We start from the raw sequence: 71,167 nt of genomic DNA, 5'->3' as shown, positions 1-71,167 counted from the left end.
AGCCACATTGTACATATGGAAGATTGTCGCGATGACTAACCCCTAAGGCACTTCAGTGGCAGCAACGATGAAGACGAGTGACAAAATGTTGCACATACATGTCATGAAAATGTTTGAAATTATTATAGGGGGTAGCAGCTACCATAAAATTGTTGTTTAAAGAGACAATTAGTTATCGAAAAATGACATTTCAGAACAAGACAATTTATGTAGTACATTCGAAAAATCGATATACCGGTACACTCCATCTTTAAACTAATAATTGAATAAGTTGTTTTATATATATATATATATATATATATATATATATATATTATGTCATTTACCATTATAATAATTAGATTTTATTCATAATAGTGGATATTAATTTTTTTTATTTTACTATAATACATAAAAATAAAAATAAAAAGAAATGTATGATTCATATAAATAATGAAATAATATTTTTTTTTTATGAAATGATATTTTCAAAAATATAAAATTGATAAATAATTCTTTATTTTATAAAAATTATTGCTAGTTTATTAATTTATGAGGCAAATATATCTAATACACTTTAATTTACGAGTGTATCATACAAACTTCCTCAAACAATCGGATAATAGAGATATTGGCGTACGGTTAAGTGGAAATACTATTTCGATCATTTTGATTTTCTTTTCTTCTTAACAAAAAAATTAGTAAGTAACTAAGTTTTTCAAAATCAACTTTCAAACCACATTGAAAATGGTGGGTTTCATCTTTCACATTCAATTTTTCAAATAAGTTTTTTTTCAACAAACAAAGTAACCTTTAAATAAGTTCTATTTTGAATTTGAATATTAGGTGCTAAGAAATCAATAACAGATTGTCTTAAAATACTTCTTGAACACTCTTCATATGACATATTTCAGAAGTTATAACGGTTATTCATGATTTTACAACTAACTTATTATCAAATTGAATTGATTTACGAGAAATACTTGCATGCAAACGAACCTAAAACTTCATTCTTGCAAACAACCAATCAACAACTTCTTTTTTTTTTGCTAAACTAGGAGCATGAACAAGCATCAAGGGGAAGCGACGACATCCCAACTAGGTTGGCACCCCGAGGAACCCCCATCCTATGCCGGTCAGCTCAAAATTTTATTAAAAAAAGGAAAAAGATGTACAAGAGGGGGGACTAGGCCAAGACCCTCGAAACAAAAAGAAAACAGAAAACAGAAAAAATAACAGCAACTAAGGGAACCGAAAATTAGGCAAAGCATGACGGTCCCTAAAGAATTGTGGTAGCAAAGCTGACGGCATCACCGAATACCAAACCGTATCATGAAGATAGTGACCCATATTAGCTAGTAAATCAGCGCAACCATTGCCTTCGTGGAATATGTGAGATGAGATAACCATGATTCCTTGATTGCGAGCATTATGCCACCAGTTTCTGAGGAGCACCGGGACAAGGGAAGAATTCTTGAAAACTGCCAAAGCACTCGTGGAATCGCTTTCCAACCAAATGTTGCTCCAACCATTGCTGGCTGCATATTCTATAGCCAAGATGAAACCATAAACCTCAGCAAAGAAAAGAGATGTCGCACCTATATTAGAAGCATAGGCACCAAGGAAAGCACCGGAATGGTCACGAAACAAACCACCGCAAGCACCTAAGGAATCCACAACCGAGCCATTTGTGTTAACTTTGACCCAAGGGGCTGAAGGCGCCTTCCAAGTAACCCAAATAAGGTCTCTGATGCGCCGGTTATGAGGAGAAATGGCGAAGGTATCAAGAACTGCAGCATCCGAAACAACAGAATTACCAACAGAAAGGTTACCGCTCATTGAAATGTCTGTCTGAATACGCAGCTGAACCGCATGAAGCGTGTAAGAATGCGAAGAAAAACACACGGCGTTTCTAGCTAACCAAATGGAGTGGAGAGTGTGAACAACAGCAGCCAAAAAAATATCCCTGACCTGAGAGGAATGGTGTTGCGGTAAAGAGAGCAGCAGCGACTCAAAAGAAGTGCAATCAAAGACATAAGTAAGTTTGCACCCAATCCAATTCCACACCTTCCTTACAAAGGGGCAGCGAAGGAACAAGTGCTCGGATGTTTCGTCATGCAACAAACAGAAACAATAATACATCCGCGACGACGAAGATTTTCGTTCGTAGGCATTTTAGCATGCATTAGGCGCCAAAAAACGAATGAATGAGACGGTGGAATACAGTTCGACTAGATAGTAGAAGCCCAAGGAAGATTATAAAATACAAAAATAATTAAAAATTACAAAAACAAATTAGCCTGTCTTTCTTTTTCTTCTTTTTCGTTAACACAGACAATAGCGGTTTCTTTGAATAACTCCATATCCAACATTTTTTTTTGCATTTCCAGAAAACATGACAAAGTTATTTAATTGTTATCATTACCAGTCTTAAGTATATCACAGTCTTAAGTATAAATTATTCATCTTCAGTTCTCACTCTGAAGTTAGTCAAAAAAACTCACTACAATTGTAATTCTCCTAATAAATACGAATAATTAAATTAATAATATCAAACAAACCAATATTAATAATAATACTACTATTTTCTCATAATAATACTAATATTTTAATATTTATAATTCGAGGTGTTACATATAGTCATATGTTCAATTGCCGCAATCGATGATAGGATATCTTTGGTGGATAATATGTAATTGGATTAAAACTAAAAACACAATCACAGATCTTAGGTTCCATGGTTTTCCGGCAAAGCCAAAATTAAACTAGTTGTGTGTGTGTGTGAACCTTGAAAACACAATCACAAATCTTAGGCTCCACGACTTTCCGGCAAAGCCAAAATTACCATCGGAGGTATGGCAAAGTTGATGCCCTCTTTGACGTCGTTGATTTCATCAATTTTGATGTCAGGGGTGACAACAATTTGCTTCATACCCTTTTTTCTTTAATAGACTTTTTATAGATTGATTATAATTCTGAATTTGGTTCAATTTATGTTGGCTTTAAATGTGTGGAGATAGATATGATAGTTAACCGTCAATGTGATGCGGTATGAAAGGTTCAATAGATTTCTTCTCACGGAACATGGAATATGAAATGCTTTTCACCAAATCTCTTAGTTGTTTGTTGTTGTTCATGATGACGGTGAATATTTGAGTATGAATACAAATTGGAGACAGAGAAATTGTAGCGGTAAAAGTCAAAATATATCATGCCTTAAACCTATAGGTACATATATCTAAATATATAAAAAATTACAACAGTTAATTTTATCTATTTCCAATGCTTATAATAAAAATTATATTTAATTTATTCACAAAATAAATAAATAAAATTTAAATCAAAATTTTAGAATTGCAATAATATAATAAACAAATGAATATAAAGATACAATTTAAATATAAAGATAATATTTTAAAATTGGAGGATATTATTACTTTTTGCCCTCAGTGTCTCGAAAAAGTAAATTCTATGCACATTATTTGTTTAACCAAATTATGTGCATTATCAGGTTTTATAAAGTATTTTTTATTTCAAGATATAAAATAATATTCATTTCTCGAGACACTAAAGGAAAACAAATAATATGCAGAGAATTTACTTTCCCGAGACACTAAAGACAAAAAGTAATAAAATCCTTCAACTTCAAAATATTATCTTTATATTTATGAATTATATCTTTATATTCATTTATTTATTATATTATTATAATTCTAAAATTTGGATTTGAATTTTATTTATTTATTTTGCGAATAAATTTAATTTAATTTTTATTATAAGCATCGGAAATAGATAAAGTAAATGTTGTAGTTTCTGATATAATTATATATATGTACCTGTAGGTTCAAGGCATAATACATTTTGACTCTTCTTTACCTATACATTTTCTCTGTCTCAAATTTGTATTCATACATAAATATTCACCATCATGATGAACAACAACAAACAACTATGAGATTTGGTGAAAAGCATTCCAGATTCTGAGTTACGTGATAAAAAATCTATTGAACCTTTCATACTGCATCACATAGACGGTTTACTATCATATTTAGAACCACACTTTATAGTCAACATAAATTGAACCAAGTTCAGCATTATCATCAATTTATAAAAAGTCTATTGAAGAAAAAAAGGGTAAGAAGAAAATTGTTGTCATCCCTGGCGTCAAAATTGATGAAATCATCGATGCCAAAGAAAGCATTATTAGTGTCAAAGAGGGCATCCACTTTGCCACCTTCGATGGTAGTTTTGGCTTTGCCAGCAAACCATGGAACCTAAGATTTGTGATTGTGTTTTAATATTTTAACTTACACAACTATAATTTATTGATTTTATATTTTAAGTAGATGTTGATAATTCATTTAATAAATGGTGGGTTATAATTGGAGTAATCTTTTTTCTTTTATTATTTATGAGATATGTGAATTTTTAATGAATATTTTAATTTCTTTTTCAAAAATCGGAATCTAGTTCAATGACCAACTATTGGAGGTGTAATCCCAATGAATATTATACATATAACTCAATCTATAATAAGATCTATATAACCCGGCAAATTTAGAGAAAATAAGTTAGTAAGAATTAAAACAATTAAAATCTTAAATTATACGGACCTACCCGAAAAAAATAAAAAAATAAAAAAATAAAAGAGAGTGAACCAAAAATCACCCAAAATATCAAGGACCAAGTGCACAAATAACTTAGTTTTCTTAGGGTTAAGTTGAGTTTAAAAAAAAAGTTTAAATAAACAAACTAAACAATTTTATATTTGGTTTAAGAAAAAATATTAAATATATTATGTGAAACTATTTCAAAACGACACTTAAAATATAAGAGAAAAAATATTACCAGGTGAATTGACACTTGCAGCTACGGTAGAGCATCAGACGGATTCGGTCGATTTTGGGTGAAAAATCTCAAAACCAATCCTGACTGTTTATGGCATTGGATTGGCCGGATGGCGATTTATGCGGTTGTGTGGGTTTGCATGTGGGTTGGTTTGGTTATGAGTTTACAAAGAAAAAAAGTTTCAGAATCTTAATCGTACTTCTCTTCTTCCTCAGATTCATCATAAACAAGATCTGCAGATATGGGTTTAAATTTTAAACATAAAATGTATAGAAACAGATCTGGTAGGATGTGATTGAAACATATAGATCAGGCGCGTGATTAACCACAAAACAGATCTGCACATAAGGATCAGACATAAGGATGAATAAAAACTATTGCATCTTTGAGTAGATCTATAGAGAAATCATTGACCATTAGGTAACATAATACAAATTGATCACAAACTCAATCTCACATGAGAGAGGTAATGATGAAATGTTTGGATTTGGAGAGATAGAAAGAGAACAGGATAAGGTTGAACTTTGAAGCTAATAGGAGAGAGGTGTTTGGACATTGTGTTTTGAGGTGGGTGAGGTCGTGAATGAGAAAGGATGAAAGTTATTTATACCTAGGTTAAAAATAAAAGATCAAGCTAGGCCCACTTATATCAGATGTGCGGTCGGGTATGGGCTCAAAGGGTTTAGAAATTTCAAAACCAAGCCCGATTGTAACAACCATTACGAAACTTTGTTGAGTTGGCTCGCGACCCGCATAACCCATTCAAACCCACCCGAGACACAAATTGTAGATCAGTTTTATAGGATTCGGTTGGGTCCGGTTCCTTTCCTCAGCCCTACTCACAACATGAAAATAATTGATATAAGGTAAATACTACACCCAAATAAAAATTTTAAAAAAAATTGGAAAGAAAAAAAGTTGTTAAGGTATTGAATCAACAATTTCTTTTACCTACCTATATATTTGAAATATCTATGGGAGAAGAGTTTTTTTTTTTTTTTTTTTTTTGAGAGGGGATCTATAGCATAAGAGTTGAATTGCAAATAAAATAGTTGGTAATATATAAATACTTTTTTACTTTATATTCATGATCAATTGTTTTTCTCTTTTTGATATATAAGCCAAATTAATGCATTCAAAAGTGGATTATAAAAGAGAAAGATGTCATAAGTCATTGTCAACCGGAATTTTTTTTACATGGTAAATACATAACCTACATCCTAAATTTTTAAAATATGATTAATATTTTTTTCTCTTGGTGATATATAAGCCAAATTAATGCATTCAAAAATGGATTATAAAAGAGAAAGATATTAGCTAGTCATAAGTCATTGACTACCGGATATTTTTTACAAGGTAAGTACATAACCTACATGCTAAATTTAAAAAATAGAAAATGACCAAAAAGGGGAGAAAAATGAATTGTTTTGATATTGAATAATTATTAATTTACTTTAGATAGATATATATTTAAATTATAAATATTCAAAAGATTTGAATGGTAAACAAGATAGCTGGTAATACATTTTGTATCTTATTTTAATGACGTTTTTTTTTCTCTCTTTTTGATAAGATAAAAAAATGCACCGAAAACTATTATAGAGAACTCAATAAGTGATTTTAATAGGTATATATATTATGTCATTTACCATTATAATAACTATATTTTATTTATAATAGTGGATATTGATTTTTTTATTTTACTATAATACATAAAAAAAGAAATGTATGATTCATATAAATAATGAAATAATATTTTTTTTTCTGATGAAATGATATTTTCAAAAATATAAAAATTGATAAATAATTCTTTATTTTATAAAAATTATTGCTAGTTTATTAATTTATGAGGTAAATATATCTAATACACTTTAATTTACGAGTGTATTATACAAACTCCCTCCATCAATCGGATAATATTGGCGTACGGTTAAGGTGGAAATACTATTTCGATCATTTTGATTTTCTTTTCTTCTTAACAAAAAGATTAGTAAGTAACTAAGTTTTTCAAAATCAACTTTTAAACAACATTGAAAATGGTGGGTTTCATCTTTCACATTCAATTTTTCAAATAAGTTTTTTTTCAACAATCAAAGTAACCTTTAAATAAGCTCTATTTTGAATTTGAATATTAGGTGCTAAGAAATCAATAAGAGATTGTCTTAAAATACTTCTTGAACACTCTTCATATGACATACTTGAGAAGTTATAACGGTTATTCATGATTTTTCAACTAACTTATTATCGAGTTGAATTGTTTACATCGAGTGAAATATTGGAATTTTCTTCTCGAAATATAATTTAAATTTTGCATGTAACAATTTTTTAAGAGAGAGGAGTATAATTTATTCTAAAAAAAAATTATGAATGTAATTAAGAATTTGAACAAATCTTAAAATGTAGTACATATTCATATGAATAGATATATCGAATATATAGAAATGTGCCTTTAAAAAAATTGTAGTAGAAACAAACCCAGAAAAATATATGCAGTAGAAACATCTTTGAATTAGGCTTAATTTAAAGTAGACAGTTAAAATCATCTTCGAAAAGTAATTTTCCCATGAAACTATTCTAGAATAAGTATTCAATTTTTACACTCCTTCAAAAAAAAAAAAAACAATTTTTACACGTTTTGCAAAAAATAGAATTGTGTGCCATCACTTTTTGTACCAACTGCTATGTGGAGGACATCCTCAAATGATCTCAAACAATCTGTCACCGTCCTAGAAAAGATGTCAACAAGATTGTCACGTGTTTACTTTAGACCAATGCATTGACACGTGCACAAGTTTTGTTGCCACACTCTTATTCAAACGTTGTATTTATACACATACATATCCATAAATCCACATTCTATGCATATCTCAAGCACAAGCATAACAAAACAAAATTCTTCAACCATATTATTCAAAAATGAAAGGGTGTTCTTTTGTTACTAATGTTCATGATTTCACTTTTTCTCCTTCTTTGATTTGTTCTAACTCTCTTATTCCATTCCAAAGTAATGTTTTTCCTAGTAATGTGACATTGAAACCATTGAGAGCAAAGGTGTGCATTTCTCATAAACAAAAAGGTAAAAGTGAATTTGTTGTGGGATGTGCTAGTTGGGGATTAGTGAATGAGTTTAAGAGAGAACTAGAAGAAGGTGAAACTAATGATGAAAAGGGTAAAAGTGGAATAACAAGGTATAGAGAAAAGTGTGGAGAAAGGGAAGGGGTTGTAGAGTTGTTGGAGTGTTTGGAAAAGGAAGCAATAATGGGTGATGATGAAGGTAAAGAGCCTAATGATTATAATCGAAGGGCACAGATATTTGATAAAAGCTCTCAAGTATTTCAAGCACTTAAGGAATCAAATGATCATGTTTGAATTAATAGTTAATTTGATATAGGGTTTTGACTCTAATATTTGTATTTGATATTAGCATATAGTGACAAATTTGTGTATTACTCTAAAAACCCTCTTTTGTGTACCTTTTCTGATTTAAAGAGTTGAGTTGGTGATTAATGTGTATATTTTGATGGGTGTTTCTTTCATCAAATATGCATCTAGAAATAGGACAAAGGTGTGATGTTTTTTATATCAAAATCTGACCATATGAATGGGAAAATTGATCAACTTTGGAGCTGGTACCTGCGGAGTCTGATGAAGAACAAGAACTAAATTGTTATGATTTCTTTTTGTTGTAGTTGTCTTTTCATAATTTTAATGTAATCTATGATTCTTCTTCTTTTCTTATGAATAATTTTACGTTGGATATCAATGACTTGTAAATGAAATGTCAATGATCTCCACCAAGTTCATGCTTTCAAGTTTTTTTATGACCACAAAGGAGGCATAGATTATAATATGGATTTTTCTATCATCGTGCAAATTTGCACATGATAAGAAGTTTAAAGTAATATCTTTAACTTGAGACTTGTGTTTTTTATATTAAATATGTAACTTTTAATAAATAATTGTTGGTTTTCAATGAAAAGTTATTATTTTTAGTTGCTTTAACATGTGCAATATTGTACATTTAATTAACGAGACAACTGTTTAGTTTGAGAATGGTGCTTTCGATGTGAGTTTTAGACAATTTTAGACAACTTTTTGTGTTTAAACACATCACATGAAAATCAAAATTCAAGTCGATTGATTGCTCAACTCTTAAAAAGAAGCATTTAGAAAGAATGGATGATCAAGAATCCTAGCATTTGGCTTAGTAGTCATTATTATAAATAAAAAATTACTTTTTAAATTTAAAGAACAATGGAGGAAAGAGAGATTATTTGCGGAACTCGATAGTTTTATTCATAACACACAAAAGCTTTTCTCCCCTTCACAATAAAAGATTGTAAAAGAAAAAAAACTAATTACAAAACATAAACAACCAACTATCAACTACCTGCCAAATAGCATAAACAACGAATTACTAGCCCTTGTCGTATAGCACATCCGTATAAACTTAGACTGTTCTTTCCTCAGAAAACAACCTTATCCTAGTCATAGAATTGATCCTGAATTGTCAATCTTTCTTCCAAAGTTGTGTCTTCTACTGATTTGCCCTGCCTTTTTACCAACCACATTTATAGGATACGTGTGTTGGGCTAAAAAACACACTTATACCACAAATGTTGGTAAAATGGCAGGGTAGAAAACCCGGTTCACCTATCAGATTCATGACGATAAGCAGTGATATATTTAACAGAATGTTATTTGAACAATCAAAACTTAACAACGTATTTGACACCATACAAAATACATCATTTGATATTGATTTAACTTGAGATGAGAGAAAAAACAAATAGAAAAACTAGATCTAATATAAATACAAAAAAAATAATACCAAATAAATGAGTGTCCACAAACATTTTTCTAAATTCAAGGGTTTTGTTTGTCAAGATGTTGCCAGAAGTGACTGAGGAAGGTGGGATCTCTAAGTGGGAATACAATGTAAAAGCATAATATCTCTGACAAAATTTCTGCAATGGATCTAGCATAATAAGTTGCTAGAGAGAGAGAGAGAGATATGTTAAACAGACTTTGAAAGTTGATTTTCATCCCTGCTAGCACTGTCCTGTTTATGTGTCGGCCGGCGGCCCTTATCAGGACCACCTATGATCCCCCATCTCTCAAATTGTTTTTGTCGAGCTCGAGCCCTCTCTTTTTCTTCTTCTGATTTCTGTGCAAAACAGTAAGGACAGGAGACTCCATATTCATATTCTGGGGATTCCATGTCAGTGTCACTCACAGGCTGCTTACAACCATAGCACAGCTTGAAATTTCCTTGTGCCAAACCATGCTCGACAGAGACTCTCTTGTCGAAAACAAAGCACTCTCCTTCCCAAAGACTTTGTCTCTCTGGAACTTCCTCAAGATATTTCAGGATTCCACCTTCCAGGTGATAAACCTAGGAAAAATTCAAATAGAATTATGACAAAGATTTTGTATCCCAGTAAAAATTGTAATCCAAAACTAGCAAATCTTGTTCATAGAATCATACAAGCATATACATTACTTTTGCTTATCAAATATAAACGAATGTGTACCAAATTGCATAGTTTGAATACATAGCACATTAAAAACAGGACAAAAAACGTGTTGTTTTACACTAAAAGTAAAAACAATGAAAGTAGAGATTTCAAAAGTAGTTATGTGAAGACAGTTCTGAATAGTTAGTTTTAGTCATTTTTAGTTCAGAACAGCACCTATAAACTTATGAGCGTAATAGGTCTTGGCATCGGCATCAAGTTCCAAGATAAAGTTGAGCCAAAAGATCCTGATTCAAGATAAATCTGTGAGGAAATGGGATCTCGTTGGAATCTACTCCAGCATTTAGAAATTGGCTAATTGGTAAAGATACATGTACTTGATGCCCGTCCAAGAAAGGGACCCAAGCAGAAGCTACTTATGTATTCTCATACCAAACTCTTCGGCTATTGGGGATCCCATATCCATATCAATTAAAATATGTTTATTGGACTTTATGCATTAATAAGTGGAAATGGTCTATTATCTTGGATAAAGTAAACAAATATCCAAATGATTTTTTCATCAAATGAATTTTGTTCATGCAAAACAAAATACAATTTGAAGGTAGAATCACCTCTTTGAAACCTTTGCTGAGAAGTAGACTTGAAGCTTTCTCACAACGAATACCCCCGGTGCAATACATTGCAACACGTGGCAAATGTTGTTTCTGATTCTTCATTTCTTTTTCAGCAATTTGGTCTGAATGGTTTACATCATCTTTTGCATGCTCAACATCTTTTCTGGTAAGCTCAAAACGTTCCTCAACCCAAGAGGGGAATTCACGAAATGATGTCGTACAAGGATCAACTGCTCCTTTGAACTTTCCTATTCTTGTTTCATAGTTATTCCGCACATCAATTACCACCTGCAGATGAAGATGTCAATAGCAATGAAAATTTTGCATTTCAGGTAAATACAGTATCAATACCATGTCAAAGTATCTATTCTACTTCTTCATCATGTTCACATGTAAATTAAGTTCTATTCAACCTCACATGACGTCGAAATTGCAATCCTTACAAATTGTAGTAATAATCAGAAAATACAAGTGTTGTCAATAAAATAGCAGTTTGGTCAAATTCCACTACGTTACAGTGCTACAGCGCCTGTTGGAACCAATATAGTGCATTGCAAAACAATAACAGTTTGTTAAATCTTCGCTACGCTATAGCAATAAAGCACCGACATAGCCTCTATTTAACAACACTAGAAATTATAACTTATTTTCTAGAAATAAATGATGAATAGATAACCAGATCAAAAAGTTTTAAAATTCACTTGATTGTTTTTCCTTCAATATTACAGCTTGCAAGAGAGTTTCTCCCATTTTTAGCTAGAAAACCCATGATACAAATCCACATTTTACATTTGCCGTAGACAATCAGATTATTCGGAATAGATTTGATGTAGCTTAAATATTTAACACACTCAAGAATCCAAACAATTTAACCTATTCACGTTTAAATTCTGCAGGGGTATACAACCATCACATAACAACAGAGCCTCATAATGAAGATAAAAAAACACCGATAATAGGAATATAGCAACTCACAGTATCAGGATCGCTAATCAAAGAATTCCATTCCTTTGGGCCAATATATTTTCCAACCCTTTCAATAGGTGATACCGTAGGCATCCCAAGAGTGACAATCTGTGAAAACAAAAGGCTCAACCTGGTTAAGTTATTTGTACATAAATTAATCTCAACGTTTAATATATAACAAAGTAGTTCTGTCTTTTGGCAATTGTAAAACGTTACCTCTTTCTTCAACTTGACTCTAACATGATCCCATCGGAAAGGTGTGTCTTCCCCAGCAGCAAGAGGAGAACTGGCACTGTGTCCATGATTACCTTGATGGATGGCCTCCTCCTCAGGACTGACAGGCGATTCAATACGTCTTAGCCCCTTCAGACGATCATCACTCTGAATAAATGCAAGAACTTTCTCCACCGACTCCCGCGTGCCGCATAGGCTGCCATTAATTCCTTCAGGCGCAAGAATGATACCGCCTGAAACACGCTGAGCAACATCAGATCAGTGAGACGCAAGAAATAGCACACTATGAAGTCAATTTACAAGTCACATATATGCTAAAATATCAATAGCTTAGATTACATTTGAAAAAGCAAAGTCCAAAAAATGTATACATAAAAATATTTACTTTGTCATAAATAAGAGTAAATCTTCAATCTGGTTCATGAACTATTACACTCTTATTTAGTTTCTGACTGAACTATGGAAATGTAAATAAATAATCCATAATACATTCTCAATCTATCAAGTTAGTCTCTAAACTATCACTCCCTCTCCTATTTGGAACCCGAATTACAAAAATGTAATAAATAGTCCCTAAATTATCACTATGTATCTGTACGGATTTTGGGCCATGACCCGGCCACTAATCCATATGGAAGCTGAGGCCCATGTCCAAGTAATCTGGACCATGGCCGAGCATTACGCGCTCATCCCAAAGTCTCTGCTAAGGAACGACTATGATCCAAGTCATTGTTGATTGGGCCTGGGAAAATCAAGGCTCGGTAGCTGCGAGATTAGCGGCATGGGCAATCATCCGAACACAGAATCCAGTCCACCACCTTAACCCTAAATGGAGCTAACCAGGCCTATATAGGAGGCGACTCCAAATATAACCCTAATTGCCATCCGCCTCACAACACCTGGCAGTGTCTAAACCTACCTACACCCCCCTGCGAATTCTAGCAGGAACACTATGGGCCCCGTTTGAATTGGCTTATTTTTAGCTTATGAAAAATAACTTATGCAAATAAATAAGCTTTTATGTTAATTCATAGGTTCTCACTAACGAAAATTGTATCTTCATAAGCTGTTTTTTCATAAACTACCTTGACAAGCTTATGAATAATACTTAAAAGCTTATTTATTTGCATAAGCTAAAAAATAAGTCAATCCAAACGGGCCCTATGTTTGCTATTTTGAAAGTAACTTAATAGATTGAGAATAATTGCATAGGAACTATTTATTATATATCTACACTAGTTCATGTATCAAAATAAGAGAGAATCAAGTCATAGTTTAGAGACCAAATTGAAGTCTTACTCCAAAAATAAAAATAATGTATAAACTTTGAACCACTAGAATAATCATAATTTCATCAAATAAAGATAACGAAAGGAATGCAATACCAATTGTTGACATAATTGCTTCAAGGGCACACGCAAAACAGCATGATCAGGGAAATCCGCAAACTTATAAAACGAAACCACGACAAGAGACTCTACTTCACCAGATTCAACCAACCCAGAAACCGGTATTGCATAAGTGGGTCCAGAGTGAGAGAAACACTTAGAAAGCGTCATACTTTGAAGAGAATGATTGTTGGAGAATAGAGAAAGGTTCTTGAATGAAGGGTTAGGGCTTGAAGAAGAGTAAGCTGTTCTTGTTTCAGATGAAGGGGTTGTTGAAGAAGATGAAGATGAAGAAGAAGATAGCATCCTTGTAGTAAGAGACAGGAATGGTTGAGGAAGACAAGAATATGGTATGTTGCTGCTGGTGGTTCTGAGAATGGAGGCTGCATTTAGATGTGGTTCCATTGTTCTGTGTTTTTTTTGTTTTTGAATTACTTGGTTTTTTAACACATTGGGGGGCATGGGCTTTTTTGGCTTAGGCCCATGTTAGTTTGAAATTAATTACTATTACTTTTCCCACCCTACACATTTCTTGAGCACCCTATTTTTTCTGAAAATGCTTTCGAGATTTTCGGATTTTAGAATTCGAACTGAGTTTTTCCTTTGTTATGGGGTGAAAAAATGAGTTTTCGCCAATTTTGATTTTATAATCAGAAAACCCCAAAAAAATAGGGCATGTTCATTGCTCTTTTAGGTCATTGTCAGTGGTTCCCAGTAAAAAAAAACGATATTTGGGCTATTTGATAGGATTGCTCCGAAACTCTGCCATAAAATAAGGAAAAAAAAATTAAGGATCAAGGCTCCCATCGAAAGTACTTCTTTCGCGACTCTGCCACTCAAAATCTAAAATTCTATCGTTTAGACCCATTTTTTCATTTTAATTTTTCATATTCTTAGAAAATTTCGAATAAATTTTAATTTTTTATTTTATTCTTATAATTTTTTTGTGGTATTTTTATATTTTTTAATTTTATTTGACAAGAATTTATCATTTTTTTACTTTGTTTTTAAAAGAAAAATTCAAAACTACTGAAATGGCGAGATTTTAATTATTGATTATACATAAGCATATTTCGGATTATAAAATTCGAACTCAGTTTGGATGTTTATAATCCAAAAACCCATGGACATTTTTAGAAATTTTACAGGGTGCATGAGAATGTCATAGGGTGGGAAAAGTAATAGTCGAAATTAATTCGGATGGGATTTGTTCGGGGATTTTACTCTTCTCAACTTTGAGAATTGTTCATTCACACCTGAAAACTACAATATTAACTTCAACGGCAGTTAGCTGACGCTCGCTACTAACGGTAGTTAACTGCTATTGGTTCCAGGTACGCAAACAAAACATCAATTCTGTCAAGAATTGTTGTTTTATTAAGGATCTAAACTTGCATTTTCTTTCATTTTCAAACATTCATTACATTCATTAACCACATTCATTCACTCAATCATTTGCATGTCTTAAAAAGATCAATTCATTCATTCAATCGTTTCCAAAATAAATCCTAATTAAAAATACACAAATTTGTAAAATCAAAATAAATTCTAAAACAATAGAGGACGACAAATGATAATTTATTGTTTAAGTCTTTTTCTTAAAACTAATTATAATCATGTTTCCTTTTCTTCTAAAACAATAAATTCTTTTTGCTATCAGACTCTGAATAATATAGTTTGTCTTCTTCTGACCACGTGCAGAAATAAAGAAGAAAATTCAAGGACAAGGAGAATGTAATTGTTCATTCTATTAGAAGCAAATGATTTTCGAATGTTTATTCAACGACATTATCCATAAGAGGCAAGGTTTCAATGTCTATAATCAAGCTTCTCAAGAAATTAATTGATGCACTGATACATCTTCAACAATGGCTCTATCATTCTCTCCTATATAAATCGGTTGAATTTTCATAGTAAAAACCAATGTTCCACAAATCGCGTGTCAACTCAGCGAGTTTATCGAGTTTACGTGTTTAGGTGCTAAAAACGTGTTAACTCGGAGATAAACTCGATTTCTGGTAAAATTGCAAAGTTTGACGAGTTTGACCGAGTTAACACTCAGTAAACTCGTGTGAAATCGGGCGAGTTTACCGTTTTTGCGAGTTTACTCCTGTATTTTTTTTTCTTCAAAAATGGCCCATTGTTTTTGGCCCATTTTTTTTCAAGCCCAAATGAAACATATTTACTTTCTAGCTTTACAACACGTTTCAACTTACTTAAGTGAAACATTTCATATCATTTTCTTTGAGTTTTCAAGAACAGGGGAGCGAATGAAACATTAGGTTTCCGAAGATGAAGATATAGATGAGAATGATGTTATGGAACTTTAGAAGATTGACCTTTCGAAGAAATTACCTAGTTTGTTTTTTGGATAGTTTTATTCTCAAGTTTAGAAACTTGTAAAACTTTCTTTTTGGGATGGGTAGACTTTAGAGACTTATGAAACCTATGCTTTTGTGTGTTAATTTTTCTATTTTGATACTAAGTTAAGCATACCACTTTTTTTATGGTGGTTTGGTATACTTTGCATTTATAAGTAAGTCTATATTTTTCACTATTGATCTTTTTACGGTATTATATCAGCTTACATATGTATGCATATAATAAATTGTATAAAATTTCAATTTTAGGTAAACTCGTACGAGTTTACGATTCGAGTTTACGAGTCGAGTTTACCTAGCTAAAACGAGTTGAGGTAAACTCTCGAGTTGCAAAACTTTGGTAAAAACCATCACAAGTTTATGATGAGTCATTTATATGCTATTTTAATATGCTTTTTAGTTTAGTTTTATTTAGATTTTATATAATTTTATATTAGTATTATTTCCTTTTTAGGATAGTTTACTTTAAATTGCAATTTATTATATTTCAGGGAAGAATATTGGATGGATTGAGTCTTGGAGCAAAAGAAAGGGATTTGGAGCAGATTGGACACGAAAATACGAAGATTGGGAAACAAAATATATCTCCCACAAGTCAGAAGCCTGGCACGGCCCGTGCTAGCCTTGGCACGGCCGTGCTACCCTCCAGAGACCTTTTGCTGCTTTTGCTTGGACTCCAAGCTATTCTATTTTGGCGCACAATCTACCGAGGAATATTCTTGGAATATACTTGCTTAGATTTTAAGTCAATTGTGTACTATAAATAGAGTAGCTAGCCATCACAAATATTCATCTTTACTTGGAATACAATAAGTGACAATTGCTTTTCTAAATAAAGTTCTTTTATTTTCCTTTACTTTCTTGTCTTTTACTTTTATGCTTTCTCTCTTCTCCCCCATGTCTACGATGAACATGAGTGAGTAGACTTCTCCTTGTCTTGGGATTGTTGGATAAGTCTAAATGACATAATCCTAATCAAACCAAACCCTAAGCCTTAATCTTATGTAACCCTAATTTCTTATCTGAATTCACCGTCTTAACATGGATTAACCATTATCAAACTGTGGAAACGAAAGTGGAGCTTTGATATTCGAACAAGTGAATTCAGACAAGGATTGCAAAGTCAGCGAAATAGGCTTTGCAATCTTTGAGACATATAGTTTCGATCTTCAAGGGAACTAATAACAATCAAGTCAGCGAAATAGGCTTGGTTGTTAGAGGAACCAAAATCCAATAGTAATCAAGTCAGCGAAATAGGCTTGGTTGCTAGAGGAACTTAAGAGAAACTGTCTTGAGAAATTAGGTCTGACATAACATTATAAGCTTATGGTTTTGGTTTGAGAAGGACTTGTTATTTAGATGAAACCAACGATCCCAAGGCTCTTTTATTATATTGCTTTTTAACCGTTTAAAAACCCCCAACTTACAATTCTCTTCTCTCCTCTAATCATCTCTAAAGGTTAATTAAATTGAACTACTCCCTGTCGGAACGATACTCTTTTATACTACTTCGGTAAGACCGTGCACTTGTGGTTTTATCTCATCCGTTTACAATAAACACTTTCTCACACTTTTAATTATTTATTTCTTCCATTTCTGAATCTCGAGATTAAATTTTTAAGGGGTATTTTTATGAAGAAGAAGAAGAAGAAGAAGAGATATGGTCAAAAAAGATAAGATAAGATAAGATAAGGGAAATAAATAGTAGAAGAAATGGTCTAAGGGGTATTTCCGTCATTTCGTTGCTCTGATGGAAGGAGAGATATTTTTGTCACTTCAAGCCAAACTTTGTTGAGTCATTGTGCCACGCCAGCTAATTAGTGATGTGGCAGTGATTAAATGGGTTCGGGAACTAAATTTTAAGTGATTAAATTTTGCAGTGTCGAATTAAAATGATTAAGGAATGCATGGACCAATCTTCAAATGACCCATATTTGTAAGAGTTAAAAGTATAAATAAGCCAAAAAAAAAAGGATAAATATGTTTTTGGTCCCTATAAATATACCAACTTTTCGTTTTAGTCCCTCTAAAATTTTCCTTCAACTTTTTGTCCCTATAAAATTTTCAATCACTACTTTTGGTCCCTATTTTTAAGTAAATTATTGTATTTTTTTATGAAATTGTTCAGAAATTTATGGAATATTGTAAAAATCACTCCCAAAAAAATTACTCCCTCCGTTCCTTTTTAAGTGTCTTTTTAGAAAATTAACACAAATAACGATGTGTATTTTTGCACCTTTTCTTCCTATTATACCCTCATTTTAATCCGCCATAAGTTCCTATTTTTTTGCACACACCTTATCTTTTCAATAAATTTAATAAGTTATATTTCTCTCGTAACAAACAATTGTCAATTTTTTAAATATTGTGCATATTTTTTAATTATTTTAAGTCAATATAAAAATTATTCCAACTTCTTCTTCGTTGTCATCTTGCTCTTGTTCTTGTATCTTATCAAATGAGTTTTCAATTATTTCTCTCTCTTCACCTCTCATCAACAGTTCCAACGAGTATTCTACTTTTACTTTCTTTTAAACATTCATGGAATCTTTTATTTTTTCTCTCTCTAATCTGTTCTTTTACTTTATGTTTTGATTCTTTGGCAGTTTTGGATCCCCAAAGCAAAAAAAAAATTGACACGTGGCACCTCACTTAGGGTGCCACGTCAGCGTTGACCGAGTCAACAATGGACTGGGGGTCCAAAATTGCCAAAGAATCAAAACATAGGGGGCTGTTTTGTATTTAAATTAGTTAGGGGTCCATAACCACAACTTTTGGAAAGATAGGGGTCCAAAAGTGCAATTAAGCCTTAATTTTATTGAAAAAGATAAGAGTAATTGACAAAGGGTGTAATTGACAAATCGTACCCTTAAAATACCAAAAAAAAACTGTTAAATAGGAACGAAAAATTCACCCTAAAAAGACACTTAAAAAAGACCGGAGGGAGTAAAACTTTTTAACAAAACGTGAATTAAATATGAATTTTTTACCGCCAAAAATATAAAAATTTATATTTAATTCATGTTTTGGTAAAAATTTATAATTTTTTTTGGGAGAGGTCCTTATAATATTATACATTTTTCTGCAAAATTTTATTAAAAAAATATGAATTCTACATATGAGTTTACTTTAAACGAGGGACCAAAAGTAAATATTTAAAATTTTATAGGGACTAAAAGTTGAAGGAAAATTTTAGAGGGACTAAAGCGAAAAGTTGGTATATTTATAGGACTAAAAACATATTTAATCAAAAAATAATTACTTGTTCAGCGGTGTTTTTGGTGAACAAGAAGACTAGTTTTAATTATTACAAGCAGGATCAAACCAGAAATCATAGGACATGTTGTGCAATCCTTTTCCAGAAAATGTGTGAATGTTCATCATATTCATAAGTTGCTTTATGAACACGACGAAGTTGTTTATGAAAACTAAATGTCTTTTGACAGAGAAAAGTAAAGGAAATGCAAGTAAAAGACTTAAAAGTAAACTAGATTACTTATATTTTGTATGACTTTTTACTCTAGATGCTCGTAGGTACTTCTAGTGCTAGAATTCTATAAGTGATTTGCGACCCATTTTTCTTATGAAAAACTCATTTATACATAGAAAAATAACTGTAAAAAGCTAAACTGCCATGAACTGCACTTCTTCCATCGAAAATTGGTTGTCCCTCACGTTTTCAATAAGAAAACTGTTGCTTCTTAATTTGAATTCTTTTCCCTACTGATTGGCTTCGACCAATCTTTCCTCAAAATATCCTTTTGTCGAACTTCGAAGCTATTTTTTATTTTTATTTTTACAAAATAAAAGATATTCATTCATTCAAATTGAAAGAGTACATCGATATAATGCAAATTCGCTAAAAACAAAAAGGATGAATATGTCAACAGGCTCACATCATCCATGTTAATAGCATAAAACGACAAAGTACAAATGCCTACACATATGACTATATTTAAATTTCCGAAATAACCATGTTTCCGGATCTGCAACGTGGATGACGCCAAAGTCATTGATTGGATCTGCACTGGATCGAAGCTGATCTGACAATCTAAAGCGATCAAATACCTGAGAGAAACAAGAAAAACAAATAACGTCGCACAAAGACGATGAACAACCAACGTCGCACGAAGACGACGAAATCACAAAATAAAAAACAAAATAGATGTGAAATCACTTATTTCAATAAAAGGGAAATAGAAAAACGAGTTAGAGGGGTGATTTTGGGTTAAAAATTGACCTTAAATCACCCCTCTTTGGCTGATGAAGGAGAAGAAACTAGGGCTTGTGTGACGGCTCACAGGAGAGAAAGGAAAATAACTTCGAAGCTATTGAACTCTTCAAAATGCCAAGTCTCAGACCGTGTCGAAATCTTCCTGCTGAAAAATGTAACTTTAGTTTTTAAAAGAACGGAAGTTAACTCTCATTAACTGCATTAATTGAATCTATCGAAATTACATGCTAATAACACCGTAAACACATGGACAACACAAGTGATTGTGAAAGAAAACCTTGCTCATATTTTGTTGTTTTGTTGATCTTAATGATTATGATAGGAAACTCATTGATGACACGGAAAATATTTACTCAAACCTTTTCTTAACTAGTGTTTGAAATTTATTCAGATATCTGCCACTTGTATATTGATATATTTAGTTATTTAGGATTTTTTGTTGTGGAATTTATTATTTTTACATGTGCTTTTTCTAGGAAGCTTACACGTACAACATTTACATAAAAAAAAATTGAATTAAGAAAAAAAAATATGGAAAGGATTATGTATTGCCAAAGGATTATATATACCCTGATAAACTCTTGTGTAGACACCAAGATTTAGACCCTTTATTTAGTCACACACACATAAAAAGGAAAAAATAACAATTAAATAATCATTAATTTTCAAATGATTTTAGCATGTTTATTTTTATGTGTGTGACTAAATAGAAGGTCCAAATCTTTGTGACCACACACGAATTATTCTTATTCCCTTGCTCATATCTAAACTATATAAGCCGAAATGGCATGTCATACTCGAACATTGTAAATTGTAATCTAGTACTATGTAACATGAAAGAAGTAATATAGAAATTTAGGAGGAAGATACCAACAAAACTATGGAGATATATATTATCAAATAAGAAATGTGCACAGGTCAATTTGCCACCATAGGCTAATAATAAACCAAAAGATGGTACGATTCATAGTTGATTGGAGGGATTTGTATAGAAAGGTGACCTAAAGATAACATCGGAGAACTCGGCCAGGGATGTGATTCACGTGAATCACTTTTTCAATTGGAATCATGTTGGCCTTGCCACTCATTTTTATAAGAAAATTATTTTTGCTCATTCATAGAAAATTGTTTTTCTCTCCTTAAAAAACACTAATGCATACAAGAATGAAACAAAAATTAGAGATAACATATAAGCAATAGAAATCAATGGACCAACTATAAGCAGGAAAAGTAAAGAGCATATAAGATGGAAATGAAAAAAAATACGGAGTATAATTAAAAATAGAGAATTTACCAAAAAAAAAAAAAAAAGAATAGAGAAATAAAAAGGGTTTGAGGGCACAATTGAAATATTGTCGATAAAGGTTTATGGTTGAATTATTGAAAAACTAGATCTTTGTTCACAATTAAAATATATAAGATCTATTTGATCTGACAACATGTTGGCCGAAAAAGAATTAAAGAAGAAATTATTTTTCTCCTTTGAACATGCTTCTGAAATAGTGAAATTGATAAAATAATATTAATGCATGATTTCTTAACTTTTTTTTATTTTTTTGTTAGTCAGAAAAGATGGCAAAATCATCATAAACTCACACGTAAAGTGGAGGTATTAGGGTTCGAGCTCCGATCATGACTTTCAGCTTAACAATTTTGGCATTTACATCAGTTGAACTAGGACTTATGTGACATACATGATTTCTTATTATAACCTTGATATGTAACTTTTTTTTAGGCAACTTTGATAAGTAACATGAAATAGATGTTATGATTTGTTTTGTATTTAATTGATAATTTGTTTCTATATATGTCTCATTAAATATAATTGTTGTGCTTAATTTTTTTGACGGCAATTGCTGTACTTATTTTGACAAATTTGTCATTTAATTTCAAAAAAAGTACAGAGGTATCGTCACCCTTAGCATCATAGTCAAACGTCATCCTAGCGTTTTGAAAGGCACAGTGAACCACGTATCTTCATGCATTCGACAAAACTTTAAATGCAGTTAGAAATCAACACAATATAAATTAATAATACTTCCCTAAAGAGAAAAAATTAATAATACCAAAATTGAGAAATATAAAACCCTCTTCAAAATTTAGAAATCTTTCACTCTCTAAAAATTCACTCTCTAACAAAGCCTTAAGAAATTTCTTTATCCTTTCTAAAACCCTATTTAAATTTTCAACTATTAAATATAAACTTGAGACTTTTTAAGTTTAGGAATTTCTTAATTCGAATAGTTTTTTTAATCCCTATAAAAATTTCTGCATTTAGATTTAGCCCCAACTAAATACAAATTTGTTTAATTAAACTTAAAATTTTATGTTTTGAACAATTTTGGTTACGTATGTTAAGAACATTACTAAAAGTTTCTTCACAAAAAATCATCTCAAAATTTGATTTCTACGTTCTGATTTTTGCTACTTTTATGTTGAAGTTTTGTCATTTAAAAAAAATTCATATTTAATTTATTTCATTTTAAAAAAATCTTAACTCTAGTAAATGAACCTTTCATAAATGTTCTAAATTTGCCTAAAAAAATCCGTTCAAAGATTTAAGAGTTTAAGGATAATAAAACAAACTTTGTTTTGGCATGAACTAAATTACATGTAATTTTTTTGTAGAGACTAAAAAAACTATTAAAATTAAGTAAGACAAAACTTAGAAATTCTCAATTTTATAGAGACCAAAAATATATTTAACTATTAACTTTTTAAGGAATAACTTTTATATTTGAAATATTTAAAGAGTATTTCGGGCGCAATCATTACATAAACAATTTGTTTTAATATTTTTTTCTAGTGGCTAAAATTCAACTTTTAAAATGATTAAGTCGAAAATTCGGAACTTTAACCTCGACCTATATATTTATAATGAATTGTTTTTATATCAACTGAGTTAATTTCATAACTTATCTCCTAATATAAGACTATTTTCAAAATCTTACATGTGTTAATAATATATATTTTTTAAAATGTGTTTGTTATTGTATGTTTAAAAACATAAATATATTCTTTCTCATGATATTATTAATTTTTTTTAAGATAAACAAGTGAACTACTCTCATGAGAACATGATATTATTAATCATATATAAGTATAAATATATAAAAGTAACACATCTAGATAATTATTTCAAGTCACTTTTTTATATAATGTGAACTTTGTTCCAGAGTTTTATGATAAAGAGACGGAGCTGGATTATTTTGTTTTACTCAATTTATTATTCTCCTATTTTTTTTATTTTTTTAGCTATCGTATCGGTTTCCAACCTATCAACGGTGGACGACTAATTCGGCTCGTGCGTAGATGCGTGCGCAATGATCAAGCGTTGTTTTCCTGAGAATCAAACCCGATATTCCCTTAGTACGTTAATGAAAGAAGCTCCTTGCGACTGGCGACTGGAGCTCAGACAACTTATTAATCCTCCGATTATAAACAAAGAAGTGTTCATTATTTCTCTAGTTTCACATCTCACCTTCATTTGCATTCATTTGACTAGCTTCTTTCTTCTCTCCTCTTCCCTCAAACGACACCCACCCACTACTTTTTTTTCTTGGAAAATTAAAAGTGACCAATTATTTTTTTTAAGGCACCTACATAAAATGGATAATAATATCCCTGAAAGTGTGAGAAAGAAAGTGATAATCAAAGAACTTGTCAAGGGTCAAGAAGCTGCAACCAAACTCAAGTTTCTTCTTCAGAATGAGAATCCCTATGGAGCTGATCATCTTGCTGCATATGTGCTGAGATCTTTCACTGAGGCTCTTTCTATTATCTCTCAACCAAGTTGTGATGATTTTCTGAATCTAATTAAATCTGCAGATTCTATTAATGAAAGTAGGAAGAAAGGAAGAAGAGGTTGCTACAAAAGAAGGTTAATCTTAATTATTTCTCTTTTTGGTTAAATTAAGTTTTTGTTTAACCCATTTGGGGTTGGTGAGTGGTTGGCTTGAGATCTTAGAGTTTGTTCCTCCAAAGATCTCAGGTTCGATTACCTCTGATGTCAATTCGGTGAGATAAGTCCATACAAAGCTTGTTCTGACTTTAAACGGGATCCCGCAGATGGACGGTGGGATTGATCCCCTCGAATTAGTCGATTTTTGGATCGGATACCGAGTTTTTAAAAAAAAAAAAGTTTTTGTTTTTCACGGTCATGACATTCTCCAAGTTCATAGAAAAAACCCTTATTTTTGTCGGCGATTTTGGTTACAGAGCAATGATTTCATGAAATTGGGAACTGTACGGACGTACGGACATATTTGGTTTGACCGTTTGAGGCAATAATGTTCATTTTTATTTTTTTAATTATTAAGTAAAATTATTCTAGCTATAAGGAAATTTGTGGTAAAGTTATTTATATTTTGATATATTTATATAAAAATGAGTTAAATAATAAAGTTGAATCATATCACTCTTAAGAAAAATAAAGTTGACTCTCAAAATCAATTTTAGAATCTAGAGTTTCAAATTATAGCTTTAAGAGTGAGTCAAAGCAAAGACAACCGAATTTAGCTAGTCAAATCTTTCTCAATTGCTTATATTTTAGACTACTTAGTCATTTTTATGCAAAAACTTACTTCAACTTAAGAAACTATTGATTTGGTCAAAGTTAATTAGTTGATATCTATCTTTAAATAACTAATCAAAGACAGAAAGGTAGACATGTAAGTCCATGATAGTTATATTTAGGGTCAATTTAGGAGTTTAGAAGGAGAATAGATGATTTTGAAAGGAACAAAGAAGGAAGGATGAAGTTGAAAGAAAGCTTTGGGTGATTTATTTACTTTTATTTTTTTTATAACCAAAGTCTCTCTAATTTGGTGGAACTATTTATTGGAGGAGAATATTAAAGGATTTTGGAAGGAGTTAGGTTTACTCTAGCATGCGTTGGTACAATGTTCTCAATATCAAAGTAGAGGTTTGCCACATTTTTGTCTATAAATACCGATTGTCTAAATATTATTAGAGGAGATACCAATTAGTAAAAATCCATTTTATCAGCATTTACTTACATTTAATCCACTTTAACATTTGAAGTAGATAGGGAATCCACAGCCACAAAATAGTTTTTTTTTTCATTCGCGTAATCACTTAAGGGTATGTTTGGAAGATCAAAGAAAGTGAAAGGAAAGATAGTAAGAATAAATATTGTTAAAGGAATGAAAGTGAATAGAAAGTGAATGAAAAGTAAGATGATTTTTTAGTTGTTTGGTATGACAGAAAGTGAAAGGAAAGAAATATTTATATTTAATATACGATCAAATATTTATGTTTAAATGTGTTACTATAAACTAGAATTGAAATGCGATATAATATACGATCAAACTCTCTAAAAATTCATCTTAAATATAAAAAGGAAGTTTAATCTCAATGGTCTACTAATTTACCAGTCTATTTAAATTTTGATCACATTACATATTTAAGCATGTTCATATGATTTAATCTCAATGGTCTATTAATTTACTAGTCTATTTAAATTTAGATCACATTACATATCTAAGGATGTTCATATGAAATAGACTTTTAAACATGCTAGCTTACCATTTTTTTTTGTGGTGGCCGGAGTTTGAACCCCAGACATTGCATATATTATATATTGTCCATACACATGTCTTAAATTTTTGATACATAAAATGTAAGTCTATGATAGGCTACAAGTCAGACACATGCCTTAAATTTTTGATAAGTCATACTCAAACCTTGCAAAACGTAGTTCGACGCAACCTATTTTCATCCCTTGTTATTAGTTGAACTACTAGACCAACTTTCTAGTTCGACAACATAACTCGCTGTGTGTGTATATAGATATTATATGGATCGGATCTTATGTTTTTAAAAAGGGTCTTATGGTTCCAACATAAAAAAAAAAAGCGGGGCTTTGTCCATTTAAAAAAAATAAAAGGGTTAATATATAGTATTTTATATTTCTGTAATATAAGTCATTTCCGATTTATCACTCTGATTTTTAAAAAATTATATTTTATAGTTTCAACAAAATCGTGTTATCATCATAAATTTTGTTCTAATCCACCGTAATACAAAACATACACTTATATTATTTCTCTATTCAAACCATCAAACCATTTAATCAATCTTAAATAGATCTTATGTATTGTTTATTAGCTCATGAAACTTTGATGAATGTTATGCAGTGAGCCAGTACTATTTTATAGATTTTGGATGTTATTGAATACTCTATATTTTGCATGAAATAATGACATGCATTGAACATTTAAATTAATTGTTTCCCACAGGAAGAGTGCAGCTGAGATATGGACCATAGTTTCCCAAACCATTGTTGATAATCATTCATGGAGAAAGTATGGGCAGAAGAAAATCATGGATTCTGAATTCCCCAGGTATTTTTTTATTTACCTTTACGTGCAAAGAAATATATCATGAGATTTATATGTGTGCATGATTTATACATTATTTAGTAGCATGATTCTGTAAATAGAAATTAAACTGACATTTGTAGCAAGAGAGGCCTAGTAACAGAAATCATGCATGTAAGTACATTCAAGAAGATTTATAAGCTTAAGGGGTGTTTGTTTCAAGGTTAAAAATGACATTTTCGAGAATACATGGCTAGGGAATGATTATACCCATGTTTGCTGTGAGGTTGAGAAAAAAAATTTATGGGTAGAGGAATGCTAACAACACTCACTTTTGAGCACTCTCTCTAACATTCACTCTTTCATTGGATATAACCAGTGTATGTCCCATCACTTTGTATGAGTTCCATTTTTAAAGTGTAGACGCACAATGATTTAAATCAATAAAAGAGTTGGTGTTAGAGAGAGTGCTCAAAAGAGAGTGTTGCTAGCATTTCTCTTTGGTTCCTATAACTTCCAATTTTTCCATGAATGTCAAGTTATTTGCCAAACACTTTTTTTTAACAAATACCTAGGAATCAAATTTTTATTTTTTCATTTCCGGGAATAATTTATGTTTCCCCAAAACAATTGTTTTCAAAATTACACCAAACTAATTGGTTTAATCGGTGGAAACCAAACTTTTTTTTTTTAAGTGCAAATGAATTTTATTTAAATGTAAATAAGTATAATAGGTACTTTGCCCACAAACCGAAATTAAGTAAACAAGTCATCGTACAACTTTAACTTTCATGCGCTCATTCAATATATCATTTTCTCTCTATCTCGCTATTATCTTCATATCATTTATTTATCATATCTCATATCGTTTTCTCTATTTCTTTCTCTCTGTTTTTTTTTTTTTTTTTTTTTGGAAAAGTAAAATTTTATTAATAACCAAATCCTTGTACAAGAAGAACAAGGACTGAGAGACAGAAACTACAAAACAAAGGCGTCGTACATTGGCTGAACACTCAAAAGAAAACCATAACAACACCAATACAAACATCACATAAATTAAAGGATACCTCAACACACCGATAGAAACTCAAACCACCAAAACCAAAGTCAATGCCTAAGTCAAAGCCAAATCCTCAAATTTTCTCGTTATATTTGTACATCTTTAATATATCATTTTCTCTCAATCTCTCTATTCTCTCCATATCACTTATTTATCAAAGCCATTTCCAAGGTTGATTTTTATCAAATCTACCACCTCTTCTACCACTGAAACCTCATCTAAATTGCCCACAAAACCGATTGCCAAACTGTCAATAACCCTAGTTTGACCAAACTGAATTTGGTGGTCAGTGTACTGATTTTATTTTTTTAATTAGCTTAATCAATTGTGGTTAATTAGATTCAATAAAATGAACTAGACATGGATGAATAAACTAAAAAGTCACTTTTTAAAAAATATAACTCACAGGAGTTACTTCAGGTGTTCACATAAAGATGATCAAGGTTGCTCAGCAACCAAACAGGTGCAAATGACACATGACAATCCTGACATGTATCAAACTACATACATTGGCATCCACACATGCAACAACACTCCTAAAGCAAGTACTTCTAATGAGGCAATATTTGTGAATTCTGATGCTGAAGTAACACCAACACCAAGCCTAACTATAAAACAAGAATATCTCAAAGAAGAAACTCCGAGTAATGTTATGGAATGTGATGATGCAGATGATATGCTAGTGTTTCAAAATCTAGCACTGGAATTTGGGGACATTGAATTCAACTTTGATGAAAATTAAGCTGTTGCTTCAATGCTTTGATTAGTGTCTAATTAAGTTTAATATTAATTATTTGTTGATACTAGTATTAAATTTGATCATCTAATTTATCACTACAAATTAAGGGTCCTTCCTACAAAAAAATATTTGGCTTAAATACACTTTTTTGACTATCAATTCTCATGGATAGAAAGCAAGTTCTCCATTAAGATATTCTTCCTGTACCGGTCCATACCTAAATTTCATTTGCGGATACCATGCAATCAAAATTTTGGTCATTCAAAATTATATGTTTAACCCGGACAACGGCGGGTAAATACACTATTGTCAAATAAAATATTGGTTTTAAAAAATAGAAAAACTAATAAAAATATTGAGAATAAACGTGAAAGTGACATGTGGCATAAACAACCTTACTATACATATATATATATATATATATATATATATATATATATATATATATATATATATATATATATATATATATACATATACATACACACACACACACACACACATACTATTGATTGATTAATGACATTTAATTACTTAATCCATTTGGATGATTCTACATCATCATATCTTATGTCACATCATTTAAAACATGTCACTTCACCGTTTTTTGTCAAGTATATGAGGAAGGGATCGAAATTGGAGAATTTTAGAACAGGGAGAACAATTCCCTTAGCATGTGAAATAAGAGGATTAAAATTGCAATTATGCATAAATTCTAATATACATTATTAACGAAAAGAGAACTTTACCAGTGTAGCAATTGCAAATATATTTTTAAACTGGATAGATTTTATTTTCATGTTATTAGATACAAATGGAGCAATGTGTACTGCTGTAGGTAACCAAAATGGAACACTATGAGCATCCTATAATTGGGGTACCAAATCTAAATACAAAACGAAATCTAGTGTTGTCTCAAACATTCTCAAATTTATGTTGGAAAGCTTTTTCACCAACCATTATTCTTATTGTTTCTTCACTACAACACCTCAAAAGCATCATTATTGTCGTTCACCTGGTTTGGTTGCTTTCCCAAAACCATTCCTCCATACCCATATTGTTGCACAACTAGCACTGATGAGCCCGAACCAAAATTGTTTGATGCTAAAATATCCCCTAAAACCCCAAGTTCTGGACAGTCACACCATTCCAATAAGTTTAAAAAGACTCGAGTGTTCCTACGATTTCCCTGTCCAACTATGTATAAATCGCAACCAATTTTTTCTATCTCATTGAGGGATGTGGGAATATCTTCAGCAGAATGGACATCAACTTCTGAATAAGATATAGAATCATTGTTGTTCATCGTTGTCAATCTAAATCCATTAACATACTCATCATCTAATTCCTTTTGCTTCTCACTATCCATTACAATAGATAATATGCCCCTTGCTTTATCATGACTTGTGGTGTCCACTATTGCAGCTTTACCAAACAGGAGCATCCGAACCACTAGAAGTTGGGTTCCTAAGTGTCCTGTCATCCTCCATGCGACAGATAATGCTTCGCGATCATCAGGACCTCCAACAAAGATCATACAAATACGAAAATTCATTTTTGGTAAGGACCCAAGATTACGATCAACAAATAATCCCACAGAGCAAGGTGCACTTTGCATCACATTCAAGTTTATATCTTTGAACGCAACATCAGTTGTTTCAAATGCACCTTCCGGACTTAGTTGTTTGTGGAATGGAAGGAGAATCAAGCTTGTATGTTTTTCGTTAACTAAATTGTATATGTCTTCGTGAATGGTTGCATATTCGGACACAACATTTAACGTTTCTACTCTGATAGCATCATATGCCTCTCTGAGTGCTTCAAATTTATTATCAATACTTTCTAACTCTATCTGGGATCTTGTAAGATTTTGTGTTCCAGATTGGCCACTAGGCTTCTCCATATGAGAAGCAACAAGTGCACCATCACGTCCAACGAGTTCAACAAGGTAAAGTGCAAAAATATGCATAGGGGAAAGTCTAGTGGCATTGAAAGATTCAATGAGGCTAATAACCCCTACAGCTTGACGAGTATTATGAACACATGCTAGAATCCTAAGCTCTGCATCAAGTCTGAGCTTTTGTATAGTCTTTAGCTTGTTTTGCTCATATCTCTTTTTGGGCTTGTATATGACATTTATGATGGGAGCTACCACTATAGTCATTAAAATAACTGCTGATGTTAAAACAACATAGGTTGGTGGAGTAATAATCTGAAATGACACATTATAACAAATCAAAAATTAAACATTTATAATTTTGAAGTGTGAGTTATTAAAAAAGGGAGTAAATAATAATTTTCAAGTAGATCAATACCATTCTATCCCATGAAATGTTGAGCATTATTAATGCAACGACACCCTTTGTATTGAGAAGCAAGCCTAAAGCAAAACCATCTCGAGTACGCATGCCAAACAAGAAAGTGGAAAACAAAGTGCTTAGAATCTTTAGAACACACATCAAGAGTATAATGATAAGTGTAAAGGGCCAACTTGGTTGATAGAAAACGGGCACGAACATGAGTTTCAATCCACTGCCAATAAAGTAAATTGGTGCTAGAAACCCACCACCAAAATCATTAGTCATTGATGTGACCATGTCAGCAAATTTACCGTGAGGTAAAATCAACCCGTATACAAATGCACCAACAACGTCATGTGTACCAAGAATATCAGTTATGTATGAGAAAACAAAAAGTCCCATCACCACAAAGACTAATTGGTTACCATCCCATTCATCTCTTTCTGTCTTGCGATTAATGACTTTTGCGATTATAGGATGCACCACAAAGATGCAAATGAAAACAAATATTACAGTGCTTAACACTGGATATATTGCACTTGTACCATTAACTGAAAATGGAACAAATAATATGAATAAAATCCAAGCATATGTGTCACTGATCATAGCTGTTGTTAATGCAACCTTACCAAGACCAGTATAAAGAAGTTTGAGCTCAGAAAGGGTGTGAGCTACGACTGGAAAACCTGTCACAGTGAGAACTAAAGTCCATATTACACAAGCATTTGTTGTATTTTCTTCAAGTTCAGATCCATCACCCTTTCCATAAAAATTTCGATGTAGAAGGTATAAAGCCGGTCCCATCACCATTGGAAAAATGATTCCAAAAATTGCAATAGTTGCAGATTTCTTTTTAACATGTAAAATGGTATTCAAGTTCATCTCTAAACCACTTAGGAATGCATAGTATATGACACCAATATTTGATAGAACTTCAATGTTGATCATATTACTTACAGGGAAAAGGTACTTGAAAGAAGATGGGAAGAAACTCCCTAGGTTTTGTATTAAAAAACCCGCCTACATTTAACAATTGAAACACCCACAAATTATTACAATAACCCATTTTTCTTATAATATAGTAAAATATATATATATATATATATATATATATATATATATATATTTGCATCCAATCATTGTGTTTGTATGAAAAAAAGGTTAGATCTATGAAGAAAAAAACATTTAATCATTGTGTCACTTTATTAGATTAGTGGTGAAATTCATCATGCGGTCCTTTAAGTTTAATGTTTGTTACAGGTCAATCATTTTAATTTTTTAGTTTCAAATTAGTCTTTTATATCACTAATATTGTGCATCGCCACCCTTCCAGCGAGTCTCCGTTTATAGAAAATCATGTGTCCGTAAGAATTAGGGAAAAATAAGGAGAAAAATAAAAGGCTCAAATGAAGAATGTAAATCATCAGAGTCGAAGACTAAGGAATCAAATAACGATGCATATGATGACATTAAGGAGAACTATCATTCTTTAGTAATGCCAAAAATTTTATGTGAGAAATGTATATAGCAAGTTAATGGACACATATGCTTGTTTTTAAATGACAACTTAATAGAAGAGTAACGATATACACTATTACTAACATAAAAGACCAATTTCAACTTGACAAAACCTTAAAGGACTAATCTAATACAAATATTAAAATTAAAGAAGCTCGAGATGAATTTGACATATATATATATATATATATATATATATATATATATATATATATATATATATTTGTGTGTGTGTCATGTAGGTAGGTATCTGTAAAACTCGTTGTAACTAAAATCAATTTTACATCCAAATCATTTTATATACTCAAGTTATTACAAGTGAAAAAAATTCTATTAATTTTAATTTTACGTGAACATAACTAAATATAAATAATTTTTAATTCATTTTAATATTGATCAAAATTAATTTTATAAAATCAATTTATTATAAATAAATTTTTATCATCACCTACAAAAAAAGTTAATACAACTTTTTCTGGGAATGAACTAATACTACTTATTGAGTCAAAAATAAAAATTTATTACTACAAATAAAATAAATCATAAATTTATATACTTACAGTGATATGTGAAATGATGCGAGGTTGATGAAGGGGTTTATAGATAAAGAATAAAAGATGGGAAAAAAATACGACCATCACAATTGTTGCGGCAATAGGGGGGATCCCAGTTTTCATAACATTGCCAGTTTTCCATATTTGATTGGAATTTATCACACTCACATCAAAACATGCAGGAGGAGGTGTGTCAATCTTCTTAATTAATTCCTCCATTTTTCTATGATTCATTCTTCCTCTGATATGTGAGTTTTAATTATGTAAATATTGTGGTGGTCTCTTCTATATATATTGACCTTTATTCATTTGTGACAACCAACAACATAGATAAGCTTAATAGTTGTGTTATTTGCATATGCATGACGATGTAAAGAATCCAAATATATGAGAAAACAAACTACAACCATATTTTTAGTAAAAAAAAAAAACTAGTATAACAATATTTATATATTTGAGGTGGCATTTAGTTTGTTATTAGTTATGATTTCCTAGCTTTCCTATATATATTCTCCTACTTAACATTGCAAATGTGCAACAATGACACCTTCAAACAACTGTATTTTTTTTTTTTACTTTTGTTGGTATGTAACACGTTACACACACATGATACAATTGCTATCTATCAATTCATAAGTCAATAGGATTAAATGCATTTCCTTTCAAAGTTTAATACATGATTTAATTTCCACAAAAAATACACAATTTAATTTTAGAATTTCTAACCAACCGAACATAAATTTTAATTTTTCCAAGTTGCGCAAATGTTTAATCGATTTTTTTTAGAATATAAACGTTTAAAATCTGTTTGTGGTCCCTATAAAAGTTTAAAATTCCATTTTTTCTCAATAGATGACGTGATACATCTGAAATTGACACACACACACCAGTGAGATCCTAAGTTCGAACTCAGTGAAGGTGTACAACCTAAGAATATTAGAATTATCACATGATCTAGGCCTAATTTACTAAAGTTTTCGTTTAGTGCTACAAATAGTGATTAAAAAGAACATGGTCTATTTATTAAACAAACATTAAACTTAAAGGACCGCATATTGCCTTTATTAAACAAATAATGATTTACTTAATAATTAAAAAGAACATGGTTCTCTTTATATAAAAAAAAAAAAAAAAAAAAGAAGTCACGCTATCATAGTTAGTATAAGCAATTATAAACCAGCAAAGTCAAATAATCCATAAAATCATTTGTAAACAATTTGAATCATAATCACTTATAAACCAGCAAAGTTAAATAATCCATAAAATTAATCGACTTTGATTAGTTGTAACATGAAAGAAAAAGAAAAAAACTTACAGGTTAATTCTGATATAGAGGGATGAGAGAGGTTGAGAAAAACTAAACAATACGGGAACGAACTATGAACCGTGAGAACCCTACTTATTAATATTTAATATGGTGCTAACAAATTATTATTTTTTATATTTTTTCTACCTGACAAAAAATAAATAAATCTTTTTCTAAAATATTTTGAGTCATGATCTTTTATTTTGAGGATTTAAAGTTCAATCTTTAACATTTTGTTTTGCTCACGGTTGTTACTAATATTTTTTTTAGAGGATTTAAAGTTCAATCTTTTTTGTCCCGTGAGTTTAGCTCAGTTGGTAAAGACAATGCATAATAAATGTAAGGTCCGGGGTTCGAATCACGGACACCACAAAAAAATTCCAATCTTTAACATTATTTTTTGCTCACGTTTGTTACATATGTTTTATTATTTAAATTAAATTTATTCTTATCGTATTTGTTATTTGTATTTTAAATTAAGGGTATTTTTGGAAAGAATAGTTAAACCTAAAAGTGTTGAAAATGGTAGTTTTCTTTATATATATATATATATATATATATATATATATATATATATAGCTAGATTATTACTTGTCGACACACTCTTTTATGAGACGAACTCGTTTATAAATGCTAGTATTTCTTCATCAATATCTTATGGCGGGTTCTCTAATATTTGGAAAGGAGTTTACTCTTACTTGACATTTGGTGATTTTGTCAATTTGGACCGGAAGAAATGGAAAGTTATTTTCGAACCTGAATCACAGGTTTCAAAGTTGGTTAAGCTCTGCAAAGGTAGAGTCTTGAAAATGATTTAGGGTTAGGTCTAATAGGAAGCATTGTTTTTGCTATGAGTGGTGTGTTGATCCTATGGACTTTATTGTTTCGAAAAAATACACCAACAAGCAACAAAATATGTCGTTCAACTCCACTTTTAGTTAGACTTCTGATACAAGAATCCATTTAAGACAAGTACAACCAAACCAAACCAAAAAGAGAAGTTCATCCTACTTCATCATATACACATCATGGTTGTAAATTGCGGATGCAGTTATGCTGCAAAATTTTATAATGCAGGAAAATGTGGCCGATGCGGTCAAAAGTATATTGTAGAGTCCTCGAAATCTTTACATTGCTTCCGCAATTGCGGTTGCAGATTGCAATTTAAAACAAAACTAAGTTTTATTCTATGAAATTGCAAATATTACACAAGGGGAAACAATTATGAATTCGAATTACTTACATAATTTCTCTCTTCTATGCATCAGCTACAAAATTAAACTTGCATTACATAATAATAAACATGAAGCATGCCATATATCAACTAGCTAGTTATGTTGCAAAATGAGAAAATCGTTGGAAAATAACTTCAACAGAAAATGAATTACTTTATATATTGTTCAGTGTTTCTCCTCATCAGGTTCACCTTTATCTTCAGTTATATAAAAGAGTGATTCCATACTATTGCCACTGCTACTACCCGAGTTGAACATTACATCCGCCATATCGGCCACCGGATAATCAATGCCGAATCTTGAATTAGAGGGTCCACCACTACCGTCTCCGTCCCTGAGGTCGTGGTTCACCACAGGTGGCCACCCTTGGGAAGAAATGGCAGTCTCAATGGTACTAATGTTGACAAGTAGGTTTGGTGGTGGTGGATATGATGATGGTGCTGTTAAGGATTTGTGACAAATGTGTTCACCTCTATATGTTACTTCAACTATGTTAGGGTTTTCATCAAGTCTTTGCACTTGCTTCTTGGCTGGACACAAATATAATTTTTGGTGTGTGCACCTATAGTAACTTCTGATAAAGAATATAAATATTTCACATTAGCCAACAAATTAGGAAGGAGATAATAAAATGAATAATCATTAATAACTAGCCAAATTATATAATAAAATCAGTTTGATATTAAATAATTTATAACCTAATCTTTAGATATTTTAAAATAAACATAATCTCTTAAGTGTTTGCTTACTATAATGAAAAATAATTTTTTTTGAAGAATATCAATTATTGAAAATTATATTTGTAGCCGTTTTAGATTTTTTTTTTTAATGCTAATCAATTATTAAAAAAACCAAAAGAAATATTTAACAAGTAATCAAGGCAAAATAAACGTGATGAATTTATTCCTATAATTAGGGTGTGTTTGTTTCAAGTTATAATTGTTGATTCCCGGGAATAAAATGATTGGAATGTATATGCCTATGTTTGTTACAAGTTTACTAAATTTTATTCCCGGTATAAAATGTTTCTGAGAATAGAAAAAATTTCCCAAGGAAAAGGGTGGGAATAAAGTTCCCATGGAGATGGGAATAAATTCATAAATAGTTTACCTATTATAATCCCTATTTGTATGGTTCCTAGGAATATTATAAAGCTAACCAAACATATTTTTCCTAAATTCCTTGGAATAAAATTCCTATCTTTATATTCCAAGGAATGTTATTCCTAAAAATAAATTTGGTAAACTTGAAACAAACACACCCTTAGTATTTTCTTTTTTTAATGATAGTTGTGATGTAAAAGGGACTAGTTGTCTCTTATGCATGCATTAATGTAAATAGTCAACTTGTCTTGTTATGGTGTGTGAATGAGTCAATTCATAGTGCACACTTATTGTCCTACTGAATTTTCAACATGACCAAGAAATATTCTTAGAAGAAAGGTATAAGGTTTTCTGGATGGTGTATAATGAAAGACGAATTTGTCTTAGAATTGAAACTTTCAAACTCTTTATGGAAATTATTACCCTATATTTATACTCCCTCTGTCCTGATATATAAGCACCATTTATCTCTAATAAAAGGGTGCTTAGATATAAGAACGGAGGAAGTAAAGTTCAATTCTATGTAATTATTGTTAATTTACCTTGGGTGCTTGCGGCCAAGTATTTCTTTTTGGCCATATTTTCTCCAAGTAAAGCCATCTTCTGGTGGCATTTCAGTGTTTCCAATCTGAGGTGCTGGATACATCTCTGTTCTCTTCTCCAAATCATTCTTCCTGCTGCTACCAATGCATGTGAAGGCACAACAAATTAGGTCAATGTGTCACACACATATAGGAAAATGATCAATTAACCTAGCTACTTAATAATTTTGTGTAAAAAATTGACCAATCTAATAATTTAATTATACCACATTAACTTCCTAATAATTGTGTCAAACTATTATGTTCGGACATTGATTGTGGACTGGCATAACAAGTTACTATTCAATAAATTCGGACATTCAATTGAAGCTTTGCTCTAAAAGCTACAGGGAGACATATCTTGTATTTAACTTTACCGTACTTGCAGAGAGTACAATCTATAAAACTAGGATTTAATCTGTTTAAGTCATATCTTGAGAATGTTTTTAAGGTGTGTATTTATAGTTCTTGTTTGGCTTGTATCTCCGTGACTTAGGCCCTAAGTCATGTTTCTTATACAAAACACACTCTAGATGATTCTAGAAGCTCATGGAGGCGGTGACGAGTTTATAGGAAATAGGTCGCGCCTTAGGGTCAATTAGCCCTTACGAAGGGATATTAAGCCCTTAATAGAATATTGACGATCCATTTACATACATGAACACATAAATACTATTATATAAAAAAAATTCCTATAAAGTGAATTAATGATGCCGCTAAGTGTTAGAAATGTATGTTAATTTTAAAATCATCTTCATATTCATTGTCTATAATTTTTTTCCTTTTTTTTGTGGTGTCCGGGATTCCAACTTCATACCTTTTATATATTATACATTGTCCTTACCAACTGAGTTAAGCTAACGGAAACGTTGACAACGTTTTCTAGTAATGTGATATATGATAGCATATAATCCATTAAAATAATTAACTAGTGAGATACAATTTCAATAAGTTTATTTTTGTGCATGAAATGTTTATAAATTTGATTATAATTTATAAGAACTTTTAATTCAATATGTTTAAGGGGATCTAGTCTTGCATGATCACAAGACCATATACCTAGTTCTTAGACCTACACTAAACAGCAAACACCAAAAAATAAATATTTAATCAATCTTTTTTATTGTTAGAGAAAATGTCTCTTTGTACCTAAATGTCTCTTTGACTGTAGCTGTAAACTAACACAGCTGTCTTGTGTGATTGATGAGGAAATATCCATGATGACTTATTGCCTAATTACTAAGAAAGACCATGGAAAATTCTATTCTCCATTTTGTGTCAGTTTCCTTTCTCTTTACAAACACACCAATAATAATGTACGGATCATCCTAAACTAAAGTTTTCAATACCTCAAAAGCATTTCACTTTTGTTTTCTTTCTTTCAATTATTGTTTGTGGCGGCTAATGTGTAAGCAATCTACAATTGTGACAAAAACAGGACAAGCTCTATCTTCACCATCTTCATAAACTAGTTACCCTATTAGCAAGGCACCTAGATTCAATCACACACACATTGTGAGGCCAAGTTAACCTCATTTCTATCTCCATTTTTAGATGACTCAATGTTTGCCCTAGTATTCTGGACCCCCTCTTGTGAAAATCCTACAGAAAAGATTCGTAGGATTTGATTAAAAGTTTTATAATGCGAAAATTCTAAGTAGGGTGAGGATTTTCATCATGGACTCTCTCTAGTGAAAATCCTACGAAAAAGATTCTTAGGATTTGATTAAAAGTTTTATAATGTGAAAATCCTAAGCGTGGTGAAAATTTTCATCATGGACTCCCTCTAGTAAAAATCTTACGGAAAAGATTTGTTCTCATCATAAGCTAGCTAGTACTTTCAATCACATATATACATCAAGGTTGAAAATTAGGTCGTGGCTGCGACATAGACACAACATCAAGATTATTTATGTATCTATGATTGCAATTCGACTAAAATTAAGGTCACATATGTCACATCTTAACGCAATTTTGTAATCTAGTTGCCCAATTAGCAAGGCACCTATAACCATAAACTAAAACTAAAACTCAAATATTGGATTTTGCTAACAAGTGCCATGACATGGCACTTGTTAAGGATACCAAAATTGATAACTTTGCATTGAATTCAATAAATTTTTAACTTTTAAAAAGTCAAATTTATCATTTTTCACTATTTTCCAATATAATATTTTTATTCATGTGCTCTTAACCAATGCCCTAAAAACACTTGTTAACATTTCTCATATCTAAATTACCCGACGTTTGAAAAACAACGTAGAAACATTAAGCAATACTATAACTATTCTAAAGGAAAAAAAAATTATGTGAAAAACATTGAAACTAGATAAATTCAATCAACTTCAACACCTAAATTCAATACCTTTGAAATAATCTCTGTGTTGTTCAAGATGTTTCATTTCAATCAATTCAAAGACTTTGATTCAATAACATAAATTGTAAGAACACATAAATGTATTATAGACATACCATTTTTTTGGTCTTGAAGGTGGTGTTTCTATTCCTTGCATTTGATCTCCTTCTATCCCTTTTGATCTATCTAAACCTTCCACATCCCTCCCACCACCCATTTCACCAATCCTCAAAGTTCCTCTAGACCTTAACAAGTGAACATCACCACCACCACTTATCATCTTATTCTCAAGTAGAACACTCACATCAAAAGGGTGTTGAATTAGAAGCAATTGATCCATTGAATGTGCATGCATTGAAATTGCACTTCCACTTCCACCAATTTGAGCATGTTGAGTTTTTTGCATGAAAACATCATGAGACGGAATTTGAGCAAAGGAATTAGAAGGTTTTGTTGTTGTTGTTGTGTCATGTTGTGAGGACAACATCATCATTACTCTTTCTTTGGCAGCATTAAATGCTTTTTCTACTTCATCAATGGATGAGAATAGCATTTCAGGGTGGTTGGTTATGTTAGGTAGTTCTAGTTCAAGATTTTTTGCTAATTCAAAAGCACGCATGATGAAATTCATGACCTCTTCCATGGCTTCGGGAAGTTTAGGATTTGTTTGGTTTACTATAAATTTGAACACAATCTTTGAAAATATATAAAGGGGTTGTTAAGAAAGTGCAAAGTTTCTTGGTATGCTTCTACGTTGGTTCTGTCTATATAATGTGAGACATATATAAGCTACTATTAGAGGAAGCAATTGCGTTTTTAATAATGCAAAAATATTTTAATGAAATGATATAGGTCTCTTTCGGGTCAATTAGTGGTTTTGAGTTCTAATTTTTATTCTAAAAATTAATGCAATTACTCCAAAATTCTTCCGTTTATACCTTAATTTTTTAAGAAGCTAAAATGAAATTTGGAAATTTCAGCATAAGAAGTGTCAAAAAAACAGCAAAAAGAGTATCGGTTTACATCACAAAAATAAGAAACTAAGAAAAAGGTGAAAAACCACCTCATTACAAATGAATACTCAAATAAGATAATAGGTTAAGCCACCACAAATGAAAGAAAAAGAAAATTTTGGACGATTTCAAATGTTACATTTACTTTTTCATATTAAATTATTATTTAGTGAATTTAATTTGTTTTTGTTAAATTTGTCTTATAAATGCTAGCGCACAGAAAAACACTTTCATTTTTTAAAATGAAGAACATAATCGACCTTCACGAAAACTCAACATAAAATTTTAGAAAAAAGTATATCACTTAGCATTGAAAGAAATGTTACGAACATTATCTTTTTAACACTATCTCCGATACTTATCGACCATTTATATATGGACAAGTAACCTTTTTTTTTTTTTTTGAGGGAAGTAACCATATTTTATGGATACTAAAAAGTAATGTGAATAATTATTTTTGGTTAAACAAAATTAATAGGAATATGAGGTGGGGTGTGGAAGCGTAGACTTAGTCTTTTGGTCTATGCCACTTGGAAAATTTTCAAACAAGTATTTTCTTTTTTTGTTTTTGTTTTGGTCTTGGAGGAGACCCCTCATGCCCCATTGAAACCGTTTCTTTCATTGGTCACTCAATTTGAAGAAATTTCAATGTTTGAAGTACTGACCTAAGCAAGAACTTTTCTTCTTTCGGTGCCAATTCTTTGAAATTATGATTTGAACGTTTATTAACCGCTTAACTTCTGGGAATCATCCTTTTTAACTACTGTTTATTTGGTCTGATCGCAGAAGAAAAATATTTAGTTTAAAATTCAAATGTGGTCCTCAAATTTAATTGGCCCCTAGTGATCGATTTTTTTTTTTTTTTTTTTTTAAATGGCCCTAGTGACTTGATACCAATTTTCTTTATAGAGAATTAATAATTTGTTTTTTTCTAAGACATCTAGAATTAATACCAATGTTATAAAATCTTCTTAGTGTGTAACTTTGAAATAGAGAAACAAAGAATTACTACTGATATTATATTGTGAGCATTTCAAATAGAGTCATGATAAATACCACACTTATTAATTGGTATGAGTTAATTTCACCCTCATTCACATGTCATTTTTATGTGTCTAATACAACAACAAAAAGATACCACATATATGTAAGTGTGTTAAGGGGTGAAAAAAGTTGTCTATCAATCATTAACCTTTAAAATAACCTGTTATTTAACATAAGTATGAAAGGAAGAAAAAATAAACAGAGAAACGATATTTATACAATCAATTTATCACAATTTTATCTCTCATATTTATATTATGTTTTTATTTTTTCTCTATATTATTTTGATTTTCGTATCAATATTTACTTTTCTTTATAAATTTATGGTTGTTTCATAAATTATAGTACAAATAATTGTTTAAATAACACACTTCAAAAAAAATACTACTTAAACAAGTTAACCACTTCATATTTTCTGGCCAAACTCTACCCCAAAAATTTAAAAAAGAAAAAATTATCAGGCCCCGACAGGTAACAACTTTATATTCATGTCAAAGAAAATTCCCATAATTCTATTTTGCATATTAGTCGTTATGCTTACTAAACGCCCACTTTTTTTTTGATAAAAGTACTTTATCTTTTTATTTGAAAGAAGTAATATATAATTATAAAAAGGAGTTTTATAAGGGAAATTAAAAAGGTTATAAAATGAAAAAAATTAGAGATATAAAGTTGGCTGCTGGTTGAGAACTGAGATAGAAGAGTTAACATAGTGTGCTAAGTGTAGTCTCGTTTTTTTTTTTTTTAAGAAGTGTAGTCTCAAATTCGATTATCACATCTCACAGATACAAACAAAATTAAAAAGTTTAAAATGTACTAATTAGTTTTGGAATTCATCTTATGTACGGGGTATAAGTTGCTTTTTATTATATTTTTTAAAATGAAAATTTTCTTTTATGTATTAAAACACATTCTTTGATATATTGAATGATTTTTTAATTAATGACACATCAATCATAAATGACAATATTCCTTTTGTCAAAGAAAATATTCGTTAAAAACATAACATAACTTATTTGAAGGTAAAGAATAATAGTATTACATTAGCAAGTCTGAAGGGGTTGCCTTTAAAATAAGGGTTTATGCCCCCATATTTTTTAGGTCTCACATTAGGCCTTCCGAATTTTTTTCGCTTTAAATACATTTTCGTGAGTTAAATTCTTTAAGCATTTTTGTTAACCTTCCAGTTCGAGATGTTCATCACCTCATCCCTACTCTTTCTATGCTCAACCATAGAAACATGCTTCTTTCTAATATTTGTTCGAGATGTTTATATTTCGAGGAAACTACTTTCATTGTTTAAGGGATTGTGTGCACTCTTTTCGAATTTGACAAGTGATTGGTTTGTCATATGTTAATTTTTATTTCCAACAGGAGGCTTAATTGTGGATCAAAATGTTTAGCAAGGGTATAAATTCTATCCTTTTTTTAGCTGGTTTGTGTGGAATTGGAAAGCTCGAAATTTTTGGTGTCTTGGAAAAGAGACTTTGCAATTTTCTATTGTGATCGTGAAGTTTAGAAATCTCGCAAACCTTTTGGTGACTTGCTTCCCAGTTGGTATTGCTGAGAATTGTGTTGTGCAACAGGTAATGTGGTATCCGTCCTCCTTGAATTGTGTTTTGCTTAATGATGACGGGAGCTTTCTATTGTATTCTAGTAAAGCTAGATTCAACGGTGTCTTATATAATCAAAATGGCTCTTGGATCATAGGTTTTAGCGGCGGTCTCACCGACTCGAATATTACTCATGTGGTGTGTTATTTTGATGGACTATTTTTGATGGACTACAACTTGCTAGGAATTTGAACATCTCCTGCTTTTTCTTTACCCTTCTCTGCCATGGTCAAATCGAGTAGATGGAAGCAAGGAAGAAGAAGATTTTTCGTTTTCTGGGTTCGTATTTAGGAATAGAGCAAATCGATTTGGGAATTTAGAGAATCTAGGGTTTCTATTTGGTTTCCCACTTATGTATTTTGAATTTTTAATTCATTGTTATTTCTGAAAATGATAAAATGTTTTTCCATAATTATAAAATTAATTTGATGAATTTATAAATGATAGTATCCAAATATGCATTGCCACATAGGTGTTCTTTTGGCCACATTAGTTAAAATTCTGACGCATTAGCGTTTTGGAGGTGAAAATATGGGGTATGACTAAACTACAAGAACCATGATAGTTTAGGGACGATTTTGTTCGTTTTGAAAGAAGCATGACCATTTTTGTAAGCTGGTCAAAATACGAGGACCAAAAGTGCAATTAAGTCTAATGTTTATGGTAACATAATATGGCCTCAATGTTATTTCCTTTATTAACACTTTTGCATTTTTTTTTTATTATTTGAGAAAACATGCATGTTGTGTGAATGGTGATTTCCTTCATCCGAAATTTCCACTTGAAAGATTTTTTGTATAGAAAGTTCGTTCGTTTATTTAATTATGGATGGTTTGCTATCACCAGCCATGATACACTATAAAAGCAATTTTTACTGCACACTCACCCACCCCTTTTTTCTCACCAAGAAAACCAACATTATATCACAAATAATCCATAAACATTAACTATAATGGGGCAGGGTTCGGTTCAAGGTTTATCATAAATAAATCTCCACTAAGCTACACCAATGAAAATTGAAATATTAAGAAATAATCTATCATGGGCAGCCAAATTTGAAAGAAAAAAAATAGTTAAATAATCATATCATATGATAGAAACCTTACTACTAAACAACATCATACGACCACTCAGTAACAGATTCACATTACAACTTCAACTTAATTTTTCAAATTGCAAAACCCACTTGGGTCCGATAGTGTTTTGATCTGGACGTTGGAGTGTACTCTTCTTCATGATCTCGATTCGATTCTCTTCAATATCAATTTAAATGAACTAGTTAAGTTTTCCAATTGATATTAAGGGGGTGTATTTGATTGGGATTTTAAGAGATTTTAAAAGACTTTTTTTATTATAAAAAAGTCTTGTGGTATTCAATCAAGATTTTTATAAAACATAAATAAATCTTGTGGTATTTAATTAAGACAATCATGACTTTTTTTTTCAATACAACGAAATCCGTTGGTATTCAATTAGGATTTCTCACAACTTATAAAATGTCTTTCGGTATTCAAAAATTGATAGATTTTAATGGATTCTTTTATATAATGGATTTTGTGAGACTTTTTAGTTAAAAATGTGAATAAAATGCTCATTCAACAATCTCACAAAAATTTGTGAGACTTTGTGAGACTCCCACAATATTCTTTTCCATGCTGTCCAACGAGAATCATTTTCTCATTAATTTCCAGATGCACGGAACATTATTCTCGTAAAATTATATTCCCATTCCCATGGCCCATGTATATCATTTTCAGGTGAACAAAATGATATTGTTCTAAGCGTAAAAAACTTTCAGTTAATATAGTTCAAGCTGCGTGTTAATTTCATTATGATATGAAACCATATGTTTCAACATTATGATATGTTTCAACATTAAATGAATTTATGTTGTTGTCAATAAGCTATTATATACAAGGATAGTTAGTTAGTTACATACACCACCTTGCCTAGAAACCATATAAACAGATGGCGAAAATTTTACAAACATAAATCCAAGCTTAGTAAAATTTCTCACTTCATCAGCAGTAAATACCGTTAAACTTATTTAACCAGTATCGCCAAGATAGTAAGATTGAATGATCGTACACCAAGTTGTTCAAATCAATTATGGTTATATGTTTTTAACTAACTATAAAACACACTTAGAACACATTCAATCACACCAATATTAATATCATACTCAAATGGTCCTGTAAAATGAGTACTCAACTCCCTCAAAAAGACTTAGCTATTTTTAATTTTCTTTTAGGGTTAATGGTGCTTTAACCCCTGTAATATAGGTCATTTTTTGTTTTTCCCCTGTAAAATATTTTTTTTGGAATACCCCCTAACAGATCATAAAAAAACGAAAAAATTCTGCAAAAAAAAAAATCAAGTCGTTTTTTTATGACCTATTAGGGGGGTATTCCAAAAAAAAAAAATTTACAGGGGGAAAAATAAAAAATGACCTATATTACAGGGGGGTAAAACACCATTAACTCTTTCTTTTAAGATGACTCTGTCTAGAACCATTAAGACGGCTTGAAAGTTTGTTATAAGTTAGAAATGAATATCATGGTGAAATACAATGTTGGAAAAAAATAAAAAAACATCTCATAAGCATCTAGCTAGAAAAAACACAATTGACTTGTTGATATAAATCCTTTGAAATCCTGATAGTCTTTTAAAATCTTATAAAATCTCATAATATAAATCCTTTGAAATCCAAATTACAAATCTTGAGAATCTTTTAAAATCTTAAAAGTCATTAAAATCTTTCATAGTATTTTAAAATCCACAAGACCTTTTTCATGTAAAATTGTCTTTTAAAATCCTAATCCAATACACCCCCCTAAGACTATGTTCAAACCCAAAAAAAAAATTTAGCATCAAAAGTAAGTTGTTCGATTAATATTTAATCCTTCGTGTAGGTTTCAATTCAAAATTTCTAACTCTAATTTCATATCTTTTAACTCAAAATAATGGAACTACTCAAACCTTGGGTTCAAACCCAAAATTAAACAATGATATTAACCTCAACATTACCAACAATAATTTCGAATTCTTTCTCTCACATTCAAACTTCAACTATATTTTTCCAACTTTCTTAGAATCCAAAACCCTAAAAAATTCGAACAGTTACAGGTCATTGATCGTTGCACTTCATGTGAAGCTGACACAAATGGAGCTCAGCATCCCATACAAATAACTTACAAATTACAATGTTTTGGTAGGCTACAAATAGGGTTATCATCAATATTTGGATATGATAGGCGCATATCTAATCCATATCGACACTCTTGCAAGTTGCCCTTGCGTCCAGGACTCCAGGTCCTAAAGGAAGATGTTCTACTTGCTTGTATTATTTTTTGGAGGCTTAAATATGTAAGAGGTCCTGTAAGTTCGCGTGTTTTTTGTTTTCGTCCCTGTGAAAAAACAGATATGAAGAAGATGGAATCTTTAGTTTTTAACATTTCAAATTTTGATGTTTACGTTTTTTCACTTTCTTCCCTATGCAACTTTGCGTTTTTGGGTTTTGGTCCCTCAAATCATATCACTTATCATCTGTCAGGCCACATAAGCGTGTTTTGCCATGTCAGCAATTGCCACGTGTAATCCCATTTGCCAGCTCAGCGTTTTTGTAACAGAAGTTAACGTTAGGAACTAAAACCAAAACATTTATAACTTACACGGTTGTTTTAGAACAAAAAAAAAATACAGGGACGAAAATAAAAAACACGCGAACTTACAAGGACCTTTTACATATTTAGACCTATTCTGGACCAAGGTTACAAAAGATTATTAAACTTTACTTTTCATTTTTCTACAAATGAAATGACAAAAATTATTGAAAAGTCACACATATAATTAAAGACTGTGTATTTGAATTCGAGTAAAGATATTTAACTTATGCATCTATGAGACCAAAATAAAATAAAAATCTAATGTTTGGAGATAAAAATACACATTTAAACTGAAATTTATATGGATATCCTTAAAACTATTTTTTTACCATATGAGTACATAATAGAATACATTATATATCCATTACTAATTTTTTTTTAAAGGAAATGTGAAGAGTGCTTTCATGACACTCTTTTTGGAAGTAGTGTAATTTTTCTTTTCAATTGTACCTTTTAATTAATACTATATACACTATTTTTAAAAAATTATTTTTTCTTTAATGAAAAACAAATCAATAGTTGATTAATTAGGATAATTTGGTAAAATAACATCTCTTTCTTTTAATTAATGTATTTATTAATATGTGTGTAAAAAACTTTAATGACATTCATTTTAAAACAGAGTACTAAATTTTTGGAAAGGTGAAAACATCCAATTTTATTTTATATAGACCAAAATTAAAATCCAGTTTAGAAGTCCTAACTAAACTGGCAAATACTGAAATTGCAAGGCCGGACGTAGTGACTCGGGTTCAAACCTGAAACCTCACAGTTGTGTATGAGTTTAATGTCAGTGGTTTACCACTTCATCTTAGACAAAAAAAAAAAAAAAATCCACTTTGAAAATTTATAGTTAATTTAAGTACTATAATCCTTACAAATATCGAGAATTTATATGTAAATGTTATTTCCTCTTAAAAAAAAAAGAGCAAATAGTCACTTTGATCCCTGACTCTGCACCTCGCTGTCACATAGGTCCCTGACTCAGGATTAAATACAAATAAATCCCTGACTCTGCACTTCCTTTATCACTTTAGTCCCCGACGTTACAAAAAATCTGTTAAGTGATGATGTGGCGCATATGAGGTGTCACAGGGACCAAAGTGAAAGTAGAAAATGGTCACTTTGGTCCCTGAACCAAAAAATCAATATTCCCAAATTGAATATCAAATTCTTAAATCCTTAAATCTCAAATCCCTAAATGTCATATAATTCTCTTTTTTGTTCAAAATTAATCTTCCATTAAACACAACTTACTGTTAGTCCCTGACTGTGCATACTTACTATCAGTTAGCTCACTGACAATGAATTAGCAAATCCATTAGCATCTATTACTCTTGATTATTGTTATATTCACATGATAATTCATATCTCTACCCCGTAGGTCTGAGCATACAATAATCAAGAGCTCAAGATATATTCAAATGATAATTCATTTCTATTGAATTTCTCTTAACATAATTTCTAACTCAAAATTTGTTCTCCTTAGTAGGCACTAGTGCTACATCTAATATAAATTGTTTATGTTTTTAAGTTTATTATTAAATTTCTCACTTTAATTTTTCTTTCATGATAAGTTAAAGCAACTAAAGTATAAGTTCTTTCATGTAATTTAATAGCATGAATATGATATTTGATACTATTGAATCAACAACTTCTTGTACAAATCACCTTCTTGTACAAATCTGAATGTCATTGTCTATGCACAATGTCTTAAACTATGGTAATAATAATCACAACAGGCAACTTCAATCCAATGTATTTTAGCAAGTGAATTTATGCATTAATTATTCAAATCTCTCCACCAAAAATTGGATATTGTTGTTGAAAGACACATAAAAAATCAAGCTATGACTTTAAAATGCTTACATGGATTATAATTAAACACACCGTTCATAATTCATTTCTCTATACATGTAATCCTGATGCCATTAATATACTAAAGGGAGAAAGAGGTAACATAACCACAACACTATGACACTACTATAAAACTCCAAACCTTAGCCCAACATATCATTGCCTCAAGATCCGCTTTCAAGCCAATAAGGTCCCTAATAGCCAGGGACTTTAGTGAAATTTTGTGTTTACTGTCAGGGACCTAACTGATAGTAAGTATGCACAGTCAGAGACCTAACAGTAGGTTGGTGTTTAATGGAAGATTGATTTTGAACAAAAAAAAAAATAATTACATGACATTTAAGGATTTAAGGTTTAGAGATTTAGTGATTTGATATTCAATTTTGGTATATTGATTTTTGGTTCAGGGACCAAAGTGACCATTTTCTACTTTTACTTTGGTCCCTATGACCCCTCATATGCGCCACATCATCACTTAACAGATTTTTTTAACGTCAGAGACTAAAATGGTAACGGAAGTACAAAGTCAAAAATGTATTTGTATTTAATTATGAGTCAGGGACCTATGTGGCAGAATCAGAGTGTGTTATTTGCTAAAAAAACAAAAGTTGAATCTAAAATAAACACTTCTTTTATGAGGTAAAAAAAAAAAGTTGAATCTAAAATAAACACTTCTTTTATGAGGTTTGATTAGAGTGTGCCACATATCACCACTTCTTTCACCTATCACCCTACGACAAATCACTGAAAACACTCATCTTCTTTTCACTCCCTCTTCTCATTTTCACTTTCAGATCAACACAACAATGTCTTACACCGATCACGGCGGCGATCGCCGTCACCGTCGCCGGAACCGCCCCGCTTCAATCTCCGCTATGTTCCTCTACCTCACTTTCCATTCAATCATCACCCTTGTCGGTGCTTCCATTCACGACTACCAAAACGAAACGTTCATCCGTCGTGCTAATTCGTTCTTCTTTCATGGTGGTAGTGAAGGCCTTTACGCTTCTAAACCTATTGAATTTAACCATTCTCTTGATAACTTTCCCACTGGTAAATCTTTCATCAGGTAATAATGCTTCTCTTTTTTTTTTTTACCTTTTTTTACCGTTTTTAGTATTTGATTTGATCTGTTTTTTTTTTCTAGGTATATGAAATGAAAAAACAAATTGGGTTTTGTTTTTTTGTTGTCAACTTTTTGATGTAAGATAAAAAAATGTTTTTTTTTTTTTGTTATATTATATTAAATTTTGGTACAAGATGACAGAAATGTGTTGATTTGTTTATTTGAATATCATATGCATTTAAATTAATGAAATTGTAGCTCATGTGTCATTTTTTGATACTTCCTTTGTCTCATATTGATAATGAGTTTCACTTTATGTTATTTTGTAACTATTAAGAAAAGTTGTAAATTAGTTGAAGATCATGTTAGTTTGTGTGAATTATAATGGCAATGCCGATATTGCTAGGCTGAACACTTTCACTCGGGTTTGAACCTAGGAATTCGAAGTTGTTTATGTGAGTTCCAGGCTATGAAGCACGAATACGGACACGACATAACATTGACACGCCGACACCGGTAATAATTTGAGAAAATCACATAATTCAGTGTAATTATAGGTGTCGGTGTCGGACACGACACATATCTGACACCAGGACACGCTTAATCCGAAGAGTGTCCATGCTTCATAGGTTCCAGGGTGTGTTTGTCACTTCGTCTATAGACAACAAAAATACAAGTATTTTCAGAGATGCATAGTGAAAGAGTAAGACTTTGAGATAGAATTGGAATAAAATAATTAAGTATAGCAGGAGTTTATTGGAACAAACATCTGATTGGTCTGAGTGATAATGGGCTCAAAAACAATAAGCAAGTAGGGGGTTTGAACCTTTTCTGTGTATAGACAAAACCAGTAAAACCGGGTTTTCAACCTTTTCTGTTCTTTATAGAGATAACTTGGTTGATAGAGGAGAAACTTTAAACAAGTAGGGGTTTGAACCCTTTCTCTTGTGTTTAGACAAAACTAGTAAAACCGGGTTGGGTGCGGAGAACCCATCTGCCGCATGTTAACAAAAAGAAGATAGTATTTTATCAGTAAAATTTATAGTTGATCAAATATGATATGGTTTAAAAGAGTTATTATTTTTAATATGCTAATGTTAATGTTAGGTTTGAGTCTATCAACTTCCGGAGGACAAAAGAATCTGCTGCAAAGGCAAGTTCGATGCAGCAAAAGACAGGGTTGGTTGAAGCTATAATAATTAAGGTGAGAGATAGGAATAACATTGGGGGTGTTTATTTGAACTCTGATGCTATATGCTGCACACCAGAGCTTGCTAAAGAAGGTTCTTGTAAGTTAGGAGAGGTTATCATCCGTGAGAACCCTGATGAACCGAACGGGCCGAAACGCTTGCAAACGTTTTTTGAAGGACAAAATGAAGAGACTAACATGGTCATTCAAACTGTTGATATTAATAGTACTGGGATGTATTATTTGTATTTCATGTTTTGTGATCCTGAACTGAAGGACACGTTGATTTCTGGAAGAACTGTGTGGAGGAATCCGGATGGTTATCTACCGGGGAAGATGATGCCATTGATGACTTTTTATGGTTTGATGTCTTTGGCTTACCTTTTTCTTGGTCTTGTCTGGTTTCTCTGGTTTGTAAAATATTGGAAAGATGTTATACAGTTGCATTACCACATTACTGCTGTTATTGGCCTAGGCATGTGTGAAATGGCTCTGTGGTATTTTGAGTATGCAAATTTCAATTCGACAGGAAGCAGGCCAATGGTAATTACAGTATGGGCCGTGACTTTCACTGCTGTCAAGAAGACAGTGTCACGGCTTCTTCTTTTGGTGGTTTCTATGGGCTATGGAGTTGTCCGTCCAACACTTGGTGGTCTAACCTCAAAAGTCCTTCTTCTTGGTGTGGTGTATTTTGTGGCCTCAGAAGCACTTGAGCTGGTGGAACATCTCGGTAATATTAATGACTTCTCTGGAAAAACAAGGCTTTTCCTGGTGCTTCCTGTGGCTCTGTTGGATGCTTGCTTTATTCTTTGGATCTTTTCATCATTATCTAAAACCCTTGAGAAGCTTCAGGTAACCTAGTATGCAATACTTGTCTCGATCGTTGTTGTCATTCATGCACGGTTATAAATATGGTCTCCCCTGCTTTCTTTTTTGAAGGAATGGTCTCCCTTACTTGTTAACTTGTGAGAGGCATCATTTCAATGAACTTAAATCCAGTATATGAATTTCTAGAATTGGCACGTGTTGACTATAATTGTTACTGTGACATGCTTACCAAAGTATTATTACTGCATAACAAAGGAAAAAACAAGGCTTTGTTTGGATAAACAACTAAATTAAGTGCCAATAACATAAACGACTATCATATATGTGGTTATGTATACACTATTTCTATAACAAAAGATAAAATAAAGTCAAACTGTTTTCATATAAATTATAAGCTGTTTTGACGAGCTATCCTAGAGAGCTTATCGAAATAAGCTGAAAACAGCTTACGGATATGTCATAAGCTATTTCCATAAGCTCTCCCAAACAGTTTCACAAATGCTTATGCTATTAGACTAGTTCAAATTAGTCAATCCAAACAGGCCCCAAGTACATTTATGAAATAGCTTTTGTGTTTTTAGAAAGTATGATGTTCCAAGGATGGACCAAAAACCAATAATAACTTAAGAATGGTCAGAGCTTCAAACTAAGATCATTGTTTTCTTGGAGATTGTTAGAGATGCTTGTACATTTCCCCTCTTAAATCAGGTATAACTTGCATTTCAGTTTCTTGGCTGTCAATTAAAACTGACTGTGTCTATTTGTTGATTGTATGCACAGATTAGGAAAAGTACCGGAAAACTTGAGTTGTACAGGAAGTTTACAAATTCTCTTGCAGTGACGGTGCTGCTTTCAGTATTATGGATTGGCTATGAGGTGGTCGTTTGTTTCTTTATTGCTTCTTTTCTTTCTTATTTACCCCAGCAAGTAAAAATTAGGTTCTGATTAAACTACAGAAATGTATTCTTCGTTATCTTGATTTTGTGTTTTATGCTAATAACTACAAGTGTCTCAGGCTCTGATTTAATCATGTTTCAGTTGTACTTCAACGCATCAGACCCTTTAGGTGAACTGTGGCGAAGAGCATGGGCCATCCCAGCTTTCTGGATTTTGCTTGCTTATGCTCTCCTGATAGTGATCTGCATTCTCTGGGCCCCATCTCGAAATCCAACCAGGTATAGTCTATCTTTACTGTTGCTCTTTCGGAGAAGTAAAAAACGTAAAAAAATAATGGTTAACATACCCAAAAAGGGGCTAGGATTAGGTGCACTCAATTTGTCAATAGAGGATCGCTGAAAATACCAATTTGTTCAAATTACACCTCTCAATAGTGCGAGAGTGCTGTTATAGCGGCTATTTCACAATATTTTGTCCTAAAAGCGTATCCCAGAACAATAGTATAATTGCGATTTGTTCAAATTCTGCAATGCAATAGCGCTATAGCCGCTATTTAATGTAGATGCTAACGTAGATTGTGAAATCCTTATAAGCCGTAAGATTGATTCGTTATGTCTCTATTGATAAGGTATAAGATATGTATCACTTGATGAACATTCTAGCTTAAACCTCATACCAAAGTCAACCAAAATATGCCAAAGGAATTTCAAATTACCGAGGATGAAATTCAAACTAACATACTCAATGAGATTTGAGGCTATAGCTTAAGAAGAGATCATATGTTTGAAAAGAAAAATGAATGCGCAGCTAACCAAATTGAAAAATTAGCCGATTATACGTTATTGATACACTAACATAGGAAGTGACATTTTACGTGGGCTTTGTAGGTATTCGTACTCGGAAGAGACGGGAGATGATTTTGATGAGGAAGCTGTCGCAGTTGTTGGAAGTGGAGTTAAGATGTCTGGAGAAATGTCTACCATGCTAGAAAGAAAGGATAGAAAGGCATCGTCTACATCACTTGCTACAGATCATCATGTATTTGGAGTTATTGAAGATCTAGAGGAAGACAAGAGGGAGTGATTTGGTCCTAACTTTTTTAATCACTGTTTCTTTGTTCACTTGGGAGGACCTAAATGATGTCAACATGGAGTAGCAACAAGGGAGGAGAAAGAGGATCAATATTCAATGGTCATTCAGCTTCTAAATTTGAGGTGATTCTGAGCTTTTCAGGATGGATTTATTAGCACACAGTAAAAATGAGAAGGAAGAACAAGTTTGCAACACAAGTCATAGTTAGCTTAGAGCGCAAGTTATATCATTTGAGTGTAAATTTCAATTGCATTTACATTACATTTAGTTTGTTACAAGTTAGTTATGATGAGCTGTCATTTCTAGCTTGTATCTATACAACAATCTGTAACTGAATTCATTCAAAGAATCTTATTAACTTTTCTTCATCTTTTCTCATGTTTGAGAAGTACTTACATGGTATCAGAGCAGGTTCGTCCTGCTCTGCTTCAGTTTCGTGAAGATTGAACATTCTTTGTTGATCTTGTTCATCTTCTTCTTCTTTGGGATTCTATCGATTTGTTATCGTTTCAATTTTTCTTCATTCTGTTTTTCGTCGATTCATCACTGAATCGATTTGTTCCTTTTTTTCTTTGATCGTTTCTTGTTCAATTTGTTGAATAATTTCGAAAATCATGGTGAGAAATAACAACAATGCGCAGAATTAAGATCAAGGTCTTGATCCTTATTTTGTTCATCCATCGGAAAATTCTACAACTGTGAGTTGACACAACGGTTAGCTGGAGATAACTATCAATCCTGGTCCATGAAGATGCGAAGAGCTTTGGCTATGAAGAACAAGTTCAAATTCGTAGACGGTTTTATACCAATTCCAGATGCAGATGACTTGAATTGTGCTGCTTACGAAAGGTGCAATAATCTTGTTCATACCTGGATAATCAATTCCGTTTCACCGTCAATTGCTCAGAGTGTTGTCTCTATAGAAAATGTTGTTGATATGTGGAATGATCTTAAAGATCGTTTTATGAGATGTGGTCGTATTAGAGTAGCACAATTGCAACAGGAAAATGCAAATTTGAAGCAAGGGAATCGAAAGATTTCATATTAATTTACTGATTTGAGAGGATTATGGGAAGATTTTGATCAATATATGCTTATACCTCAATGCACATGTCCAATTCCTTGCGCTTGTTTGGCAATGCGCAATGCAAAGGGTTTTAGAGATGAAGATAGAATAATTCAGTTTTTGAATTGATTAAATGAAGATTATCAAGGTGTTGCATCACATGTATTACTTATGGATCCTTTACCTCAAATAAGCAGGGTTTTCTCTATGATAATGCGACAAGAAAGAAAGATGAAATATATCATGATTTCTGCACCAGCTGTATCCTTAGATGAAACTACTACTGGTTTAGTAAATGTTGGTGATGGACAGAGAGAATTTAGAATAGGAGAGTATAGGAAGGAATTATTTAAAGAAGAAAATGTTATCTTGAACCTTGATAGTGGATGCTCTCAATTTCACTATGATGTTCTTGTAAAAATAAATTAAGTGATAAAAAGAGTAAAAAAATTATGAAAAGAGAATTGGGCACAATTTTGTCGTTACAAAGTTATCTGAACTTTTAACATAATCTATTTTTTACCATCTTGCATGAAAGTGAAGGGTAAATAACTTTTTGTTGCCCTTGGTTTCTCATAAATCTGTTAAGGGGTAAAAATTCAGTCTCCAGGTATAATTATTGAGCATAAATGGAAAAACTTGCTTTGCTTTATATAATATACGAGTCTTACTAATAACAAAAAGTTTTAATTTCTTTTTTTGTTTAGAGGAAAATAAAATGTTTTCATTTCTTAACATATGCACATTTGTAATACAATATAAGTATATAAACCTTGTCTCACAATGAAAGCTATAGTAGTAGAAAGTTTTCAAAGATAAACGATTTGACTCATCATTAGTTTAAAACAAAATAATGACCTGTGAGCAGTTTACCCAAGTGAACACAAAAAAATTGAAAAATAAAATGATTTATACACTCAGTACCAAGCCATATTGTCAAAGAATCTTGAGGAAAAAAAAATGACATATGAGGTTGAAATTCAAAGAATCTTAAAAAAATGAAAAATTACAAGGAGTAATAAAAACTCGCTTAAATGTTACGGAGAAACATTATTTAACCCTTAAAACTAAACCATTCAAGACTTAAATTATATTGCAATAGAGGAACTAATCCATCATAACAGAATACATGCCATGATGTCAATGTCAAACAAATACTGAATAAAAAAAGTACTTATTTTCACTAATTGGACATTTAGTGAAAATAACAATATGTTATGAAGCAAATAAAAAGCACTAAAATAAGAATAAGAAGAGCAGTAATAAAGTTTTGTAAGATCTTCCAGTCGTAAGATGAATGTTAAGGGACCACATTGCTTCAGTTGACAATCGGAGAGGAAGGAGGTGAGATGTGATGAAATGGTGGATCATCAAAGTTCACACCAGGAGACGGGAGAAGTGGGGGAGGTGTGATGCGATGAAGTGGAGGATCATCAAAGTTCACATTAGGTGATGGGAGAAGTGGGGGAGGTGAGATGGGAAGTGGTGGATCATTGAAGTTCACATCAGGTGACGGGAGAAGTGGGAGAGGTGCGACGGAAAGTGGTGGATCATTCAAGTTCACATCAGGTGACGGGAGAAGTGGGAGAGATCCGATGGGAAGCGGTGGATCATTAAAGTTCACATCAGGTGACGGGAGAAGGGAGGGAGGTGCGATGGGAATTGGTGGATCATTGAAGTTCACATCAGGTGACGGGAGAAGCGGGGGAGGTACGATGGGAAATGGTGGATCATTGAAATTCACATCAAGTGACGGGAGAAGTGATGGAGGTGCGATGGGAATTGGTGGATCATTGAAGTTCACATCATGTGACGATCATGTGACGGGAGAAGCGGGGTAGGTGCGATGGAAAGTGGTGGATCATTGAAGTTCACATCAGGTGACGGGAGAAGTGGGGGAGGTGCGATGGGAAGTGGTGGATCATTGAAGTTCACATCAGGTGACGAGAGAAGTGGGGGACGTGCGATGGGAAGTGGTGGATCATTGAAGTTCATATGAGCAAATACCATTTTCCAACAAACACAACAAAAATAGTATCATAATAAAAGAACAGTTACCGATAACAACAAATTCTAAACACAACAAAAATAATATCATAACAAAGGAATGTTAACAATAACAATGAATAAAAAACGACTAACATCATAAAATAAATAAGAAAAGATTGATAAAAACCTAAAATTAAAAGGGTTATAATTTTTTCTAAGGACCGGAGCTATAAAGGGCCGATAAATTAGTGTTTTTTTATTTTTATTTTTATATATGATTACGCTTTTTGCCCCACACAAATGTGCAAATCTTTGGGACAAAAACTTCAAATGACATTTTTAGTTTTTTTAAAAGCTTTGGAAGATAACTTTCAGGATAAAGAGGAAATAATGAAGTCAAAAGAGCAAGCATTTTTTTTTCTTTCTTTCGAACGTAAACCCTTGAAGATAATGCAATTAATTATCAGAATAATTCCTAATCTTCCTCGCTTAACCTAATGCAACTAAGCCAGAATGGGACATTAGGCAAAGGAAAAAACACTAAATGCAGAGGACATTCACATTAGTGACATAATAATATGTAAAAAGTTGAGCTTTGGTGTTAAAAGATTTGGTGTTAAAAGATTTTTCAGCAGTGTTAATATTTTTCCATAGTTCTTTCAACGTTCAAAGAATTGATAGGAAGCAGTTGAAGAAGCACAAGAGTGAACCACAACAGTACACGACGCAACTGCAGTTCACCGATGGTAAAGCAAGAGCGGCGCCATGGAGCAATTTGGTGGTTCACCCATAAAATTGGATACAACAAATAGGGTAAGCCACCAAGGTAAATCACCTTACGCCTCAAAATATTTAAAATATAAATACCTGTTAAAAAGACCTCATATTCTACTATTGATATCAATTTAATTCATTAAAATGTCTCATATTCTACTAAAATAAATAAACCCTTCTATATAATATGCAATATCCCTACCAATTAAGTTAAGCTCACAAGGATAAAAGACCCATTCTAATAATATTATTATGAGCCTTAAAAGAGTTTCAACTTAAAATCCGCGTCAAACTTAAATATGTGTTGAGTCCGCCCTACAAAGAAAGTAAAAACAACACCGAAAAACAAAACATCAACTAGACAAAACAAATCAATTTGGTGGTCATGTTTTTCCATAGGAGAATAAGGGTTTTCCATTTTGATCTGTATTTCTTTAATTTTTCGTTTTTACTATTTTGTTATTACTAAATAATCGGAAGAAATAAATGCATAACTTTCCTATGTATTTCTTCTACATCTATAAGCTAAGAGGCATTTGATAAAAAAAAAAAAAAAAAAAAAAAAAAAGGTTAATAGGCATGACTAGATGGAGAGTGTGTCCTTAACCTAATTAATGTAACCCATAACATAAAGAGCATTTTGGGTCTGTAAAAGATTATTCTTAAATAATTTTAATTAAAGCTTTTATCTAAATAATTTTAAGTAGGTTTTAATATAGTGTCATTATATTTCAAAAAAAAATAAATTATAGTGTCATTATTCGCACCACATATGTTGGACATTACAAGTGATTGGAAAATTAAAGGCATTAAAAAATACGGATTCGGCTCCTCTATAATGAGCATTTCAGTTTAGAGCATAAAATAAGTAATATTAGTCATTGGTCTCGTAAGTGTAGCTCAGTTGATAGCTACCAGAGACAATGTTTGCAGGAGCCAGGGTTCGAACCCCAGATTCCCCACTTCTCCACACTTTAGAAAAAGTGTGTGATCTTGCCACTAGGCTATTGAACAAAAAAACAAGAGTAATATTAGTCATTGATTAACAAAACAAAAGTAGATATTCTAAGTACATTATAAGACTAGTATTCCCACACAAATCAATTAAATCTTGAGAAAACAAAGTATTCCCGCACACGACTACAAGACTGGTCACTCAAATCAAATATTACATTTCATTTCATTTACTACCCTTGAAGAACATTCGTTTATAATTTCTAAACAATATAATATGTTCATGATTTGTGACCTCTATGATAATTTGATTTTAAATAAGTTCTCAATGGATCAATATCATTTTCCTATGTCATTGGAGTTTATGGGAAATCTTGAACATGCTGGTTTGTTAACTTTCTCATGCCAACTACAACTTTCTTCTAAGAAATGACATGCATTAATAAGTTAAGAATATATATGTTGTGCAGAAACTACACATTTATCAAATTCTTATAACTGTATGGTTCAACTCCAATCGTACAAAATTGTTATCACCAAGCCTTCACAGCATTGGAAGCACAATGGTGAAAAAGAATTGACTACACGAATGCCTTTCAATCAGCAGTTAAAAAGTAGCTGGTAGATAAACCATGTGTTGTTGGGAGGTTTCATACTTCTTCAACCTGTGAAGAGAAATTGTCATCAATCAAACTCGTAAGTGAAAATTAATTTTGGTTAAAATTATGTTGATTGTAAACTGGTTTGTGTTTGGATGCAATCACGTAAAAGTAATTTTAATGAAATCATGTTGTTTGCATATTTTAGATCAAAATTGCTTTAGAGTGTTGTAATTAGCAAAAAGTGTTTTAACATGTATATACAAAATTGCAAACAGTTAGAAATAATTCAACCTCAATGTGAAAGCTAAGAATTAGTTGCTCCAGAGCATACAATTGATTCTCGATAAAAAAACCAAACAGCTTATGACAGAAGGGTAAGAATAAATAACCTGAGGAAGGCTCATTAACTCGTAAACAGCTTTCTTGGGAGTAAGTTCATTGTCAATAATACGAGCGACTGCTGTCAATACTGGCATTTTTACATTATATTTTTGCGCCAAAGCAATCACAGCTCCAGCCGTTGAGACACCTTCTGCTACCTGCGCATAGTAAGCCCTGTAATTTCAGTAACTCTACCACTTTGAAGGATTTTGTGTATGGTCAAGAACAACTGGAAACTACCTGATTCATTGAATTAAGTATGTCCTCAAGCTTCTCGCCTGATCCAAGACGCACACCAACAGTTCTATTTCTTGAAAGGCTGACAAAACATGTAAGCATTATGTCTCCAGTTCCTGACAGACCAGTTATTGTAGTTGGCTTTGCACCCATCTTCAAAAGATAATAAGAGGAAAGAGAACTATTATTATTATTATTTCTATTAGTTTTAAGGGGAAAATGAAAAAGATTTTGAGCTTGTTTGAATTGACTTATTTGAGCTTATCTACTGACAAAAACACCAATAGTTAGCGAGAGCTTATTGAAACAACTTATAACATGTCCATACGCTCTCGAGGAAAGTTTATGAAAGAAAACAGCTTGACTTTATTTTATCTTATGTTATAGAAATAGCTTATACACAAGCATTTACTTTCTATTTGTATCTTATGTTATAGGAATAACTTATACATATGCATTTGTAGCGCTTAACTAAGCTATTTATCCAAACAGTGCCTTTATATGCCAAATGAAAATACAAAGAGAAAGTAAATGTGCATGTGTACATTCAATAGATGGCATCTATTATTATGAATCTATGTAAAATGTACATCCACACAAAACCATATATAAGTATAAGAAACATATATATGTGGCTGTAAAACTAGTTATGATTGATTGACAATGTAAAACATTTTTACATTGAAAGTGTATATGAATTAAAATCAATTGTATAATATTAGCAAATCATGACCTTGGGATTATCATTATAATAGTGTGCAATGCTAATTAGATGTTCTGAACAGCATTATCTACACCTAGTCAAATCATTGACAAAGCAACTTTAATCCTCTTTGGTTTGATTATTATCTGTAAAATTAAAGAAAAGTGACAGTTTCTACTATTTACAAAAAGTCTAATTGAGGTCATTTACCTTTGTCGCAAGCCACCGTATTTCAGAACAACCCTGTGTGACAAGAGCAGCCATTGAGTTGTTACCTAGATTCATACCTTCTACAATCCCAGCTGCTATTGCAAGCACATTCTTAAGGGCACCTGCTATTTCAACTCCTGTAACATCACTGGAGTTATCAGAGATTACAAGCTGAACATTTGCATCAAAATCTGTCTATACAGTTGTTTGACATATCATGCATCAAACAGAATCAGAAAGATTAAAGCGTATTTACATATGAAACTCAATATCATTTATGAATCTACTGAAGGTCATCTACCTGGATGTGCTGATTCTTAAATGATTTGAAGCTAGTAGCTGCTGAACTGCATTTGCCAACTTTTTGTCTTTTGATGCCACGACCATTGCTGTATTTTAAAATGGCAAAATTCATTGGCCTTTATGCTATCATAATACACATAGTTGAAAAATACAAAACTGACAAGTGTAATTAGCGATGTCATTGTAACCTGTAGGTAGCTTATTCATTAATTCCAAAGCAAAAGAAGGCCCGGACAGTGCAACAAAAGGCTGGCGAGAGTTTCGCAGTGCTTGAGGAATAATTTGAGCCATCATCCTCAGTGTATTAAGCTCCAGGCCTTTACTGAGAGATATGAATGGCAAGCCTGGGTCAACATAATCAGCGACACTTTCAAGAAATGCTGCGCTGAACTGCAATAACAGAAAAACAAAGATTCAGACAGTCACCTATTTTACTATTGGCAAATGCTAAGGTTAACCATATGCATTTTATTCAAGAACAAAGACCCTGACTTAATGAAGATAGCAATAATATCAAGGTTTTAAATTGCAGTTGCACTTATGCTATGTTTCTTGAAATTGCGAAAAAATGCAAACAAATGTGGCTGCAATGCAATTGAGGAGGCCTCCAAAAAGTTTCTCATTCCACAGTTTTATACTATTAATACAAAAACCATGGTTATCAAATCTATATTCAAATTGTGAATCGGAACACCTATTTTCCGAATCGTGAATCGAATCTTATTATTAATATACATTACCAACAACGAATCAGTATTCACAGTGAGTTTCATATCCAAAACGGATACACACTAGAGATTCATATCAATTGAGTTCAATTTTGTATTGAATCGGGATATGACTCGCATATATCCTAAGACATGGATAACCGTGACTAAAACGACTACCCAGAATGTAAGGAAGAAATGCAAATTCAAATGACATTTTTGAATATGAATATTTCTCATTATATTGAAAGGAATGAAAACCAACTATTTATATACATGAGATATGATCTAAATAGGAATGCAATCCTATCATAACTCCTAATGATACTAACAGATCATACTATATTAAATATAATAAATATCAATATCTCAACAGACCTGAACAGGCACAGCATGCAAGCAGTAATCCGCATCACGCAAAGCAGATTTTGCATCAGTTGTTGCGACTACATTTTCCGGCAGTGTGTGATCCGGGAAGTAGTTACTGCAAAAGATAAAAGAACAAATTACTAACAGAAATGACACATGAAATTAGATCATCTGAACAAGTATGTAAGATCACAAGGACAAAGAAACTAGCTACCGATTGCAGTGGCTCTCATTGATAGAGGAGCAAACTTCAGGATCTCGAACAAGCATCACGACTTCTAACTGATCCTTTCTATGGGCCACATGAGCGGCCATTGCTGTACCAAATGATCCTCCTCCAAGCACTACCACCTATTCAACAACAACAACAACAACAACAAAAGTTCACAGTGCCATACATGCTACAACACAAACTGAATAAACATCATAATCTAAAATAATTTGAGACAAGAAATTAATCCTAATAAAGCAAGAAAATATTAATCCTTGGAGATAAACTATGATAATGTAACATAATATCAAAGGATATTACAAAATACTTTCATGTATTCTAACACACAAAAGACCATGAACCATTTTCAAATGAAGAAGCCAATAAACCATAAATCATATCACAAATTGAATATACATAGAAGAATACAAAGAAAGTGTTTAACAGGGAACGAATAACCAATTTAGTCTCTAAAATTGTAGGATATTGTCAACTTGGTCTCTAAAACTAACAAAATTTCACAATGATTCCTAAATTCAATTAATCAATATTCTTCATTCCACACTTATCCAAAAACACTAATACTGTTTGAAGATTTTCAATTTCAAAAATATAGTAAAATTTAAAATATTAATAAAGGTCAAGGACTACCATAAATCATATATGTTTATCTCTTAACTCTCTTTTACTTTTTAGCTTCTGCACAAAAATCAAAGGACACCAAATTTGGCATCAAAATTCTGATTCGAAAATATCATTTCTTTCTTTGTAGCCCCGACACTTATGATAGAAGGTGTGTCCAGTGTCTAAACACGCATCGGTGTCTAATACCAACACCTCTCTAACACCGACAATTGTCATGAAAGTCGTTGTTGGTGTCAGACACTAACATGACACCGTCACATGTAATTGCATTCAATTAATTGATTTTTCAAAAACTTTACCGGTGTCTACGTGTGTGGGCCGACTTTGGTGTCAGTTTTAATGCTTCATAGACGGACACTACACGTGTCACGACACCGACACATATAATTACATTCAAATATCTCTGGTTTTAGTGTGCATGGTGTAGTGCTTCCTAGTTTCTCTTTCACCAAAATTGCTTGACATATTCAAATATAAAAAAAAAAATACAAAAAGCAAGAAACACAAAAACTAAGAAAATAAATAAAAAAAGAAAACCTTGTTGGTGCGTTGAAGCACATCAGTATTAGACTTAGACCGCCAAGACCTTGACCAACGGACCAGTTTCTCCCACGCAACCCTAACAACCCGTCTCCTATCTCGAATCGGGTCAAGACCCAATTCTAAAACCGGTTCAGGTTCTTGAACCGGAGAAGAAGAATCAATTCCGGAAGCATGTCTGATATGATTAGGGGCGGAAGAAGTAAGAGTGAGAAAAACTGTGGATTTTGAAGGAAAAGCGTAGAATTTGGAAGCATTATTGTTACGATAATGGAATTTTGAAGAAGAAGAGAATAATGGGTTTGTTGTTGAATGTGAATGTAAATGTGACGATGGTGCTTCCAACGCTACAGAAGCAGCCATTTCGAAGAAAACAAAGAAACTGACTCCACCCTTTGTAAAGAGAGACCAATTTTTGTGTAAGAAATAACCGTCACTTCTAATATTTTATCCTTTCCCAAAAAACCATAATTTTTTGAAGGAAAAAAAATAAATAAAGTTTGTATTGTTTTTTTTGTCAAGTTTATAAAAAGAGGTAACAATAATGTGTAACGAAACGTCGCGATAATTGTAAAATGTTAACTTGTGCCCTTAAGGTACAGTCTAGAAGTTAAATGTAGAAATAATGTATTGGAATACGTGCATTAAACTTAATATTTAATGTTTTAATGAATTAAATGCACAAAGTTTAAGAAAATATTTCTTTTTTTGGATTTTTTAACATGTGCCCTAAGGACACAAGTTAACACTACCCTAATTTTAAGGCCAAATACCTTCCCGGGTCCTTTAAGTTTCATATTTGTTTCAGATAGATCTTTTAAGTTTCTAAGGTTTCAGATAGGTCCTTTAAGTTTCGAGTTTGTTTCAGATAGGTCATTTCTATCAACCTCCGTTAAGCCAAAGTTGATATGTCCTTTAAGCCAAAGTTGATATGGTTGGGAAAAAAAATTGATGTCAAGTGTCAGAGAGAATTGTTATCATGGTTTTTGGGTGCCAAGCCATTAATTGGACTTGAACCTTTTGACCGTTGATATCTCTCTTTTTTCTTGGGAAGGGTAAAAGGAGAAAAACCCTTAAAAAGTTCTAGATTCGGGGGTCGTTTTCGCTACGGGAAGGTGTTAGGCACCCGGAGCGATTATAGTATTCCATAAGAACCGCTCTCCTAAGTTTGTTTCTACGCTTTATTTTTAAAGACTATTTGTAAAAAAAAAAAAAAAAAAAAAAAATGAAGGTGTGATTAGTGAAGAATGGGGGTGAGAAGAAGTAGAATTTGATTTTATTTCGGCTTGGAGGAGTTTTGACTCATTGCCTACGTACCCTTTTAAGGGATCAAAACCGATCGTAGTTCATTCTCAAAAAATGGTTTTTGTTTTTTGTTGGTTGATTTTAAGTTTTGAAAAGAGATTTTGAAGAATAGAGATGAGAGGCCTCAAGGGCATGAGATTTAAAAAAAAAAAAAAAAAGTGAGGTGGAGTTAGCTTTTTCAAAATGAAGTCCAAGTATAGTTAAAATTTATTAGAAATTTTACTTAAGAAAATAAAAGGGAAATAAGGAGTTTTGACTCCTATTTTATTTTCAAAAAGGTTTTCAAGTGAGGTTATTTGCATATTTTGGAAAAAAGTTGGATTTTCTCTAAGTGTTTAAACCTAAGCGTTCATCTAACCATGCAATCCTAGCCATACATCTAGGGTGAGTGTGTGCGTGCCGGTGCGTCATAGTGTCTTCTATGGCCCCTTTGCCAAGCTACAAACCAATGATAACAAATTACATCACCAAATGAATTAAAACTTGCAAAAATAAATGCTAGGCTAAAGAAAGTGGAGGGGGTGGTGAAATGTTATGAGTGAAGTCACATGAGGAACAAAATGTTAGTAAAACAAGGAAAAATATAATGGGAATGATGAAAAAAAATGCACCAAATGAATATGTAATAAAAAGGGGCAAAAACATGAGAATTTATCAAGCACAATGTGTAACAAAGTCAAGATTTAAGGAATCAATCCAAAACAGCGAGATCAACATATGATTATAGGCATAAACATCTCACATCAACATATCAAAAGACTATTATCACATACTAACACATTAATGATAAAAATATGATGAAAAAACTCATGGCAAATGATCCAAAAGGAATTAAAGTGCTATGGATTAATCATGCAATATTTTTATCAAGCTCAAACATGCAAAAATGTCATAGAAACAATAAGAAATCAACAAAAAGTATGCCTAAAATTTCTAGAAATTTTTATCAAAATTTTGGTCAAGGCACAGGTTCAAATAGCACAACAAAACGGTGTAAATAGCACAAAAAGACAAAGAAACGTACAGAACCCTAGGCCCAAACCCAAAGCCCACACACTAGAACCCAGATTGCACAGGAGACGTTGGATTGATCCAGGGTAGGAAACCCTAGATCCAACGGCTAGGAATGAAGGAGATTGGACCGGTCCTGGACCGGTCCGGTTCACTGGCTATATAAACAGAAGGGCACCGGTTTTTTCATTTTTCACCTGGCTTTCTCTCTCTAACTCTTCTCTCTTCTCTCATCTCTCTCTAAACCCTCACCGCCGGTGAGGATGAAGCTACGGCGGAGACCTTGAAGGTCCGCCGGAAACTTCATCTTCTCCGGCGAGGCCTATGAACTTTCCGGTGAAAAATTTCCAGAACTTAAAGATTCTTACATCTTTTGATTCGTCCTTTAACCCTAAACACGAATCCAGCAATTATCTTTTCAAATACAGCTTGAAACGACGTAGATCTTGGAAAAACTTTATACGGTTTTGAAATGATTTTTGATTTTTGAACAAAAACGTTTAGATCTATAAAGATCTACATCGTTTCGTCGTTTGATTACTTTTCTGGTACTCGTTCTTGCTTTCAAAACTTAGATCCTTATGGATCTAGGTTTCGTGCTTACGGTTACGGTTTTCTTTGAATTCTGGAAATTTTTAGATATGCTTGCTTGCGTGATTTTACGGGTTTAACTGTGATTATAAACTTTTTTTTAAAAGAGGAAGATGAGTTTTACCTGAAGTTTTGGTTGAAACTTTTGATGGAGGAAAATCTTTGGAAAACTTGAATGTTCTTGATGATTTTTTTTTTATCTTCTCTGGACCGAAAATAAATCGGTTTACCGGTTCTGTTTCTTCATCTTCTCCGATTCTTTCTCTACTTCTCTCTCTGTGATTACGTGCTTGAGCTTGCTTCTTAGATTTGCGTGAGGAAACCCTGTGATCAGTGCTTGAGCTTGCTTTAATGTGAGCTCGCACTTGGAATTGCAGGAGAATCTTCAATCCAGTGATGAAGATTCACACGAATCTCTGAGGATTGATGTAAAAATCAATGAAATCGTGTATGAATTTTGGTTCTGGAAATTTTTAGGGTTCTTGTGTTCTTGATGAATTTGATGATTTTTCTGTTTTTTGATCTAACTGAATGGAGAGAGAAAATCTGATTGTGTTTGTTGAGTTGGCGTGTGATTAATGGCTCTGAAATCTGACTCAATGTATTTATAGCTGACATGTGTACACTTGAGCCAATGGAATTGTGACACCTGGACCTGGAGAAAAATGGCACGGCCTTGGACAAAAAATGAAATTTGGACCTTTCTGCAAAAATAAGAGCTTTAAGGACTAAACTGCAATTAACCAAAAAGGACTGAAATGTAAATTGGAAAGAAAACTGGACTGGAATGCAATTTTGGACCTCTTCGAGGACCAAAATGCAAAAATAAAAATAAAATTGGTAACTTGACAAAACGTAAAGCGAAACAAAAACAGAAATAAAATTGACAAAACGGACTAAAACGAACCAATGGCCTAAATGAGGTACTTCAAAGTAACCTCTCTATGCCAAAATTTTGTGTGAAATGACCAAAATGCCCCTAGGGCTAAAACTGACCTAAACAGAATCAAATTGACTTGACACTGACTCAGATGCAAGTTTGAAATGGATTTGATAAGGTTTACTGATGAAATGTAAAAAAACAATCTGAAAAGACTCAGAGACAGTCACAAGGATGAAAATGGGTCCCACTGCAGGAAATGACCAAAATACCCTTCTGTATGACTTTTTTGCAAATTTTGAAATAAACTGTAGAAAAAGCAATGTAATGATTCAGAGACACTTTTGAATGACTTACAAGACAAGTAAAGACATTTCGAAAGGTTTTATGCAAGAAAAACATAGGTAAAATTGTGATTGAAAATACTGCGAGGCAGAGACAATTTGAACTGTGCAGTTGAAATTTGATAATTGACAAAGTTTGAAATGAAATTGGGCCCAGTATTTTTAGGTCCAAAAACAGGGTATAACAAGAATCACCTCACCCACTTAACGGACATATCAGCTTTGGTTTAACGGACAAAACAACTTTGGCATAACAGAGGTTGACAGAAACGGCCTATCCGAAACAAACTCGAAACTTAAAGACCTATATGAAAGCTTAGAAACTTAAAGGACCTATCTGAAACAAACGTGAAACTTAAAGGATCCGGGGAGGTATTTAGCCTAATTTTAAAATAGTTTATGATCGTGCACCATGTTGTTTAAAACAATCTCTAATGTTTAAATAGTTTATCAAAATTACTGTGTGGGATATGTTTGGGTACGAACCTCCCATCTCTTAAACTTTTCAATAATTTCTCTGCTATGTTGTTTGACTTATTTAACAGGTTATAGGAGCAAGACCGACCTCTGGCTACCATGATTCTTTGGAGTCTCTAGAAGAGTCGTAATACCAAGCTTTGGGAGGCTAGAAACACTTGACCCACCTTCATTGTCTCTTATGCTCATGATGTGCTACACGAATGGAGCTGCATGCAACGAGCTAAGCGGGCAAGCCCTAAGATCAGCAATCGATGTGGACCAAGCCGCAACCCGACCACATCAAATGCAATGTTGACGCATCCAATTTCAATAATAACTCTATTATGGCTTACAGTTTATGCTTTAGAGACTCAACATGATCTCTATTTTAGGTAAACTGACTACTTGCACTTATCTTCATCTGTTTTGGAAGTGAAATCCCTTGGTCTTCTCCACTCTCTGAAAATGGCAATATCCAACGATTTGCGTAATGATGTTATGTTTGAAACGGATAGCAAAACTTTGGTAGCCTCGCTTCAAGCTCCCAATGTTTCATGTAATGAATTTGGTGACTTAATATCTGAATGTATAAGTCTCTTATCTAATAATCCCGACTATGTAGTGTCATTTATCAAGAGGCAAATAAATAGGGTAGCTCATTGTATTTTAGAGCCGCCTTATTTCATCCTAGCCCCATACCTTTCATGATGTATCTTCTACTTAGTATCCCTTAATTATTAATGAAATGCGGTTACTCGAGTTTGATTAAAAAAATAGTCTTTTCAGGTGCCCTATGATTTAATTTATACCATTAAATGTATGTTTTAGTTCATTTCATGTTTTTTTTTTGTCAAAAAAAGAAGAAGTTCATTTCATGTTTTTGGAAAACTGGTTTTAATAATAAGAAAATTCAATTCATTAGGATGTCCGGATTGCCTAAAGCCACTCACTCTTTCTTGAAAATAATTTGGTTTGCTACTGTTTGGGTTTTTTTGAAGGAAAGAAACAACCGTGTTTTCAAAGACATAGCTTGTGATTCTTCTACCTTAGCCGACAAAGTTAAACTAAATTCTTTTATGTTGCTGAAATCATCACAGGCATCATTTAGCTATAGTTATCATGACTGGTGGAAACATCAACTCCTTTGTATGGGTGTTACTGTATAATCTGCTTTAACTTTTTGATGGTGCTCTTTTAGAACAACACCTTCTTGTTGCACTGTTGTTAGTTGGCATGTCTTGTGCACGGTAAATTAACCTTGTTTATAATATATATCTCATTTTAGTTTGTTCAAAAAAAAATAAGAAAATTCAAGAATGATCATTTCAGGCCGCTTTGTTATATGCCTTAGGCATGACAATGGGGCGGGGTGGGGACAGGTTTCACCTTCCCCATCCCAATCCCCATCCACTACTCCCGTATACTTACATGTTACCCTACTCATACCCAACGGAGATGAGAAATTGAATCCCATCCCCGTCCCCAATGGGTTCGGGGTATTCCCGCCCCATCCCCGTATCCGCAATGAATAATTTGTTTTAATTAAAAAAAAAAAAAGAGTTTTTTTAAGCCTCAATGGTAATGTTGTAACTCATTATCCAACAATTTGCGTTCAACAAAAAAAATGACTTGTCAACATAAAGCCAAAATAAATATCAAAGGTTTAAATTAACTGATAATCCCAATTATTTGACCGATGGTGTGAGATGTGCAAGAAGAGAGAGACTGATGGTGTGAGTGTCGTCGTCTGATAGACACATGTGGTGAAATGGTTTTTAGGGTTTGAGTTTCTATTTATATAAGAGGGTAATAAAGGGATAAAAAGGTAATTTTTTACCTTTTTATCCCCCTTTGGGTATGGGTTCGGGGTGGGTACCTATATCCCCGTTACCCGTCCCGTACCCGCATTTTGAAATCGGGGAAAATCCAAACTCATACCCAAACCCAGTCAAATCAGGGAAAACCCGTCAAATCGAGGATGGTTTGGGCGGCTACCCACGAACATGGGTTTTGTTGCCATGCCTACTAGGGTTTGGCTTTACCAAGAATGATCATTTGTGTAAACTGTACAATTAGAAATAGAATACGCAAGGATATTCGTTAACCAAGCAATTTTGCTGAAAACGAGCTTTAATAAAGATAAATTATTTAGAAGAATTCGATTTTAACTTTTGGATGAAATAATTTTTGGTCATATTTTATATACCTTCAGTCAAACTTCGGATTATCAGAACTCTAAGAATTGGAGGGTTAACAAAAAAAAAAAAAACGTCTTTTTGATCATGTTTTAATTATCTTTAGTCAAACTTCGGATTATCAGGACCTGAAAATTGGAGGGTTAACAAAAAAATACACAAGGATTTTCTCTCAGAAAAAAATACACAAGGATATTTGTTTCTTTAATTGTGGTTATTTAAATATTACAAATATTTATCTCAACAAAAAATTCTTTTCAATATTTGGTTAATTTATTTGATCAATTTTTTAGGTGCGATTCGATCTATTTTTATTATTATAAATTAAACTTTTACTATAAAAAATAAAAATAAGAGTTTAAGGAATTGGTATGAGGAGTAAAAGGTAAAAGACACGGAAAAATCTCTCAATATCCGTACACACTTTCCTCTAATTATATTTTTTACACTGAGGTGGACAACAGTAATCTAGAGTTCGTTCAAAAAATAAGTAAAGTCTTACCAATAATTGTTTCAACCAAAAATCCAACTCAGGATCTCCCGAACGATTCGTCAACAACAAGTAAGGGGATTTGATTAACCACTTGAGGCCAAGTGGTACTGCTAAATAAACAACAACAAGAACAACAAGAATAATAATAATAATAATAATAATAATAATAATAATAATAATAGTAATAATAATAATAGTAATAGTAAAAAAAGTGTAAAAAAGGAAAATAGAAAAATAGAAAATCAAAATAGAATATTCATTTGTATTTTTTACGCAAGGATATTTGTTTTTTTTTTTTAAATTTGCATGTTTAAATATTTTCAATATCTTTTTTTGAGGAAATTATTTTCAATATCTTGTAAATTGATTTGATATTTTTTTCAATATCCTATAAATTGATTTGATATTTTCTTCGATATAGTGGTACTTTACTAATAAATAAACAACAACAACAATAATAAAATAGTAAAACTGGTAAATAAAAAAATAGAAAATCAAATGGAATATTCATTTATATTATTTTACTCAAAGGATAATTTTTTATTTTTAAATGTGCATGTTTAAATATTTTCAATATTTGGTTTCATTTATATTTTTTACAAGGATATTGGTTTTTTTTTTAAATGTGCATGTTTAAATATTTTCAAAATCTGGTAAATTGATTTGATATTTTTTTATTATTATAACCTAAATTTTTACTATAAATAAATAAGAATA

At 32.0% G+C, this 71,167-nt stretch overlaps 9 protein-coding genes across 12 annotated transcripts; 4 read left to right on the top strand and 5 right to left on the bottom strand.

Moving 5' to 3' along the window:
* Positions 1-1,221: 1,221 nt before the first annotated feature.
* LOC112422140 (uncharacterized) lies at positions 1,222-1,818 on the bottom strand. The gene has a single exon (XM_024784914.1). The coding sequence runs from the start codon at positions 1,816-1,818 to the stop codon at positions 1,222-1,224; it is 597 nt and encodes a 198-aa protein (XP_024640682.1).
* A 5,853-nt stretch (positions 1,819-7,671) lies between these two features.
* On the top strand, positions 7,672-8,649 carry LOC11429408 (uncharacterized). Its single transcript, XM_003615371.3, has one exon. The coding sequence runs from the start codon at positions 7,744-7,746 to the stop codon at positions 8,194-8,196; it is 453 nt and encodes a 150-aa protein (XP_003615419.1). The 5' UTR covers positions 7,672-7,743; the 3' UTR covers positions 8,197-8,649.
* An 856-nt stretch (positions 8,650-9,505) lies between these two features.
* On the bottom strand, positions 9,506-13,919 carry LOC11429407 (rhodanese-like domain-containing protein 7). Of its 2 annotated transcripts, none has more exons than XM_003615369.4 (5): positions 13,507-13,919; positions 12,104-12,364; positions 11,897-11,995; positions 10,919-11,209; positions 9,506-10,222 (listed from the first exon to the last, which is right to left on the bottom strand). In XM_003615369.4, exons 1-5 carry the CDS (start codon positions 13,912-13,914, stop codon positions 9,845-9,847), a joined length of 1,437 nt encoding a protein of 478 aa, XP_003615417.2. In that variant the 5' UTR covers positions 13,915-13,919; the 3' UTR covers positions 9,506-9,844. The 2 variants fall into 2 exon arrangements, with proteins under 2 accessions (XP_003615417.2, XP_003615418.2); XM_003615370.4 differs by having other exon boundaries at positions 12,104-12,354; positions 13,507-13,848.
* A 9,689-nt stretch (positions 13,920-23,608) lies between these two features.
* Positions 23,609-28,370, top strand: LOC11424834 (probable WRKY transcription factor 70). 2 transcript variants are annotated; one of them, XM_024783969.2, is made up of 3 exons: positions 23,609-24,004; positions 26,385-26,489; positions 27,946-28,370. In XM_024783969.2, exons 1-3 carry the CDS (start codon positions 23,733-23,735, stop codon positions 28,265-28,267), a joined length of 699 nt encoding a protein of 232 aa, XP_024639737.1. In that variant the 5' UTR covers positions 23,609-23,732; the 3' UTR covers positions 28,268-28,370. The 2 variants fall into 2 exon arrangements, with proteins under 2 accessions (XP_024639737.1, XP_003615415.1); XM_003615367.3 differs by having other exon boundaries at positions 27,934-28,370.
* Positions 28,371-29,243: 873 nt separating this feature from the next.
* On the bottom strand, positions 29,244-31,512 carry LOC11434447 (cation/H(+) antiporter 15). Its single transcript, XM_024784913.1, has 2 exons — positions 30,580-31,512; positions 29,244-30,476 (listed from the first exon to the last, which is right to left on the bottom strand). The coding sequence occupies exons 1-2, from the start codon at positions 31,510-31,512 to the stop codon at positions 29,244-29,246; spliced, it is 2,166 nt and encodes a 721-aa protein (XP_024640681.1).
* A 3,597-nt stretch (positions 31,513-35,109) lies between these two features.
* Positions 35,110-40,007, bottom strand: LOC11424132 (WRKY transcription factor 55). Of its 2 annotated transcripts, none has more exons than XM_003615365.3 (3): positions 39,334-40,007; positions 36,823-36,960; positions 35,110-35,751 (listed from the first exon to the last, which is right to left on the bottom strand). In XM_003615365.3, the coding sequence occupies exons 1-3, from the start codon at positions 39,858-39,860 to the stop codon at positions 35,343-35,345; spliced, it is 1,074 nt and encodes a 357-aa protein (XP_003615413.1). In that variant the 5' UTR covers positions 39,861-40,007; the 3' UTR covers positions 35,110-35,342. The 2 variants fall into 2 exon arrangements, with proteins under 2 accessions (XP_003615413.1, XP_024639722.1); XM_024783954.2 differs by having other exon boundaries at positions 36,823-36,957.
* A 9,097-nt stretch (positions 40,008-49,104) lies between these two features.
* LOC11434446 (transmembrane protein 87A) lies at positions 49,105-53,859 on the top strand. The gene is made up of 5 exons (XM_003615364.4): positions 49,105-49,478; positions 50,583-51,516; positions 52,273-52,368; positions 52,531-52,667; positions 53,277-53,859. The coding sequence occupies exons 1-5, from the start codon at positions 49,216-49,218 to the stop codon at positions 53,470-53,472; spliced, it is 1,626 nt and encodes a 541-aa protein (XP_003615412.1). The 5' UTR covers positions 49,105-49,215; the 3' UTR covers positions 53,473-53,859.
* A 2,163-nt stretch (positions 53,860-56,022) lies between these two features.
* Positions 56,023-56,388, top strand: LOC112422139 (loricrin-like). Its single transcript, XM_024784912.1, has one exon. It carries the CDS (start codon positions 56,023-56,025, stop codon positions 56,386-56,388), a length of 366 nt encoding a protein of 121 aa, XP_024640680.1.
* A 2,292-nt stretch (positions 56,389-58,680) lies between these two features.
* Positions 58,681-63,593, bottom strand: LOC11418749 (glycerol-3-phosphate dehydrogenase [NAD(+)] 2, chloroplastic). The gene is made up of 9 exons (XM_003615362.4): positions 63,170-63,593; positions 61,991-62,127; positions 61,786-61,891; positions 60,889-61,090; positions 60,699-60,786; positions 60,398-60,545; positions 59,488-59,637; positions 59,256-59,405; positions 58,681-58,929 (listed from the first exon to the last, which is right to left on the bottom strand). The coding sequence occupies exons 1-9, from the start codon at positions 63,533-63,535 to the stop codon at positions 58,915-58,917; spliced, it is 1,362 nt and encodes a 453-aa protein (XP_003615410.1). The 5' UTR covers positions 63,536-63,593; the 3' UTR covers positions 58,681-58,914.
* Positions 63,594-71,167: the final 7,574 nt, after the last annotated feature.

The sequence above is a fragment of the Medicago truncatula genome, chromosome 5 (assembly GCF_003473485.1).
Source record: "Medicago truncatula cultivar Jemalong A17 chromosome 5, MtrunA17r5.0-ANR, whole genome shotgun sequence".
NCBI lineage: Eukaryota > Viridiplantae > Streptophyta > Magnoliopsida > Fabales > Fabaceae > Medicago > Medicago truncatula.
The sequence above is the reverse complement of the archived record's forward strand: the minus strand, read 5'-3'. Positions and strand labels throughout refer to the sequence as shown.

What these genes read in the sequence shown, in the direction of transcription:
- LOC112422140 (XM_024784914.1), bottom strand. Translation starts at nt 1,818, where the DNA reads ATGAGCGGTAACCTTTCTGTTGGTAATTCTGTTGTTTCGGATGCTGCA.
- LOC11429408 (XM_003615371.3), top strand. Translation starts at nt 7,744, where the DNA reads ATGAAAGGGTGTTCTTTTGTTACTAATGTTCATGATTTCACTTTTTCT.
- LOC11429407 (XM_003615369.4), bottom strand. Translation starts at nt 13,914, where the DNA reads ATGGAACCACATCTAAATGCAGCCTCCATTCTCAGAACCACCAGCAGC. An exon ending in GAGTCAAGTTGAAGAAAGAG is followed by an intron (nt 11,996 to 12,103) that starts GTAACGTTTTAC and finishes TTGTTTTCACAG; the next exon opens with ATTGTCACTCTTGGGATGCC. An exon ending in TGATTAGCGATCCTGATACT is followed by an intron (nt 11,210 to 11,896) that starts GTGAGTTGCTAT and finishes CTTCATCTGCAG; the next exon opens with GTGGTAATTGATGTGCGGAA.
- LOC11424834 (XM_003615367.3), top strand. Translation starts at nt 23,733, where the DNA reads ATGGATAATAATATCCCTGAAAGTGTGAGAAAGAAAGTGATAATCAAA. An exon ending in AGAGGTTGCTACAAAAGAAG is followed by an intron (nt 24,005 to 26,384) that starts GTTAATCTTAAT and finishes TGTTTCCCACAG; the next exon opens with GAAGAGTGCAGCTGAGATAT. An exon ending in ATGGATTCTGAATTCCCCAG is followed by an intron (nt 26,490 to 27,933) that starts GTATTTTTTTAT and finishes TATAACTCACAG; the next exon opens with GAGTTACTTCAGGTGTTCAC.
- LOC11434447 (XM_024784913.1), bottom strand. Translation starts at nt 31,512, where the DNA reads ATGATCAACATTGAAGTTCTATCAAATATTGGTGTCATATACTATGCA. An exon ending in ACATTTCATGGGATAGAATG is followed by an intron (nt 30,477 to 30,579) that starts GTATTGATCTAC and finishes GTGTCATTTCAG; the next exon opens with ATTATTACTCCACCAACCTA.
- LOC11424132 (XM_003615365.3), bottom strand. Translation starts at nt 39,860, where the DNA reads ATGGAAGAGGTCATGAATTTCATCATGCGTGCTTTTGAATTAGCAAAA. An exon ending in CCTTCAAGACCAAAAAAATG is followed by an intron (nt 36,961 to 39,333) that starts GTATGTCTATAA and finishes ATGCATTGGTAG; the next exon opens with CAGCAGGAAGAATGATTTGG. An exon ending in CTTGGCCGCAAGCACCCAAG is followed by an intron (nt 35,752 to 36,822) that starts GTAAATTAACAA and finishes ATTCTTTATCAG; the next exon opens with AAGTTACTATAGGTGCACAC.
- LOC11434446 (XM_003615364.4), top strand. Translation starts at nt 49,216, where the DNA reads ATGTCTTACACCGATCACGGCGGCGATCGCCGTCACCGTCGCCGGAAC. An exon ending in AAACCCTTGAGAAGCTTCAG is followed by an intron (nt 51,517 to 52,272) that starts GTAACCTAGTAT and finishes TTGTATGCACAG; the next exon opens with ATTAGGAAAAGTACCGGAAA. An exon ending in TATTATGGATTGGCTATGAG is followed by an intron (nt 52,369 to 52,530) that starts GTGGTCGTTTGT and finishes ATCATGTTTCAG; the next exon opens with TTGTACTTCAACGCATCAGA.
- LOC112422139 (XM_024784912.1), top strand. Translation starts at nt 56,023, where the DNA reads ATGGGAAGTGGTGGATCATTGAAGTTCACATCAGGTGACGGGAGAAGT.
- LOC11418749 (XM_003615362.4), bottom strand. Translation starts at nt 63,535, where the DNA reads ATGGCTGCTTCTGTAGCGTTGGAAGCACCATCGTCACATTTACATTCA. An exon ending in AATGAATAAGCTACCTACAG is followed by an intron (nt 60,787 to 60,888) that starts GTTACAATGACA and finishes TTTAAAATACAG; the next exon opens with CAATGGTCGTGGCATCAAAA. An exon ending in TTAAGAATCAGCACATCCAG is followed by an intron (nt 60,546 to 60,698) that starts GTAGATGACCTT and finishes TGATAACTCCAG; the next exon opens with TGATGTTACAGGAGTTGAAA.